This window comes from Punica granatum, chromosome 6 (genome assembly GCF_007655135.1).
Source record: "Punica granatum isolate Tunisia-2019 chromosome 6, ASM765513v2, whole genome shotgun sequence".
In the NCBI taxonomy this organism is placed as follows: Eukaryota; Viridiplantae; Streptophyta; class Magnoliopsida; order Myrtales; family Lythraceae; genus Punica; species Punica granatum.
In genome coordinates this window covers 4,461,141-4,512,864 of record NC_045132.1, presented here as the reverse complement: position 1 = coordinate 4,512,864, position 51,724 = coordinate 4,461,141, and the positions used below count along the sequence as shown (strand labels likewise).

The 51,724-nt window shown below is 36.3% G+C and overlaps 1 protein-coding gene, 1 non-coding gene and 1 pseudogene across 2 annotated transcripts; 2 read left to right on the top strand and 1 right to left on the bottom strand.

The window, feature by feature from the left end:
* The first annotated feature begins 9,410 nt into the window (after positions 1–9,410).
* LOC116211689 (GDSL esterase/lipase At5g42170-like) lies at positions 9,411–13,474 on the top strand. The gene is made up of 5 exons (XM_031546166.1): positions 9,411–9,793; positions 11,019–11,149; positions 11,654–11,881; positions 12,111–12,366; positions 12,490–13,474. Exons 1-5 carry the CDS (start codon positions 9,505–9,507, stop codon positions 12,684–12,686), a joined length of 1,101 nt encoding a protein of 366 aa, XP_031402026.1. The 5' UTR covers positions 9,411–9,504; the 3' UTR covers positions 12,687–13,474.
* Positions 13,475–22,759: 9,285 nt separating this feature from the next.
* LOC116212071 lies at positions 22,760–32,222 on the top strand (annotated as a pseudogene).
* LOC116212569 lies at positions 25,776–25,996 on the bottom strand. Its single transcript, XR_004157881.1, has one exon. It is a non-coding gene; the product is annotated as a small nucleolar RNA U3 (small nucleolar RNA).
* Positions 32,223–51,724: the final 19,502 nt, after the last annotated feature.

Genomic DNA, 51,724 nt, shown 5'->3' with positions numbered 1-51,724 from the left:
ATCTCATCCAGTGGGGGCTTGGTGAGATCCTCGTACACCGGAGGTCTCCAATGGTAGAAGCGGAGAACGTATTGTTCTGCGACTTAGAAGTCACGTTCCTCCTAAGTCAAATGCTCGAGAAAATAGGGGCGCTCGACGATCACGGTTTGCCACGCGGACAAAACCTGTTCGATAGCATTTTGACGATCTATGGACGGTTGGTCATCCCGCCAAGTGTGCTCGAACCTGCCTCGCACTATGTCTTTAAGGATCACCTATCAACCTCCGAGTTGCCTCACTACTCGTAAAAATTGGGACACCTAAGAGCCATGGGTCCGGGTGGCATCCACAGGGCATGCCACTTAAAACCCCTAGGCAATATTGCGCGAAAAACTTTCATCCACTTGGAGATTTTGCGTTCCTCCATGCACATGAGAGGTAGCATTCAAGAAATAATCGACTCTGGGCCACTGAAAAACATAACCGGGTGCACAGTGTCGAAGGGGTTTGCGTGGCATTGAAGATAAATTTGTAAAAGGATGGGGGATCCTCTTATCTTTCGGTCGCGTGTACTCGAAACACAGTCGAGGGACCGAATGGTCTCAGCCACGAGAGCTACCTCGTATCCACGCCCTCTGACCACTTAGAGGACGACGCTGACCAAGGTTGTGTCGATGAGACCCCACGAGCAAGGGAATAGGAGTGTCTCGAAAATGAGCAGTAGAAAAGCATGACATAAATCTTTCCGAAGAAAATCCCCTTGGACCCTGTGTGCTTGGGATTCGATGAAAACGAGAAATTTCTTGATTTTTATCTTCGTGTAGGTGGGTGGTACGGACCCCAAGTAGGTGTGAGACTAAAGTGGGTCGGGTAGAGTGAAAGTTGGGTTCCACAATGCCACGGGTGACCGCGGTTCGACCAAGGAGGGTCCGATACTCCTCAATAGTCGGCGTGAGTTCGGCGCCTTGAATGTTGAAAATGACATGATCCGTGTTCCAAAAAGCAGCAGCAGCCTCGAGGAAGTTCTAGTCGACGTGTCAGGTGGCTAGTAATGGCACGTCACTTACGAACGCAGTGATATAGTTGTGGTCGACTTGGCGTAAGCTCGTCCATATACGCGTGATTTCCTCGAATGGCGACGTGATCTTGTCAAGGCGCGGACAAAAGGTCGAGTGCGACATCCCTTACCAAGATGAAACGAAGACCTACTTAGAACTTGTCAATGCGAATGACATCCTAATTTTACAAAACAGGCGTGCTACCTAAGGATGGAGGTCCCCGACTCAAAGTCGTGAATTCCTTGAAATTGAGCGGGGATCTTTGGGGGCCATGTTGATGGCCCAGCCGTGCGGCGTACCCTTACTCAAAACCCCTATTTAACTTGGGTTTCCTAATATCGATCGTGGGACGCAACCCATAGATACCTAAAACTAGAATGACATGCAATGCTTGTGTACGAAATAAATATACAGAAAGTAAATGAACAAAAAATAAATGAAAGCGGTAAGTAAATAAACACAACAGACAAATAAACGGGATCGAGCTCGAACCCTCTAAGTGTCCCCAATGGAGTCGCCAAGCTTTGCGGCCCGAATTTCGTCTAATCGCGGCTCGATTGCGTGAACGCTGATCACACGGCTTGGGAGTGTCCACCTTCCCAGGGGACGAGTGAGAATGAGTCGCCACTACTTGTTTACGACTTAAAGGTCGAGAGCCAGTGAGTTGCCTAGATCTAGGGGTAAGGAATTGACGCAGTGAAATTAATTGCGATATGTTGATTTGCGCACGAATACTAGACAATAACCTTCTACAACTTGTTGATTCTACGAATACCAGGAAATATGCATCAAACTCGAATCAAATACGAGATTGGGTGAAAGAGTACGGTAGCTTCAAAACTTTATTGATAATCCAAAAACGGTTTTAGTCCCAAGGCTTACTTCATTTAAATAGAGAGAATATATTTGCCCGTAATGCAAAGAGCAACTCTATATTTTGCTATAATATATATGAACGGTAATTCGATTGTTACGATAGAAAAAAATTCCTGAATAGCAACTAATGCATATAGTATAAATTCTGTTGGATTATGTGCAAATAATATATATATATATATATATTTTACTGCATAATTAATGATAAATTTTGTTAATACATAGGTGATGATGTGGCAAAGCGAGAGAGCACCATTTCTTATTTTTGATGATATGGCGGCATGAGAATTTGGCTTGAGTTTTGATAGATGTTTTAAGGCATGTTACATTTAGAAAACACACATTTATATATTGGCATAATGGCTACATTTGGAAAAATATGAAGAATAGAAGAGTTGAAGGCTGATGGAGTGAGTTGAGTGATAAATTAAAAATTCAGAAGCTTCTACCAACATCGCTTGATATAGGTGGTTCGGTGGCTATTCCCTTAAGTATGGATTCGGATCTAAATCTTGTGAATGAAAAAAAAAATATTAACTGAAGAGTTTTACCTCTTAATGGACCCACCTATCTTGAACTTAGATTTGTCAGCGCCCAATGGGCTTTTTGATACCATGTGGGGTACTTCGATTAACAAAAATTAGAAACTTCTCGAGCATTGAAATACATTGACGAACAAATAGAGATTAGCAGGATGATCCACCACTTGACTTGAAAATGACTTTCCCCGGTCTAAATGCCTGACCTAGATAGTAGTAGTATCTCCTTTGGGCTTCAGGTTCAGAATTTCTGAAGATGAAACTTCAATCCTATGTCGAAATCCAGATATCATGGTAAAATGAGTTTTTGGGTAGTTTTTCCATTATATATAGAGATGCACAGTCATAACTACGGTTTCTTATGATGGAATTCAGATGAATCTATGATAAAGAATTTTTAAACATATGTAATCTACTTATGAATGACAACAAATCAAAATATAAGATAGGAAAAAAAATAAAAAATAAAAAAGAATATTTAAACATATGCAATCTACTTATGAAGGACAACAGAATCTATGATAAAGAATTTTTAAACATATGTAATCTACTTATGAAGGACAATAGCATTAAAATATAAGATAGGAAAAAAAATAAAAAAGAATTTTTAAACATATGCGAAGGACAACAATATGAAAATATAATATATGAAAAAAAAAAGAAAAAAGGAAAGGTTCTTGTCTCCTTAGAATCCAAGGATACAGAGGTACGAGTTTATAGAACAGATCCTGTTCAAGGTCATGCCCTGTGAGGGCATCGAAATGCCATATATACTCTTCTCTTTGGCTCCTAGTTTTCGATGTGGGATTGTTTTCATGTATGCAAACGCTGCTGGTGGCCCTACTTGTCTCTCCGAGCAAGGATCCAATGTCCAAAAAATGAATAACTTAGTACGCACGTGAAATTTATTCAAGTGGACCACTTTTAGCCCCTAGCAGTCCCCATGAATCATCAAGCGGGCTTTTCCATGGCCCAAGTTTCTATTATTCATCAGTTAAAAGTAATTAATATATAGTAGATACAGATTGGCGTGTTCCTCTTTGAGCATTATCAAGACATATTTTTATTTTCAAGAAAGTATTTTATATAATTTATTCATGAACGTAAAAGGAATTTATTCTCCAAAATTTTTTTAATTTACTTATTATATAATTCAACGAATTATTTAAACTAAACTATCTTATGTTTCTCGTATTAAATTTCTTTCTGGTGATCTTGTTTTAGAATCAATGGAGCAAGATTTAATACAATTTTAATACTTAAATCTCATATATTTTTTTATCAAATTATTAATAATTCAATCAAAAACTTTAAATTTAAATTAATCTGATCTTGAAAGTAATTTTAGCGTTCATTAAAATTAGTTAAAGGAGAAAGGTCTTTTTCAACAAACATTATCTACCCATTTAAATGATTTTACATATATGAACGCCTTATTTTGTATGGACGTACATATTTACAGCATTTCCATTAGGAAAGCAATACATAATATTTAAAATAAATTAAAAGAAAGAATAATTACAATAATCTTCTTTTGTCTCGAAGAATAATATGAAGCATAATCCAAATAATATATTGATCTAACTCTACAAGAAAAAAAAGGGGGATTAAAATGGTAATCTGTTTACCTAATCACGCTTCACAGCTTGTTGAGTCGAACCTTTTTTTTTTTAACATTTCTTAGTTCAAATCTCTTCCTCTTTCCTACATGCTATGACAGCTAATATCAAAATCTCTGTATATGCAAACTTAAGACAAAATAAATTGCATAATAAATTGATGATTTTTCCAAATTGCAAGTAATTTTTTTTAATTTTCTCAAAATAGTCTTTTTTATCTTTTTACTATTCGTCATTTATTTTAATTTTTAGTGCAGTAATTGCACCTCCTTTCTTCTGAAAAATAATTTTCCCTTTCCGGAACAAAGTTAAGTATTTATCATTCAATACTCTGCTAGCCAATTTATGCATATGGACGTTTACCCTTGAAAACATGATCATACAAATAGAGAAAAGAATACATTACAATAAGAATCAATAATAATAAAAATAAATCAATTACGTGAATATTACAAAATAAATTTGAGTAAAAGTAATTGTTATGTTATCAAAACTGAGCAAATTATTTTAGTGAATAATAATAGTTGAAAAGCTCTGGTAAAAAATATATCTTAAATTCTTTCTTCAAAAATGTCAATAAATAGTTTGTTGAGTCTAGATTTAGCGTAATTCTTTCTTTTGTAGTTGATACTGGTTGAATAAATTAATATGACCTTTTATGGCAAAAGAAAAAATAATTACCACAAAGATGTACATTAATGTCCGCTTTCATCAAATAGCCCACTATCTTCATTTCATCGCCACATATTAACCACTGTTCGATTTCTACATAGATGCATGTTTTCTACAACTTCATATATTAGCCGTTCAAGTACTCCTCGTTTAACACAAAGACAATTAATGACCATATAATTCTTGCCCATTCTATGCTTAAGAGTTAAGTATTGCATTGCTTCGATCATTGTCAGGTTGTTTCATACACTAGGAGAGCTCCATTTAGGAACACTAAACACCCAGCGCATTGCCACGGATTTCAAATTTTTTATTATAGAATTTTAGTATTTTTTTAAAGTTGTTATAGAATTTTAATTAAAGTTATAGTTTATAATGTACTCTAATTCACAAGATATAATTGAATTATGATAATCTAGCAATTTTTTTTATTTTAGAATTTTATGATTTTTAGAGTCTTTATAGAATTTTAATTAAGAATATAATTTATAATATGTATTCTAATTCACAAGATATAATTGAATTACGATAATCTGGAAAAAATTTTGCTAATCACTTTTCCAAAAGAAATGTTTAGTTACTCATCAATGTATGTATCAAATTGCTTGTGAAATCTTATGTTACCTATAGGTAACCACAAATGTAAATAGTTCCAACAGTCAACGCAAAAAGTATTATAAAGATCTCTGCACAGATGACTGGCAAATGCAAGGATTTACTAACAAAAAAAGTGCGTCATCACAGATTAAAAATTAGGATACTATATATCAAAATAATAATTAGTCAATCTAAAAGATCAAATAAATACACATAAAAAACCGACATATAGATTATATATATATATATATATATATATATATATATACACATACTATAAAAGGGGAAGAATTATAACCTTGTTTGAACATATATACATATATTATACACATATATATACATAATATAAAAGGGGAATAATATAACTGATATGAGATTTCTTTCCTTTGTGTGAACTAATGCCCCATATAGCGGAGGTGCATGACTGAAAATTCGAGTGTATATGTATGCACTTTATTGACTATATGTTTTTGAGAAACATATAATTGGTTTGATTTGCTCCAGTAATTGAAACTATATGTTTTTGAGAAAAATTGTGACACGTAAAAGAATTTTGTTTTGATTGTACAATAAATGAGTAATGCAATAAAATACTTCAAACCAAAAAATATTTCCTTTAAAAAGTTTATCTTTCTTGTTTCTCAAGGTAGAGAAGAGGAGAAAGTTTTTTTTCTAGCTATAGTTGCCTGACATATGACTAAAAGAAAATTGTTCTCGGAACTCTCCTTTAGTTTCTATATATAGATATAGATGGATAGATAGATATAGATTTATAAATTTTTCACAAAGTCCACTCATTTTTTGTCTACTCCTTTATACATCACCAACAATATAGGTACCTCAAAATATTTATGTGATAGTCATATGTATGTAAATGGTTTCTGACATTGTCATTATTGATGGCAAAGAAAATCTTATCTGGTTCTTTTACACGATTCTGCGTCAAGAAATAATCATATATTTATAAGTCCATTTAATTCATTAGGTGCAATCTATATCTTTATATTATATTAAGTAAATAGGACTACTCTCATGAGAGTCTTCTATTTGTGCAGGGAGAAATTGCCACGTAGCATTTTCATACAAGAGGAGCTACCACGTAAGTATGGACCCTCTCCCTTTAAATATATTCTCCCTTATTTAATCATCTTCGACTCTCTTCTCTTCTCGAGCTCATCTCCTACTAATTTTTTTCAATTCACGAAAGTTGTTATGATTTATTATGTATAAAATGTAAAGTATGTCGATATATTCTTGCCAAATTTGTACAAAACGGATTGATGATAATTTAGTAAATATTGAGGTCCGCGCGGAGTACAGGACTAGTTTTATTAAATATTTTCTCACTTTGCGTCCTAGAATAGAATCACCCAAGAAGCCAATGCCACTTGTCTTTGAAAACTTATTATTAATTCCATTGTTTGTTAGCTAGGTTCCAGATAAAAGAGAAGACTAATATATATTTTAAGGTTATCATATATATATATATATAAATGTCGTATAATAAAAGGAAGGAGATTATCATCAGATTTCTTGGATAGATCATCACGTATGTGGCCTTTGACATTCTCATTGCGATTTTCTTTTATAGGTTTGGTCTAACAAGCACCTCATCTGTAAGAAGATTTATGCTTTTACGTGCATACTACTTAAAATAAAAAAAAATATTTTAATGTACATGTACTTTTGAATACGATGGCCTAATCCGTACTTATCACGTTTCAACCATAATAATTTTTTTCAATGCACTCATGGATGGATTCGTATGGAAGCGGAAGAAGAAATTAATGGTAAGAAAAACAAAAAGTTAGAATTAGGGAAAGAATTTGAAAAAGAAACAAAAAATAATGTGATAGAACATGGGATTAAGAAGTTTGGAGTAGAGAGTAAAATAAGGAGAGTTTGATACGTGGGAGTAAATAGAAAGGGGAGAATATTGTTAGAATAAAAGGTATTTTTGATAACTAGATGATAATTACAGATCGAGCTTTCGCTTATGCAAAAATAGCACAGGATATGAGTAGAGATTTTATTGACCAAGTTCCCTGCAGGCCGCACTTTTAGATCAGGAAATAATACCAAACAAGTACTGTTATACCAAACATATATTTGACGAAGAAAATTTTACAAAGTCCTTTCCCAACGACCTTGACGAATTAGAGCCAAAAAAATTTATCCATGACATAAATTCATGGATGTCATCGTATTGGTATGTCTCCTGGAAAAAAATTATTGCAATCGCATTGGTATGTCTCCTAGAAATAATATAATATATAAACAAAACCAACAGCTTCAGGTCTCTTGGTTGGGGGTGGCAGCGCCCCCGCTAGCCACCCCACCCCCGAGCGAGATTGTTGGCACGGTTTGAGCTCTCCGTCAACCTTGGTTGGGAGAGGAGAGGTGGAGGGGGTGGTGGGCGGTAATTACAAGAGAAGTGATAATTTTTGTACCTAAGTGTTATGATTCTGGGCTAATTGTGCAATTTTTCCTAACTATTTAAGATAGTTTTTTCATAATATCGGATAAGTAGTGATTTCTGTAAGAGAAATAATTTTTCGTGAATGGTAAGATGTGTGCCTGAATTAAGAAAGGAAAGGATAAATATGATAGAGTGATTTGGGGAATATAGTTAACCATATGAATTTTAGTGGTAGTTTGGTATCATATAATAGAGAAGATTATATGAAATCTTAGCATATCTTGTATTTTAGGAATGCTTGTCATTATAGCTTACCTTGTACATATTACGTAATTTAGTCATGTATAGATAATTTTTACACATAAAACATTATACATGACTATGTATTGTAATGAAAGTAGTTATATACATTATACATTATCAATGAGGATTCAGTCATTTTATTGTGCATCACTTTACATCTATTTAACATGAACAGCAAAAGCGGTGTATTATAGTCAAATAACGGATGAAAGTAGACATAGCCTTTTATTTTATTAAATACGGTATTAACAACAATATCCGATGCAATCGAATGACATAGGAGGATTATCGAGTCCCTTCAAGGAATCATTCCTTAACCCCCCTCATATCAGTATCCATTGATGCAGGCTTCACCACAAAAAGTTGATGAAATAGTTTGTAAGAATGAGATTGGCATCCTTTATGTTGAGAGTAAAAGATCCCACGCAAAAAAATTAAGAAGAATCTAAAGGGTTCATTAGCTCGAGCTTTTGGTTTGGAGATAGACCCAATTATTTATAGGCTCAATGAATATTTTACATGATATCAGAGCGGATAATGCTTCTGCACGCATGTGTGTAGGTTTGTATCATGCCATTTGAAAAGTCTCTTTGTCGATAGCTAGCCGAAATGTGCCCATGCTTGGGCCGAGTGTGGAACTCATGGTCTCTTTGAAATCTGAGCGCTGAGAGAAACCCGCATCATATTAGTCCGGTCCAAGCATGGTCCCATTGTCAATTGTCATCCCCCCTCCTCCCGAGCACGGAAGTCCAGTCCCGGCTCGTAATTAGATCTTGAGGTCGGGTTGTTCTAGTCCACGTGGCACGTGTAGGTGAATGTCAAAACCACACGTTGCCACGTGAGGGCGGGTGTTTAAAGTAAAAAATCTCACATAGAAAAATTAAAAAGAATTTAATGGGTTTATAAGAGATTAGGTACCACAATCTATTAGCTCGAGTTTTTGGATTGGAGATAAACTCAATTTCTTATAGGTCCAATGGATATTTTACACTTTAAAAAGACGGGACAAACAGAAACTTCCTCTATTGTTATATTCAAGCGTAGTAGTAATGCTTATGGTAATCTTCTAGTTCTACAGTAGCCGAGTATCGCACGTACTTATTTATTTATTTATTTTTGAATAACTCATTGATAGTTTCTATTCATAAATCTTACCAATCTTCTGTTCTGTCAAAGGATTTCACTAGAATCACGAAAAGTGAGCGAAATTTGATGCCGTAATAGTTTATTCAGTTGACACATTTGGCAATATTACAAAATCAACGTACTGTGGAATTCCCCTATTGCTAATTATATGCTTCCATATATGTATATGTGAATATATATATACACATAGACGAACCAACGATGAATAATCTCATGATCGAACTCCCATAACATGCAGAAATTCATTCCCCACACAGCTCAATAAAGATCAGATTTCTTCCTTCTTACATTCAACAATGGAAATTCCCCACCACAACAGGCACCTTTCTTCGAATTCCTCCATCTCGATGTTCTTCGTATCGGCCTTAATTCTCTGGGTCTCTGCTGCTGCCATGGCTGCGGGGCTCCCCCCCGATGTAACGGTACCGGCAGTGTTTGTGTTCGGAGACTCAATAGTGGACCCAGGGAACAACAACCAGCTTAAGACCATTTCCAAATGCAACTTCCCGCCCTACGGCCGGGACTTCGCCGGAGGTAAGGCCACTGGACGGTTCAGCAACGGCAAAGTCCCCTCCGACATGCTAGGTATTTTTAACTAACTTTTCGACAATTACTTTCTTCCTTTCTTACGCTGCGCTCTATGCTCTGTACCGAGATAAAGTAAAAAATGCTTATGATAATGTAAAAACTTATTAGTTGGTATATATTTTTCACCTTTTCATATAAAAATAAGTTATAACGTTCAATACATTTTTATTCATGTAGGTATGGATTTAGTCACATCGATAAGTCGATAATTTCCGCGGAATTCATGAGACATCTGCTATAAGAATTGAAGACAATTTTCTGATCAATAATAATCGAAAGTATGGGCAATGCATAATCATAAGGATGATATGACTCCATATATATATTAATTTTAAAAAAAAATAAAATGCCAATTATTACCACAATTCATAGGAGGAATACAGTGATATAACAATTCAAATGAAGACAAACGACTTGTTATGAGAATTAGCTAACTGTCAATTAGCTCCGATTCTGAATCGCCAAATCCTACCTAAAGCTATGTCAAATTTTGTAATTCTGGCTTCTTGTTTCGTACCACAGGTAACATAAAAAGCATGCTGTAATTACTCGTAATATTAATGAGGGCGATTGTCATCTCTATTGTCGAACATATTGCCTCAATTAGGACTCATAATCCGTACGCCGAATCTTGTCATTTGCATTGTTTTCTTGATAGATCGCTGTCACTGAAGATTGCTAGCCTATTCATTACATTACATTATGTGAGTTACCAACTTCTAACTATATATATGCATTGAATTTGTGGATGTGAACCCAACTTCTAATTGGACAAAAAGCAGTTAGTCATACCAGAAGAAAATCCGTGGGCCATCGCCAATTTTGTTCTCAAAAAATTGATGTGCAATAGGTAAATGTCATTATTTTTGAATTATAATGAAGTGCAAACCTGTCTCTCTATTAGCAACTTTAGAGATACTGGGTCGATTTTTCTGTGCCTTCTTATTAATTCTTTATTCGGGTATCCCTTTTTTCGATTCTCTATTCCAAAACCAATTTGCATAAAATCATATCATGCACAATGTAAACAATCGTCTCATGTTACCGCCGAATTGAACCCAAAAGAAGAAAATGATTGTTGGTTTAGTCCATACTTATCCACTTGTTTTATCGATTAGATATCTAGCTACATAGAATAACATCGATGTTTTTGATGTTTTTGCTTAATTGATAAACCAGATTATATATGCCTCTTCTCACCATCAAGCAATTTTCTTGACAGCTGAAATATTTGGTGTGAAGGAACTGCTGCCCGCTTATCTGGACCCAAATCTGCAGATTCAAGACCTCCTCACTGGCGTCAGCTTCGCCTCCGGTGCTGCCGGATATGATCCAAAGACTTCCAAGATTACAGTAATTGATTCTTTACCTCTTCTCTATCGAATCCCAACAGTCGATTTCGCATTACAATTCAAGAAAATGATTATACGAACAAATATTTTCCTTGCTGTCCGCAGTTTGTTAATGCAAAGTGCCTGGCTGAAAGAAAACGTTTGCAATCGGCTAGGAAAACCCGCCTTAGACTTTCCATTTTTCAAAAACTTTCTGTGTCGCTATTATTATTTTATTATTTTATTTTTGTTCTCCGCAAAGAGGTGTAAGATCAATCTTGGCCGGTTGAAGGCCATGGCTCTTGGCCGCCTCCTTTTCGTCATTGGCTGCTGCCTTCACTGCATTCCTGTGGTGGCAAAACGCTGCCCTCGAGGCTGATCTTGGCCTGAGATCAGCTACCCAGGTTAAGGTAGGCCTAGGTCCAGGGTGCAATTAGCCAACGCAAATGGTTGACCTACATAATTATTGAACTTATCGAGCAGACTATATACCCTGCTACACGCTTATTAATTTGAACGATATCAGAGGGTGTTGTCATTATCTGATCAACTGGATCTGTACAACCAAAGCATCGCAAGGATAAAAGCAGAAGTCAGTGATGAGAAGGCAGCATCGATTTTGTCACAGAGCATCTACATCGTGTGCTTGGGAAGCAATGACATCACGAAAACATTTTTCGGGCCATTCAGCAGGCATGACAATATATCATCCTACACCGATCTTATGGTGAACTGGTCCTCAAGCTTCATTCAGGTGTGTATGTATTATCCATTATCCAATATGGTTTCAACATCGAAAAATGAGAAAACGACTTACCATGGATTCATAAGATGAGCCATCTGAAGTCTACCAAGTTAGATTTTGACATTGTTTGGATCCGATCAGCTCATCAACATTCCTAGGTGTGTGGCTGTACTGAATGCAATATATAGTTTCGTCTACCGACTTATTCGATAAGAAAATGTCATAAAATCATGTGCAGGAGCTTTATGGATTTGGAGCCAGGAGAATAGGGGTGATTAGCATCCCACCGCTGGGGTGTGTGCCTGCGCTGAGGACTCTAAGAGGAGGATTCAAGAGGAACTGCTTCGACGATGCAAACAACGCCGCCATCCTCTTCAACTCCAAGCTCTCCTCACTAGCAAACTCCCTCAAATCCCAACTCTCCGGCTCCAAGATCGTCTACCTCGACGTCTATAACACGTTCCTCCCGCTCATCCAAAACTCATCTCAATACGGTAGTTTACACGATTTATGCACTCTTTGTTTGTTGTAATTGTATAAGATGTGGCCTAAGTACGTCCTGTGGAGTTTGATCCCAGCTGGGTTGTTGATTGTTGAAGTCTTGCTGATTAATGCAGGTTTCGAAGTTAGTACTCAGGGGTGTTGCGGCACTGGGAACCTCGAAGTGAGTTTCCTATGTAACAGCTTCAGCGTCTTCATGACATGCAAGGACGACGAGAAATATGTGTTCTGGGACAGCTTTCATCCCACGGAGAAGGCGTACAAGATTATCATGGACCAGATCTTCAAAGATAAGATGAACAATTTTTTCTAAATGATGAGGGGCGGGGGGGAGATTCTGGATTCTATTTCTCTAGGGCCCCTTTGAAATCAGAAAGAAGAAGATGAAAAGGCAAATGGCAAGAATTAGCTATCAAAAGAAACAGAATTGACATGTTTATAATCAAATTGTTACATTTATAAGGGTTAGTGGTCTATCGAGCAATTCCTTAAGGACTCCGTGCGATCCGCATGTCACTTGTTTGTTTATCTATCTTTTTGTCTCGAGAAATCATGGTCACCGAAAATCATTATTCATACTTAATTCAACCATTCGTACCCCGGATGGTTGGGTTAAGCTGAACACAGATGGCAGCTCACGTAGAAATTCTGGTCTGGTTGTATCTGGAGGTTTGATCAGAGACTCAGATGGTGTAGATGGTTCGGTGGTTTTGCCCAAAACCTTGGGATTGCATCCGCTGTTAAAGCTGAGTTCTGCTGTGTAAAATCAGGCTTGGTAAAATCAGGATTGTATTGCCGTTGAAGTTGATATGGAGTCGTTCGTGGACTTGTTGCCGGTCTTGAGGGTGCTGCCTCTACCATTGCTGCTCTGCTAGCTGCTGTTCAACACCTGATCGAGAAGGATTGGCAGGTTCAGATAGCCCATACTTACAGAGAAGTCACAATTCATGCGTTGATTGGATGGCTAAATTGGCTATTGACCTCTCTTGGGGTCTCCACCTTTTCCATTCTTCACCGCAGGGTGTTTAGGCTCTTTTTTTTTTTTCCCCGATAAATGGAGGGGCAAAAGCCCTTACATAAATTAAAACAACAAAAATTAAATCAAACAGAAACCCAACGTTTAGGCTCTTTTTGGCGGGAATCATAATCGTTGGGATTTATAAATGCCCATCTTTACGTAATCGGGCTTTGTCCCCGTTTTCTTATTACTAAAAAAAAAGTTACTAAATTCTTCGTTATATGCATGTTAATTTGTGGCTGTAAATAGAACCTTTTTTTCTTTTTATAGGTACAGTGTCTCTTCGTTGCTAATTGACAGGTGTAAATAGAACCTTTTAATGGAAAAGAGAAGAACAAATGACCAATCATATAAGGCTGGGGCTAAATCAAGGATCAAATTTACTATTTCCACCTTACCCAAAAAATATCCCCATTCACTTTCAAGTTTTTGAGTTAATCCATAACTAATTGATGGATGCTCGTTGTGTAGTAATATTTCAACACATATGCTATGAGTAAACATAAATAGAAAAAAATGGATGTGTCAAGTAGATATGTCAATATAAATAGTGAGTAGATAAAAACGAATACTTAATATAGTTTTATAAAATATGAATTATATATATAGAGAGAGATAGAAATTCAACTTTTATACATATAGAAAGAAGTCGTCTATGACTTAAAGAGGTACTAAAAAATGAATGGAAAGATTATGCATGTGAAATGAAATATGTCATCTATTTATAGAATATTTAGTGTATTGAACTTGACAAGATATCGCCTATCTCAAGAAGTCTATGTAATTATTGAAAAGACTATTAATTTTTCAATAAAGCTCATAATATTATATATATATACATACAAATAAGATGGAAAAATATAAAAATTCGTTGAATATAGTCCAAATAAAATATAGTAACAATTCCTTCAACTGAAAATGAAAGGTCCACTAACGTGAAGCTGCAACTTTTATGATGAGCTCTGTCAGCACCTTATTTTGGTCCACTGACTCTAGAATATGACATCAACAAGGCTCCCGACTAGGGTTCCACAACTCTAACAAAAAAATGGTGAGGGCAACATATGGAATTTTATAGCGCACACAATTGATCTCGAAGAGTAAGGCATGAATTATCAATATTCGAACCGAAGGCAATGGACAAAGGGAAAATCACGTCTATGTATCATTTTCTTCGATGAAAACGACTATCTTCGTGGATCCTAGAACTAAGTTAGATATTTTTTTAGATCAAGGTTTGTGAGTTAGGGACATTTCAATGCAAAAATCACGTCAAGAGCCCTTTCGAGCAAAAAGATAAAATTCGTGGGAACTAGGGTGCCCAAACAGTGAATACAACAGCTTGAGCATGGGATTCGACGCATCATATCACGGTCAATCCTGAATCTAAAAGGGTGAATTCCATATGCTTGACCTAAGAAATCAAGTTAGGTTCAATTTGACGGGTCGTTCATTCCAAGATTCAATACAGATAGAGAGTTATGAATTTTTTAGCGCACAATGCCCGAAACTGTTAAACCGGGACAGACTCTGTCAGTCGAGGGAGAAAATCCATAAAAAATTCAATTCTTCGTACTTTCAAGTATGGCCAACGTCATTGGATTCATAATTCACTGAAGATTCATAAAATAAAAAGAAATAGGAGATTTTTTTGGCTAGATTAGTACATAATCGAATATATTCTCATAAATCATAACCAAATCTCCCGGTTTGGGCCAGCTGTCAAAGAAAAATTGTTTCGGGAACTTCCCGAGGTCGAACGATCTTCAAATTTTACGAGGATGTGCCCAACTCATGTAGAGATCAAGAAAAAATATCAGATAGACCAAAAGGTTTATGAGAAATTCAGGAAAATTCGGAATATTCAGATCAGCTTAGGGACTGTTGGAGACAACTAGCACAGGACCCTGACTTCTCTCCTCCAGCTGCCTCCTTTCCTAAAAGGCTGACTCCCTTGGAAAAATAACCCTAGCTGCCACAACTCCCTCTTCTGGTTTTTCACACAGCTTCTCTCCTCTCTTCTTCGTCTGGATTCCGGGATCCAAAAAAAAAAACATCCACAGCTCCCTCAACTCACGGCCATCCCCAGCCCGACAACCGGCACCATCGTCTCCTCTTCACCACCTCCCTTACTGCTTTTATTTGCCGATGTGCTTCTTTACATTGCTGCCCAAACTGCCCATTCGCCATCGAGTTGATGATCGCCTCCGAAGCTAAGTCTCCTCCATCTCTACGTCAGTTTTTATGTCTTTTAACTGATTTTTCTGCTCTAATACTTTACATTGCTGGCCTTTGTCCTTTCTCGCTCTATCCTTTCTCCTCGCGGACATCAAAGTTGGCCAAGCAAGACGAGAGGACCAAGTCCCGCGTCCGCGCCTACAAACGGATGCATTAAAATCAGAGCCTGTCCAGCCCAGAAGTTCGGCCCATTCCGGCCCAACGTCCCCAATCCGTTCCAGCAGTTCTTCCGGGCGGTTTCTCCTTCGGGCGGGCTAGTCCGATCCGATCCGACCTGATTGTCCGGCAATTTTTTTATTTTATAGAGAAGCCCCCTCAACTTTTTGAACTAGGTAACTTCTCGGCTTAGTGGCAAGATTATGGCTCCTTTCCTGAATATTAATGCTTCCTTGATGGATATAATGTGAAATGAGTGTTCTTGGGTCGCGTGGGTGATCGGATTTGTCCCGAACTTGATTTTACGAACTTTCTATTTTGTTACATTTCAGTCTAGAGGACGCATTTCATTTTTTTTAAGATTTACCCCGAATTTTAAAATTATTTTAAATCAAGTCCCGGTTATTTTACTATTTTTCAATCAGTCCTTGGATTTTCCAGAATTTTTCAAGAATCCCAAGAAACTTTCCAAGTTGTTTCAGTTTAGTCCTAGGACCATTTTTTTGGTTTTCAGATCAGTCCAGATTTTCAAATTCATTTCAAATAAGTCATAGGACTTTTTCAGTAATTTCTACACAGTTCCCAATGTTTTTAGAATTTTCAAATCAGTCCCCAATATTTTTAGAATTTTCAAATCTGTCCCCGAAACTTCATCCGAATTTTCAAGTCAGTCCCTACTCTTTTAAAATCCTTCGATTCAGTGCCCTGGACATTCTCTAAAAATATCTTACCCTTTCCTACTTGGATCACCCACTGACAATGTATGTGCCCCATTTAAATATTTTATTTTTATAATTATATGTATACAACGTGATAATATCGAAAATTAGAGTTTATCGAGTGGTCAATTAATGGCTATCTCGACGACTCGAAATCCGTAGACTAAAGAATTCGGCAAATTTCTAATTAACCTAAAATTCTACATACGGGATAATCGAGACGTTAAATTTTGGTAAATTAAATCACTTAACTCTTTTAAATGAATTGCACGAACCGATTAATAATCTGTAATCGTGTCGACAGTTCAAGAACTGTTAGTCACTCCCTTTTTAAATTCACAATTTCAAAAGCATTGTGATACGTGCCACGTAATCTTGATTTTTCATACACACACATATTTTTTTCAATTCAAGGGACATAACTATCGGCTCTTGTCCTGCCGTCACTCTAGTATAGGCTTGTGTTTAGAACGGGTTAAAACATGAAAAAATAGATTAATCTCAAACTCGGCTTAAATCAAACATGGACAATAGTCAAATGGAGGGTTAGGTTTTGGATTTTAGATGAAAATACTCTTAATCTGTAAAAAGTCATATTATCACAATACGAAATAATCTAAAAATAACCCACACATTCAGGACGTGACTACAGATATCATGTCTGTCGGGTCCATTTAAATAATGCCGAATGCTACATACCCTATCCATCATCCATTTTGTTTGTTTTAAGGTAGGATTTGTATACCAAGATACCTCGGTTAATAATCAGTTAATTCATGTAAATTCGGCGATAACAAAAACCCTATTGTTTGTTTATTTGAGCTTGTTTGTTACATTTTTGCACTTGTTTGTTATGCGGATCGAGCCCGATCCTTTAGGACTCGATTCACACTGGGTCCAGCGCCCCTAACCGTCGATCACAGGGTCCAATATCCCCATACACCGAGTGCGCATTTATTTTAATTTTTGGTATTTTCCAAAACCATACGGTGAGCATGAGTGAAATAATGACCGAACGCGAACCGACCGGGATTCAGTCATTGTAATTTATCTTTTATTTGAGAGAACAGTGTGAGGGTTTTATGTTGTACATTTATTCATGTAAGAATCCCGGTCGGGGAGCTGACGGTCGGAGAGTTTCTTCGAATTTACGATGTCAAAACGGGCGAGTCGAGTGCAACACTAAATCATGCGGTAAATAAATAAAATGGCAAGCCTACCAAGTTGGAGTACCGAAAGGGCATGTGGGATATAGGCCCACACATAATAGAACCCCCGAATTCGGAATTTTCGGTTCTGTACAAGACCATTGCCTTAGCATACTAGGTGTATCCATACCCCTAGACCCGGGTGACTCATCGACCCTCGACCCTCGGGTCGTAAACAGGTAGTGGCGACTCCTTCTCACGTGCGTCCATCGCGCGTCCCCGGGAAGGTGGACACTCCCAAGCCATGTTGCATAGGCGCGCGCATGCGTGCCTCGACGAGACGAAATTCGGGTGCACACAGCTTGGTGACTCCACTGGGGACACTTAGAGGGTTCGGGCTCGTTTCCGCTTGCTTTGTTTGCTTGTTTATTTATCTCTTTCCGCAATTTTTCGCTTATCTACTTTACGCACATTTATTTCCCGCACATGCATTGCATATCATACTAGCTTCTAGGTACCTATGGGTCGCGTCCCACGACCAGTAATAGGAGCATAGGTTAGATAGGGGTTCGAAGTAGGGGTACGGCGCGCAGTTCGACTGCCGCTTAAGCCTCGAAAAGAATCCCGCTCGGTTTCAAGGAATTGACACCCTTGAGTCGGGAGCCCCCATCCTTACGTAAAACGGTCCCTGTAGCACTAAAACCATGCATTTTGCAGGAACTCCATGCTATCCTCCAACCCAGCTTCGACGAACAGTCCATCGAGTCGGCCTACGTGCCACTTGAGTCTTTTCTATTTCAAGAGCGATGTACCTTGTAATTTGTAATAAGCCGTGGGCATTTACTTTCTTCGCACACATGCATCATCTGTTTTACAAAATTAGGGTGTCATTCATATGGACGAGTGCTAAGTCGATCTTCCTTTCGTCTTGGTAAGAGACGCCTTACTCGGCCTTTTGCTCGCACCTCGATAGAGCCCGCCAATCTATGAGAACCTCACCGACTCGCCACAGGATGCATGCCACACGTCTCCCAAGACACACCCTTTCCTTCGAGCACAGCCACTATGATTGGCCTCACCAACACTAGGATCCATCACTGAGAGATTGCTGAGAGATGAGAAATTCGTCAGCCAACCACAACTTCAGAAGGAGCTCGCACAAGCGAACGCAGTCCTGGAGAGGTCTAGGAAGAGAGCTCGTAGAGACCCTCCTCACATGCACTCTATGATAGATGTCTCCGCAAGGCCCTTGCTTAGAACCGGTGCTTTCCAATGCAACACTCGCTCAAACTTCGAGTGTGGTGGAAGATCGGCTTAGGTCTTTATTTTACAAAATTTACATTGTACTTTGAACTTTTTGAGTCAATGTGAATGACGGCATTAATTTTGGAAAACTCACGCATTGCATGCATCCTACTCATTTACTGTTTTGCATAACAACTAACATCTCACCATACAAGTGAGTAAAAACCTCCTTCGCAGGTAGACTAACCGCGACCTTCTCCCTCCTTCCACGGCAAGGCAAGCCGTGGCCCGAGGACCGATGCACCTTCCTTGGCAAAGCTAACTTCTCTCTAACCCCACGCAACCAAGCGTCATCGCGTGATCGCACACGTCTCTTCGCGCAACTGAGCACATCCGCCAGCACAACCGAGTGCGTCCTTTCGCGTCGTGCGAGCATGCCTCCACCTTACCCCTCCACACACTCCCGGCACGCTCACACGACGCCTACCAGGCTAGTTCGATTCCCTACGCCCTTGCGTAAAAATTGCGAACATAATTTGCTCCTTCATCTTTACCCTTTTTTCATTGCAGGAAATAACCGATAAGAAGGCAACCTGAATCCCAAACGACTACAATCAAGACAGGAAAGACAGGAAACACTTTTTTGCTACCTCCCTGGACTCCAAACACTAAAGATCGACCCTCCCTCTATGAAAGATCACAGGCGATAGCTCCAACGATCATAGCATGTCCCAGCCCACCCGCCACGGGACTTCCAGCACGATCACACTGCCGATCGAAGAATGGGCCCAACCCACCCTCCGCTATGGCCACTGATCTGCTACCGGGGCAACACACACTCTCTTTCAAATGCTCTTTTACATTTATTCGCATTTCCAAACAAGCTCTCAGCGTAAACGAACCATTTAAGGGGCACTTGAATAGTCTCGAAGACGCTCTATTGGTTCTGTCGGACCTTTTCAACTCGCATGTCCCAATGGGACTCGGCTCCTCGAGCTTTCCCTAGGACGGCTACGCAGACCAACCCGCAATTGGGGAAAGTACAACTATGCGGTTCCCAGTCATAGTCTAACCGCTCCAGCATGGCAATGATCGGACTCCCGAAATTGAGTGTCCCCCACGCACGGCACCCCATGGGTCGCGCGCTGGATGAGGGAATTTCCCATGGGTCCACTTTACATTTCTTACCACATATTTCACAGTAAAATCACCTAATACATAATCTTCTTTGTCATCCTTCACAGGGGCACGCCGGCTACAAGCAAAGAGCGATACACGGGTTCACACCTCCACGAGAACTCCTATCGGGTCTCTCTCCTTATACTTCGACAGGAAAGAGGCTTGATGCGGAAGTACCTCTCTTTTTAACGAAGCCGAAGACAAAAACGACTGAGTGAGCCACATGCTGTCAATCCAATCATCTCAATCGATAGTAAGCATGGCCCCCGAAGCAAAGCACGTACGCCGACTTCAAGAGCACCTATCCTCCTAGGGGCACCCTCCACGGGAGCGACAAGACACGGTCAAGAACGGCATCCGATGCAGACCACGAAGATCGGGGCATCCGCGTTCAACACGCATGCGGGGCAACCTTGGTCACCTACACCCCAGGGCAAATCTTATTCTTCTTCTTAGACGATAGGGGAAATCATTTGTAAAGTTTGCAAGGACGAGCAACATGAAGTTCGGCTTCCGAATATCCAGGAGCCAAACCTCCATGAAAGGCCGACCCTCACGAAATAGGGCGAGGCACACCAAAGCGACCACGCAATGCAAAGTTAAGGAGTTTCCAACAAATGCACGGGGCATAAAACAAACCCCAACTGCAAGAAAAAAAAAACAGAGCGAAAAGAAGCGGGAAAAACCCGCCAATGAAGAGAGAGAGAAAAGACGCGGGAAAAACCCGCCAATGAACAAAATAAGGCATCACTGAAATATAAAACTCCGGCACCGCAGAGATATAAAACTCCGGCACAGCCAATTTGAAGGAGAAATCAACAAACCCCGACAAAAGGGGAGCAGCAAAAGCAACTTCTCGACGGAGACAGAACGCAACGCACTAGGAGGTTGAATCCTTCGAACCCTTCGCCCTTGCAAACTCGAGAGACAAAAGAATCGAGCCCGCTAGATCGAAAACCCCTCGGGGCGACCTAGTAAAAAGCTAGGGCAAGAGAGATGCACGACTGAAAATCCCAAGGCGAGCAATCGTGGCAAAAGGAGAGTTCATCCCCTTTAGGTTGAGAGGTACGGCCCCGAGGTGGGTAGCCGTAGCAAAAGGAGAGTAAAACGAGAGATAACCAAAACAGTCACCCTAGGCTCTCGCACACTGCGCGGACCAAGGATCCCCAAGGGAAATTGCCAGGTTATCTACTCCAACACAATCCCCGATCGGCTCTCCTGTACGACTCAACTATCCAAGACGGATTCTTTCTCAAACACAGCGGGCGACCAAGCACGCAATCTAAGCAGTTCAAGACAGCCAACACCAACCGGAGGATGAAAGAGAAAGGGGGTACATCTCATTGAAGGCGTGAATCCGTGTATCATTTTAGCTTGGGGCAACGTGCTCCCCATGCTTTCTCTTTTTCTCTCGGCTCGTACATGACTCTAAATGGGTCATAGCCACCCTACAATCGGCTACCACAAAGCCAAAATCCTAGACACTCCGGGAGTCAAGTCATAACACTTTGGAAGTGAATAGACTATGATCTAGTGAAAAAGAACCAATAAGCTTGCTTCAATTAGGAAAACTTACCACAATTAGTCGAGTGATTAACGCTTATTAATTAGTTTATTGCGATTTAATTGGTAATTTCTCACGCCACGTGATGAGATAGGATCACCGAATTACAAACTTATTTTTACTGTATTTTGTAATCCTTAATTTTAATGAATAGATCATATATATTTTGTTATTCTTTTTTAACAGTCATATAGTTCATGACCCATAATTTATATGAGATGATGAACTTCCCTTCTCTTCAATTTGTGATGGACGCAATTCCTTTCTTTTTTATTTCCCCGAAAAACTCGGCTACATGAATAATGACAAGTTATTGTATTAATACTTGTATTAATTAAAATCCCAGAAAAAATAAAAAGAATATCAAATGATGAGGAAAATATGGATAGGAGTAATTTATATTTGAATTGTAATATGGAAACAAAAAAAAATTAGTAATCTGCTCAAATAAGATGGAAAATTATGTATGTGACCAAAGGACATCACTAGTAGTGAAAGAAAAAGTAGGAATTGAAATTGTAAACATTGTTTTGGGACAAAAAAAATTATAAGTATTGCAAAGTAAATATATAAATAAATAAAACAAAGATAAGATCTAATAGGATTATGAAATTAAGGAAGAGAGAACATAATTGATGAAGTAAAATAGAAAAAGATATTGGCGGGAGAGAGTCTCCTGAAATTAGAGATACTACTCAGAGTTCCTTAAAAAGTGAATTTGGATATTTTAGTTAAGAAGCCAATAATATTTGTGAAAATAGTATATTAGGGTGCGGAAATAACGTTGGCCTTAATTAATTGTTAATTATCTTATAGAAAATGAAAAAAGAAAGTTCATTTACCAAATAAGTTGGTTTAAGCGCTTTGGTGCTAATTCTCTTTTAACAATCTCTCGAGTTTGAGCCTCCTAAATAGAGAAAATTCATGATTATAATATGATCCTTTTATGAAATCATCTCATCTCTTGCGACTGAATATCGTTAGATCAATTCCTTATGACATGGATTTCATCACAAAGAGTTGATCAAATGACTAGTAATCAATATAAGCATAGTACGTTAAAGAGACAGGAAAAAACTCCCCTACGCCATATGATTATATTTGTCTGATCAGCATACAATGGTACTGCTTATCGTGTCTTCTAAAATATCAAAGGTTTGTAAAGTGACCCAAATTAGATTCTTTCATTGAAATATTGTATGGAATGAAATATTACAAAACCTTTGTGCTTGCACTAAAAATGGACCAGAAAGTTTAATCACTTCCGATAGAGAGTACAATGTCTCCACGTACCATAGGAATTCCCGTATATGACGTTCATATAAAGATCGGATTTCCTCTTTCTCTCTTCCTTCTCACATAGTCAGCAGTGGAAGCTCGCCCCAAAAACTTCTCGATACTCTTCTCTTCAGCCTTAATTCTCTGTGTCTCAGCTACTGCAACAGCTGCAGGGCTCCTGGCCAACGTGACAGTTGCCGGCAGTGTTTGTGTTCGAAGACTCGATCATGGACCCAAGGAACAACAACCGCATTTAGACCATTGCCAAGTGCAATTTCCCACCCTACAGTCGGGACTATGCCGGAGGTAAGCCCAACAGACGAATCAGCAATGGCAAAGTCCCCTCAGACATGCTAGGTAATATACTCTTCCCAGATTATGCGCTCTCTTCTCTACCTGCGCACTATGTTCTGCATCGAGATTAAGTGAAACGGAAACGACCTTCATTAGAGAACCTATCGTTTATTAAACCTATAGGGTCCATCGAATCCCTTATCACTTGATTGTGGATTGGGACATGGAGAGCTTTGATCATAGAGGAGAAAATCCGCATGTGACAATTCATTAAAAAAAGGATAGTGAAAACCACTTGAATCTATAGAGCGACTTGAGGAGCTTCAAATATAGTGGAGAAAATCCGAATGTGAAAATTCATCAAAAAAAAACGGAGAAACGACCTTTATTCGTCAACCTACCATTTATTTTTGTCAAACAAAGTGGAGAAAATCCACATATGACAATTCATCAAAAAAAAAAAACAGAGAAGGAGACACGACCTTCATTCGAGAACCTACCGTTTATTGAATCTATAGGGTCCATCGAATCCCTTACCACTTACTCCGGATTGAAACATGGGGAGCTTCGATTATTGAGGAAAGGAAATGCATTTAACAATTCATTAAAAAAAACAGAGAAAAGGGGAAAAAAAATAAAAAGGAGAGGAGGAGAAACTAGAGAATACTCTTTTGTTAGGTTGAATCTTTCTTTATTTTTGTATTTGATTTTCAAATCAGTAAACTTGCGCTGATATGATTTTTTGTTGCGCTTATGAAGAGCATATAAAGTTGGGAAGTATAAGTACCCATAATCAAAAGAGAAAACCTACCACAAACAACTGTGATATTCTTACAAATAAATTCTCTTCAACAAAGCCTGCCCCAAGCATCGCCAACAAATCAATGGAGCGCACGGTGAGAGCAAATTAAGTCAAAACTATCAAACAGATTCCTATCACCACAAAATTCATATTTTGAGAAAAGTAAAGGTCAGCAGATGCGGTTAATACTCATATAAAAACATACAAAAACATATGATATAGTTAAGTATACTTGACTTTCATATGAACATGAGAAGGCATGAAAATTAAAAAATGCCCGAGAGACAAAGTCTTTTGATTATTTAAAGATAGGTAAGAGATCATACTCAATCAAACACGTACGCATACTTCCGCTTGCAATTTCAGATGGGTCGTTTAAGTCTCCCTCCAGCACTGGTCTCTTCCACCCTATCTCCCTTTACCGGCCTACCTTTATTCAACTTGTGCAGTAGGTATATATTACATATAAACGGCACAATATAAAAAGCAATATAAACAAACAGTATTAAATAGAATGGAAATTTGATTGTAGTTAAAATTATAAGAATATATTTGTCCGTAATGGAAAGGGCAACTCTATATTTTGTTACAAGTTATATGAACGGCAATTCGACTGCCACAATATAAAAGATTTCTTGAATAATAACTAATGTATATAGTATATGTTATGTTAGATTATATGCAAATAATATATATATTATACTTCATAATTAATGATAGAAATTTTTCTTAATACATAAGTGATAATGTGTCAAAGCGAGAAAGATTTCTCGTACACGGCCCCTTTTAATTGTAATGGGTTTCGAAGGGAAAAAAAAAGAAAAAGAAAAATCTTTCTTGGTCTATAACCTAAACTAGGTAAATTCATTGACTCCATTTCTTATTTCTGATAATGTAACGACATAAGAATTCGGTTCAGGCTTTATTTCTATCTATATATATATATATAGTTTAAGGCATGTTATATTTAGAAAACACATTTATATATTGGCATAATGGTTACATTTGAAAAAATATGAAGAATAGAACAGTTGAAGGCTGATGGAGTGAGTTGAGTGATGCATTAAAAATTCAGAAGCTTCTACCAACCTGGCTTGATTTAGGTGGTTTAGCGACTGTTCTCATAAGTATATTTTTCTCTTAAGTATATTTTGGATTTAAATCTAGTGAATAGAGAAAATCTATTATTTGAAGAGTTTTACCTCTTAATGGGTCTACTTAGCTTGAACCTAGATTAGTCGGAGCCCAATAGACTTTCTGATACCAAGTGAGGTACATCGGTAAAGAAAAATTAGAAACTTCTCGGGCATTGAAATACACTAACGAATCAATAGAGATTAGCAGGATGAGCCACAGCTCGACTTGAAAATGACTTTCCCCGGTCTAAATGCTTGACCTAGAAAGTAGTAGTATTTCCTTTGGGGAAAGTAGACTTTCCCCAGGTTCAAAACTTTCGAAGATGAAACTTCAATCCTATGTGGAAATCCAAAAATCATGGTAAAATGTTTTTTGGGTAGTTTTTCCTTTTTATATAGAGAGGCACAGTCGTAAATATGGTTTCTTATGATGGAATTAAGATGAATCTATGATAAAGAATTTTTAAACATATGTAATCTACTTATGAAGGACAACAGCATCAAAATATAAGATAGGAAAAAAATAGAAAAAAAAAAAAGAATTTTTAAACCTATGCAATCTACTTATGAAGGACATCATCAAAATATAAGATAGGGAAAAAAATAAAAATAAAAAGGGGAAGGGAGTCTGTCAGACAACCGTGTGACCACCCCAGTCCTCGAAACCGAGGAGCTGAGAACGATCCTCTACAGTTGCTCCGCCCCCTCAAGGGAGGAGGAGAGCCATTAATCACGCTCTAATCACACAGCCATGGTTCATCCACCAGACTTAGATTCCTGTCTCCGTAAAACTCAAGGACACAGAGGTACGAGCCTATAGAACAGATCCTGTTCAAGTAAGGTCGTGCCTCATGAGGGCACCGAAATATCATATATACTCTTCTCTTTGGCTCTGAGTTTTCAATGTGGGGTTGTTTTCATGTATGTTTAAACGCTGCTGGTGGCCCTACTTGTCTGTGTGAGCACTCGCAAAGGATCCAATGTCCAAAAAATGAATAATTTAGTAGGCATGTGAAACTCATTCAAGAGGACCACTTTTAGCCCCGCAGTCCCCAGAATCATCAAGCGGGCTTTTCCATGGCCCACTTTTCTATTATTCATCAATTAAAAGTAATTAATACATAGTAGATACAGGTTGGCCTGTTCCTTTTTGTGCATTATATAGACATATTTTTATTTTCAAGAAAGTATTTTATATAATTTATTTATGAACGTAAAAAGAATTTATTCTCCAAAAACCTTTTTAATGTCTATTCGTGATATTTCTACATATTAATAACTTTTATAGTTTTGCCAAAAATAAATTAATTCAAAAATCCAAAAAACTTAAAAACTTAAAAAGTTAAAAAATAGACAACTGGAGCTCTCATTTTTCGTACTTTAGTTTTTATCTATTCTATATATATATATATATATATATATATATATATATATAATTGAGTAACATTGACTCTTAATATAAATGATTTATCATTGATAGAACAAAAGTATTAAAATAAATTATTGAAACAACGATTAAAAGAGTTTATTAATTTATAATCCAATATGCTAGTTGTTTATGACCGTGGATTTTACTTATTATATAATTCAACGAATTATTTAAACTAAACTATCTTATATTTCTCGTATTAAATTTCTTTCTATTGATCTTGTTTTCGAATCAATGGGGCATTATTTATTACAATTTTAATACTTAAATCTCATATTTTTATATCAAATTATTAATAATTCAATTAAAAATTTTCAATTTCAATTAATCTATTCTTGAAAGTAAAATTAGCGTTCATTAAAATTAGTTAAAGGAGAAGGTCTTTTTCAACAAACATTATCCACCCATTTAAATGATTTTACATATCTGAACGCCTTATTTTGTATGGACGTACATATTTACAACATTTTCATTAAGAAAGCAATTCATAATATTTAAAATAAATTAAAGGAAAGAATAATTACAATAATTTTCTTTTGTATCGAAGAATAATATGAACCATAATACAAATAATATATTGATCTAATGCTACAAGAAAAACGGGGATTAAAATGGTAATCTATTTACCTAATCATGCTACACAGCTTGTTGAGTCGCACTTATTTATTTTTTTACATTTCTTAGTTCAAATCCCTTCCTCTTTCCTACATGCTATGACAGCTAATATCAAAATCTCCTATATACAAACTTTAGACAAAATAAATTGCATAATAAATTGATGATTTTTCCTAATAGCAAGTAAATTTTTTTGATTTTCTCAAAACATTCTTTTTTATTTTTTCACTATTCGTCATTTATTTTAATTTTTAGTGCAATAATTGAACCTCCTTTCTTTTGAAAAATAATTTTCCCTTTCCGGAGCAAAGTTAAGTATCTACCATTCAATACTCTGCTAGCTAATTTTTGCATATGAACGTTTACCCTTGAAATCATTATCATACATATAGAGAAAACAATACATTACAATATGAATCGATAATAATAAAAATACATCAATTACATGAATATTACAAAATAAATTGGAGAAAAAGTAATTGTTATGTTATAACAACTTAGCAAATTATAGCAGTGAATAATAATATTTGAAAAGCTCTGGAAAAAATATATCTTAAATTCTTTCTTTAAAAATGTAAATAAATAGATTGTTGAGTCTAGATTTACAGTGATTAAGGGAATTAATAGCATTGTAAATGATTCTGTTGTAACTGATATTGGTTGAATAAATTAATATGACCTTTTATGGCAAAAGAAAAAATAATTACCACAAAGATGTACATTAATGTCCGCTTTCATCAAATAGCACACTATCTTCCTTTCATCGCCACATATAAACTACTGTTCGATTTCTACATAGATGCATGTTTTCTACAACTTCATATATTAGCCGTTCAAGTGCTCCTCGTTTAACACAAAGACAATTAATGACCAAATAATTCTTGCCCATTCTATGCTTAAGAGTTAAGTATTGCATATTGGTGACAAATTAAAATAGGCTTTTTCTTATCAATGTAGGTTAGTTTTAGGTGAGTCGGCGTTATTACTTGTCTAGGCCTCTTGCATGAATATTGTGATTGAAGAAAATTCAGGAATTTGAGAGTTTTATCCGTTAGTGGGTTGTTCTAATTTGAACCTAGATTAGTCCTCACTCAAACCTAGATTAAGTGGACCTAGTGAACTTTCGAACTTTGAATATCAGGTGGTATACAAAAGAAAATCACAAATAGAAAGAAATTACTTAAACTAGTGATGAATAATTGAAATAGACTTTTTATCAACATGAGCTGGTTTTAGGTGAGTAGAACATATTATTCTTAGGTAAGGCATCGGGTGCAAGTCTTATGATTGGAGAAAATTAACAATCAGGTGAGGTTTATCTTTTAGTAGGTCGACCTCGCTCAAATCTGGATTTGTTAGACCTAGTGAACTTTCAAATATGAAGTAGTACACGCTAAAAAATATATTTATGAATGATAATAAGTGCATAAGTGGAAGAAAATAAATCGAAACAACAACATTACTAAGCTAACAAAATAAATTGTTAACTTATCAAAAGATACTTTCGAGATTTATTAGAATTAAAAAGTCGAGAAATTATATATCCTTTTCTTCCAATATTTCATAATAACAAAATTTTGCGTAATATGGTTCTTTGTAAATTTGCGCAGAACAAAAATTTTCTTTATTTTCTCATTCATGTTTATGTTTTTAAATAATATATATAAGAATTTTAAGTTAACAGTAAATAGATTAGAATATCATGACATGACACACAATGTCCTCAAATGGTCAAGTAAACATTTTCAATGTAGTAATGGAAATATTTAAATGATATAATATGATATTAGAAGAATGTAAAGAAAAATTGGAGAAGTTTTTTTGAAAATAGTGAAAATAAAAAAAATCCTGAGGAAATTAAGTGAAAAATGAAAAAGTAGGGACAGGTAAATAAATTAGAAAAGCATAAGTCAAGTACCCGTTTTCAATGTAAGAAATATTCGTATAATGTAATATGATATTAGAAGAATGTAAAGAAAATTTGGATAAGTTTTTTGAAAATATTGAAACTAACATGAAATTATTGGGCAATTAAGTGAAAAATGAAAAAGTAGGGACATGTAACTTGGTCAGAAAAGCATGGAAAGAAAAGTTTTTGTTGCCAGGCAAGGATCGAACTCGGGCATTTTCTGTGGGAATAGGTCTTGGAATTAATCTTATCAGGGATGAAATGTTGCCTGATAAAAGATAAAATATATATAAAAAAAAGATTGTTTTGAAAAAAGAAAAGGAAAAAAAGGTTACAAAATGTGGCTTGGCACAAGTCCCACCTAAACAACATTTTTAGTTTATTACTATGAAGACCCTAAGAACGTATATAACTCTATGTTGTAAATTTGATATTATTGCGGGACTATTTTGAAAATAATCATGTATTTTAATTTTCCTGAAGGACCCATTAAAAATAAATTCAATTTATCTACAAGGGTACCGCAGTAAGAATGAAAATAATATAAAACTTACTATCTCATTGGGCCACGTCTCCGCCATATCAACAGGGTTTGGTAACCCGGCCATTTTAAATGGACACCTTATTAATCACCTATGATGATAGATACTTATATATTTCTCCTGCTGCTTTGTTTATTTATTTTTGCATAGCCTTTCTTTTTTTTTTCTTTTCGTTTTCCTTTATATTAGCCTACTGATTTATCAACAAGGCAAGTAATAATCCAGAAAAAAAAGGTTAAGTAGTACGTAAACTTATTACTTATTTTGGATTTTTTTTTTTTGGAATGCACTATGGTATCTAAAAGCTCAATGGATCATGACTAATTCAATCGAGCCGTGCCGGCCCACTAAGGGGTAAATCTATTACATTATGAATTTTCTCCACTAAGGGGAACAAACACCTTAAGGATAATGATTTTTTTTTTCGGTAGATTATTTTGGATACTTTAATTCATACCATATATTGAACTAAATTATATATATGTGTACATCCACTTAACTATTACAAATTTACGAATAATGATTTCATACGTTCTGAAGGGAAGCCAAATATATGGTGGCAGGTGGAATTGCAGTTATATATCTTTGAAATTGATCCAGGATAGGTAGCGCTATTCGATTGCACAAAACAAAAAATTCGCGCAAACGCTATGCGCTATCTGACATATAGCTCCACCTTACTGTCGAAACCCGAAACCTGAAAGAAGAAAATTGAATTTGATATTGCTGGTTTATCCATATAGAGTAACATTGATGTTAATTGGTCAATCGATGAACAGATTATGTGTCCAATGCTCGCAATAAGGCATTTTCATTGACAGCTGAATTGTTCGGGGTCAAGGAATTGCTACCCGCTTACCTTGATCCAGCTCTGCAGATTCAGGACCTTCTCACCAGTGTCAGCTTCTCCTCTGGTACTTCCGGCTATGATCCACAGACCTCCAAATCGCTGGTAAATGATTCTTTGCCTCTTCTCCTCGAATCTTGACAGTCGACATCACAGTACAACTCAAGAAAATGATTTTATAAGCAAGGCTCCCTTCCACGCTTTCCCCAGTCTGTTAATGTAAATGCCAGGTTGATGGAAAACATTTGCAGCTCAGATTTTTATTTCTGTTAGTTTAGTTGCTTTGCTGAGAGGTATAAGATCAATCTTGCCCCGGACAAGGCCGTCGTGGCCTACTCATCATGCCTCTGTCACCACTTTCCTTGTGGTTGGCAGAAGGCCCTCTTCGAGGCTGACCTTGGCTTGGGATGAGCTACCCAGGCCAAGGTTGTGTGGGTCCGAGGTGCTAGTACGGCAATGGCAAATGGTTGGCCATCACAATTATTGCACTCATAAAGCGGATCATTTGCCGTATGTTACGTACTTATCGATTTGATTGAAATAGGACGTTGTCATTATCAGATCAATTGGATCAATACAGCCAAAGCATTGCGAGGATAAAAGTAGAGGTCGGTGATGAGAAGGCAGCATCGATTGGGTCAGAGAGCATCCACATCTTGTGCATGGGAAGCAATGATATCGCAAACACATTCTTCGGGCCACTCAGAAGGCATATGTCATCCCACACCGATCTTATGGTAAACTGGTCCTCAAGCTTCATTCAGGTATGCATGGGCGGATCTAATTTGGTTATAAATGAAATCATGATGACTCGACATGGAGCCTACCGTGAATTTGACTTTGAGCAAGCTCATGTGGCCTGACAAAACTCAGTTCGGCTCGGCGCAACTCATCTTACCTTCCTAGGAGCAAGGCTTACCGAAGGCAGTGCATCGTTTCATCTACCGACTTATTAAGAACGTGTAAAATTATGTACGCAGGAGCTGTACGGATTGGGAGCTGAACCTCCCGCCAGTCGGGTGTCTACCCGGGCAGAGGACTCTGAGAGGAGGCTTTAAGAGGCACTGCTTTGAAGATGGAAACAATGCCGCCCTCCTCTTCAACTCCAAGATCTCCTCACTAACTGACTCCCTCAGCTCCCAGCTCTCCGGCTCTAAGATCGTCTACCTCGAAATCTACGACATACTCCTCTCACTCATCCAAAACTCCACTCAATACGGTAATTAATTTATGCGATCACGCACTTTTTATGTTCATATTGTATGTATGCCATGCTCGTTGAGTTTGATCTCAGCTAGGTTGTTGATCGTCGAACTGCTGCCATTTGATGCAGGTTTTGAAGTCAGTGCTAAGGGGTGCAGCGGCACCGGGAGCCTCGAAGTTGGTTTCCTCTGTAACAGGCTCGACGTCTTTTTGTCGTGCAAAGATGACGAGAAGTACGTGTTCTGGGACAGCTTCCATCCCACGGAGAAGGCGTACAAGATTATCGTGGAAAATATCAAAGGTGACATAAACAATGTTTTTAGAGGAACCAGAAAAAGAAAAAGGAATGTTCTTTTCATCTGTCGATTTGTACCTCGTGATCTAATCAAATTAAATTTATAAGTACATGTATATAAAAGCTGCAATGATATAATATGTTGCAATCAATCTTTTGGTGCAATCACTTTTTGCATCGTTCCATTGTAATTACTAATGAGCAAAAACTAAAAAGAATGGCTCATCTATGAAAGTGCGATTGCACCATGTAATGATTGCTCCATAGAAGTTCCTTGTTTCATGTTGATGAGATACTACGTTAGTGTTCTTTCTGATGAACCGGATATTTTTGAAGGGGTAAAAAAGTAATGAGAAAAGATAAATCATACTTTTTGGGCCAAACTTGGATGGGGCAGTCGGCCCATTGGGCAACAAAAGTACGTTTAAAGCTGTTGGTGGGCCTTAAATGGGCCCCCAGGATAACGAACCACGACAAACGATTGTAATACTATCAAACTCATGTTGTTTCCCATTGTAATTAGTAGTCAACCCAAAATTTTTCTCCAAAGTCGCAATTGAAGGAACCGATGGTACGAATTGACATTTCGAACCACAATTCCAAAAGTCCTAGCCAACACTGCAATCGATGTTTTTTTGTTGTCCAATAAAGAAAGGCAAATCAATTTTAGCTTGGCCCCTCTCCCCTGTATTGAGATCACATACACGTGGGATGAGTTTACTCTTGAGTTGTGGCAAAAAAAAAAAAGAAAAAAAGAATGTTATGCGTCGACGCACAATGCCACATGCTAACCCTTTATTGGTGGGAAGCGCAGAGCAATCTCGTATGAATAGTGACTAATCAAATCCAAAGCAGATGTATTGAGAAATTATTAGTTGGTTATCAACCGTCATCATGTATGACTGTCGGTTAATGCTCATCACATTAACGAGTTATTGAATTCTTTCATTTGCATTGGATTACGTAAACTATTTGTGATTTTCAAACAAACCAAATAATGATTTTTCTATATTCATCCATCCGTTTCAATTTTTGACCTCCGTCATAACACCGTATTCAACGATCAATTCATCGACACCTATAAATCTGATCCCTACTCAAAAATGAAAATTTTCTTTATGATTCCCTCTCAAAGTCAAATCTTTGCCCCTTGAAATTGATGACAGCTGCAGTCCAGTCCAGGAATCATACCTCAAGTAAGAAAAGATACAACGAGGTCATGCACATCTCCTTAATATGGAAGTTGTTTTCCACGATCCTTCAGTTAGATATAAATTAATTAAAGACTCATCAACAACTGCAGTTTGCCATATAATTATCAAAAAGAAATTTCAGTTCGCTATTGAGAATTCAAAAGGTAATTCATATTGTTCTTTGAAATGTGATCACGACGACCCTTTGGTACAGTTTATCCACATGAGTCATCGGATAATAGACGAGTCTCCCATGCGAACCAAGTACTTACCGAGAAAATAATAAAAATCATCCTAGCTAGCTAGAGTCACCAAACTTTTTGCCATAATCCTATTCGTACTTTGGAGGGCTATAATTTAGATTAGACTCGAAATGGAAGGGGTGTGTGAAAAGAGGAGAATCGATTGAATTGAAGGTAATAATCTTTATTGATGTGACAACCGTATATATACAGAATAACTCATTGATACCTACGGTAAGTAAATCAAAAAGGATACTGTATAAACTATACAAAGAATATCCTAAGAATATCCTAGAATATTCTAAGAATACAAGAAGATTCTAATGTAACAAATCTCGGAGAATATGTGGAAATATCTCGGAAATCATGGCATATCCCGTAATACTCCCCCTCAAGTTGGAGAATGAGGATCCCGAATTCCCAACTTGCGAAGGAGTAAATGAAAGCGATCTCGACCGAGAGCTTTAGTGAACAAATCTGCCAACTGTGAATGTGTCGATAAATAAGCTGTAGAAATAATGCCTGACAGTATATGATCCCGGATAAAATGGCAATCGATCTCAATATGCTTGGTTCGTTCATGGAATACAGGATTTGCCGCAATATGTAGAGCGGCTTGATTATCGCAATACAAGAGTGTAGGTCCAGGTATTGTGACGCCCAAAGAAGATAGAAGACTACGTAACCATATGACCTCACTAACAGTTGCTGCCATAGCTCGGTACTCAGCTTCTGCAGATGATCTGGAGACTGTGGTTTGCTTCTTTGTTTTCCATGATACTGGACTACCACCAAGTGTGATAAAATATCCGGTGACTGATCGTCTAGTCATTGGACAACTAGCCCAATCGGAATCACAATATGCTACTAAATCCATGGAAGCAGGTCGTAAGAATATTCCCTGTCCCGGTGAGCATTTGAGGTAACGAATGATCCTTAATGCTGCATCCCAGTGATCCTTTCGTGGGTCCTGCATGAACTGGGAGAGGATGTGAACCGAGTAAGACAACTCAGGACGAGTTATGGTCAAATAAATTAGACGACCGATCAGACGACGGTATCTAGTCGGTTCTGATATTGGAGAGCCCGAGTCCGATGATAGACCATGACGTTGTTCCATAGGAAAGTAGGAGGGCTTCGATCCAAGTAAGCCGCACTCATTGATGATGTCGAGTGCATATTTCCTTTGATTAAGAAATAAGCCCTTCTCCATGCGGGTTACTTCTATCCCGAGAAAGTATCTTAAAGACCCCAGGTCTTTAATGCGAAAATGAGTATCAAGATATCTCTTAAGAGATGTACAGTCTTCAGAACTATTCCCAACGACAATCATATCATCCACATAGACTAGTACCGCAAGAAATTTCTTATCCCGCTGTAGTGTAAAGAGAAAATGATCGGCTTCAGACTGAGAGAAACCATAATTGCGTAGGGCACTCGTAAACTTAGAGAACCAATTGCGAGACGCTTGGCGAAGACCATAAAGGGATTTCTGAAGACGACACGCATAACCTGGGCGTCGATGAGAAAATCCCGGGGGTAACTTCATATATACTTCCTCTTCAAGTTCCCCATGAAGAAATGCATTATGGACATCTAGTTGATGCATTTCCCAATTATTAGTTACTGCGAGAGAAAGCAGAACACGTACCGTAACGAGCTTGGCGACGGGTGCAAAAGTTTCATGAAAATCCACGCCCTCTATTTGTGTGAATCCTTTTGCTACAAGACGAGCCTTGAAACGTTCAATGCTGCCATCCGCATGACGTTTAATTTTGAAAACCCATTTGCAACCAATGGGTTTCTTGCCTTCGGGAACTGGTTCTATTCGCCAAGTATTGTTAGATTCCAAAGCTCGTATTTCAGCCTGCATAGCATTACGCCATCGAGAATCTTGTACTGCTTCTTGGTAGGATCGAGGTTCAACCTCATGGTCCAATGCCGCAGTATATGCAAAATGATAATCAGTAAATTTCGAATATGATAGACATGGCTCAATTGAATAAGACTTACCCGAGAAAGTCGATGAAGTGGGTGTGCTCGAATTGGAGAGGGGGGCTGAATTTCAACTGTATGGCAAAGAAAATCCTTGTGCCAACTGGGAGGATGTCGATTTCTGTCTGATCTTCGTAACTGAATATTCTGATTAGCTGGAGTACTATCAGCATGGGTAGGAGAAAGAGGCCCAAAATCCATGGGCTGAATCAGTGGACTGTGTACAGAGAAAGGAAGCTGGGCCGCAGAAGGAAGAAGTTGGGCCTCGGAGGAAGTGATCCGGGCCTCGGAGGAAGAGAATTGGGCCTCAGAGGAAGGGAGCTGGACTGCAGGCCGAGCTGGAATATTCTCCAGTTCTGCGGGCCGATGATCAGAAGAAACGGGCTGGACTGCTGAATTAACTTCGGGCTGGGCATGTCCTGATTCATCATTGGGCTGAACTGATATGAATTTATTTTCTAGCTCATAATTCTCCCCCTTGCTTCCATAATCTGAACCGGGCACAAAATCCAAGAACAAGGGTGTGTCATTCTTGTCAATAATTCTATTGTCCAACCTCTCTTGAGAAAAAGGAAATGTGTCCTCAAAAAATTTCACATCCCTAGAGACAAATATTTCTCGTGTTTTCAAATCATATAAGCGCCAACCCTTCTTACCGTATGGGTATCCCACGAAAATACACTTACGTGATCTTTCTCCAAATTTGTCTGTTACGCTTGACCTATTATGTGCGTAGCAAAGACAACCAAATACTCGTAGGTGAGAATAATCAGGTGGTTTATTGAATAACATCTCAAACGGAGTTTTACCCGATAAAATCGATGATGGCGTTATATTGATGAGGTATGCAGCAGTGGTTACACATTCTCCCCAAAATCGTGTTGGAAGACTTGCCTGAAATAAGAGTGCCCGTGCCACGTTTAATATGTGGCGATGTTTCCTTTCTACTCGCCCATTCTGTTGTGGAGTATAGGAACAGGAAGTCTGATGTATGATGCCACGTTGTGAGAAGAAATTTTGTATTTCTTTGGAGAGAAATTCCGACCCATTATCAGTCCGAAGAATTTTCACTGATCTTTCAAACTGATTTTGTACCAGATTGATGAATCCAATTAGGTTATATCTGGCCTCGGCTTTATCACGTAAAGGGTATATCCAAATAGCTCGACTATAGTCATCAACAATCGTCATGAAGTAATAAGCCCCAGAAAGTGATTTAATTTTGTATGGCCCCCATAAATCACAATGAACTAATTGGAATAAATAGCTCGCTTTATTGAGACTTATTGGAAATGGAGAACGAGTTTGCTTTGACCTATAGCAAACATCACAGTCCTTATGACAACTGGAATTAGATGTAATACCCTTAAAAATAAGACGACGTGACGGGTGCCCCAAACGGTTGTGCCAAAGCTCATTATTTTCAAATGTGACTGCGGAAGCTATGACTGACGATGATGACACACGCCGTAAATAGTAGACCCCCCCGAGCATTTCACCCACTCCAAACGTCTTCCTCGTGGTGAGGTCCTGTAATAAGCACATGTCACCATGAAAAATCACCCGACAATTAGAATCAGTGGATAATTGAGCAACTGATATTAAATTGCACTAAAAAGATGGAACTAGTATGACATTCGATAAATTGAGATCCCCAGCGATATGAATGTTTCCTTCCTTAGTGGCAAGAATAGAATTGCCATTAGGAAATCGAACCCTGAAATTCTCAATGAGTCGACTAGAATTAAATAAGTCAACCCTTCCTGTCATGTGGCGCGAAGCACCCGTGTCAATAATCCATTGATCATCTGGATTAATGGAAATTAATTTATTACCGACAAGAGGCTCAGCTGAGTGATTATCTCTTCCGACTATGTCAAGAAGCTTCTCGAACTGGGCTGTGGACAGCTCTGAAATTTTGCTGGGCTTCGGACCAGAGCTGGCGGCCTGGACTGCATTTGAACGGGCCTGCAGATTACTCTGCCCAGTCGCTGCATAACTCGGCCCATGTTTCTTTTGCTGCTTGGGCCCGCCTTTGCCTTTGCTCTTGGGCTCCCAATCCGTGGGCTTTCCGTGAAGTTTCCAGCATGTGCTGCGAGTGTGGCCCATTCGGTCACAGTGATCACAGTAAGGTCGTCCTCCCGATCGTGCGTCGGGTTGATTTGTTCCAGCTCCCTCCTTGACATAATAAACTGCTGCCTCTGGTCCCGACTCATGTCCACGAGCCACAATCTTTTGTCGCTCCTCATGAATCACCATGTAATAAATTTTGTTAAGAGAAGGAAGTGTATCAAGACTCAGGATATTGGAGCGCACCATACCGAACTCTGGGTTGAGCCCCATGAGAAATTGATATGCTTTTTCTTTCTCGCGATGTGAAGTCACGAATGCTGCCGCCGCACAAGTACAAGTAGGAGCCGTGAGAAAATTCTCTAGCTCATCCCACAAGACTTTGAGATTGGAATAATACTTTGCGACGGTTTCACCTTCCTGTCTCATCAGACATAAACGAGATTTCAATTCATATATCCTTGCTTCGTTACCTTCCGAAAACCTCTCTTTGAGGTCATCCCAGAGAGTCTTCGCATTTTCGATACATGCGACACTCGATTGCAAATCTTGATCGAGAGTATTGGTTATCCACGCCACGACCATCGAATTGCACATGATCCATTGCAATTCATTGGCATCTCCCTCAGCTGGTTTTTGTACTGAGCCATCGATGAATCCAAGCTTATTCTTTGCTCGAAGTGCATTAGTCATTAGCCTGGACCAAGTGAGATAATTCTCACCATTCAAAGTGCAGGCGATGATCTTGATTCCTAGTGCATCGGATGAGGTGACAGTATAAGGTGAAACAGCGATGATGGATCCCATTCCTACTCCAGTGTTTGCTTCCATGGGATAATTGGAGAATAAGAAACGAATATCAACAAGGATTTGATCGGTTTCAAGGCTTTGATGCTCTGATACCATGTGAAAAGAGGAGAATCGATTGAATTGAAGGTAATAATCTTTATTGATGTGACAACCGTATATATACAGAATAACTCATTGATACCTACGGTAAGTAAATCAAAAAGGATACTGTATAAACTATACAAAGAATATCCTAAGAATATCCTAGAATATTCTAAGAATACAAGAAGATTCTAATGTAACAAATCTCGGAGAATATGTGGAAATATCTCGGAAATCATGGCATATCCCGTAATAGGGTGGATGGTCCTGTCCTGCTCTTTCAAGGCAAGCGTGCAGCGTGCAACTGACTTACTCGTTTGAAGACCACTTCCACTTTGAAAGTGATAACAGATATTTCAGACAAAGTATAGTCTTCAAACGAGTGAGCTGCACGTTGTACATTCTTTGTCCAAATCGTTACTAATTTTTAAGGATTGATGACGTGAACCGGGTGGAGATGTCAATTTAGCTGTAATTGTATTGCTTGCGTGTAATATATGAAATCAGCGGAAATCCTATAAGTTGCTCAGATTGTTAATCGAGTCCAGCAAGTTTCAACTGGTCAAATCAGTCGTAAAACGCCAAGTATGTTATCTATACATAGATATATATATATATATATATATATATATATATATTTATTTATTTATTTTATCGAGTCCAAACCATGAATCAGAATCAGTTGGTGATGCCCCTAACTCATCTTCAAATATCGAGTCTTTACCTCCGCTAAACTCACCTTTGAATTACCCAATATGGCATCTAAGAAGGCTCTTGTTCGTGAGCCTTTAGTTGAAGAAAAAATTGAAATATAAGGAGAGGGGATATCAAAATGTGGCGGCGATATTAAAGTGGCCAACCTATTTGTAGGCTCAAGAGGAATCAAGAGGAACCAAACTAGAAAACAAATATTATCGTAATACCATAATAAAATTAAAATCAAATATTGAAAAATCTTACGATATCAATTATCCTAATTCATTGATATGATCTTATTTTACATATACTATTTCCTAATATGATAAGTTAATATCTTCAACACTTCCTCTCAAGACAAGCATGCAACAAAGTGAAATGTTTTTCTTGCATGTAAAGACGAAGTTGACGACAAAAATGGCTCCTTGGTCCAACAGATAATCAAGAAATCGACTTGAGCTTCTTGGCTTCAGAAGTCGAGCTATAACAATTGACTTGAGGCGTTTTGCCTTCAGAGGTCGTATGAAACGACTTGAGCATTTTGACTTCAGAGGCCGGTGGTCGTTATTTTCTTCATAGGCCAGTGGTTGTTGGCTTCGTCGTCCAATCATCGACAGGTCTCATTGTCCTGCTCTGATACCATAAAAAAAATTTGAAACATAAGGAAAGGAGAAGAGAGAGGAGGTATCAAAACGTTGTGGCCATATGCTATTCCATAGGAGTTCTTATTCTCAATATATAATTCGACTCACAGAGTAAGTAGAATGGTTGGCCTATTTGTAGGCTCGAGAGAAACCAAATTAGGAAACAAATATTATCGTAATACCATAATAAAATCAAAATTAGATGTTGAAAAATTCTAAGATATCAATTAACCTAATTCATTGGTACGATCTTATTCTAATTATACTATTTCGTAATATGATAAATTAATATCTTCCACAGAGATCACCAGACCCAGCCTAGTGCCCGCGAGCATGAGTTTTCACCCCGTAAACGTTATAATCACAGTTGGAAAAAAAAAAATTGATGTTGTTGATGCTCACCATATCGTAATTGGTTGGGTGGGTCAGTTTTTCTATGGAAATTTTCGAGTCAGTTTTTTTAATCTAACGACCACCCGACAACCATTTGAGATGAAGAGAAGATAACCACTGACGGTTGCGATTTTTCCAAGCGGTCGTCCGGAGCTCCGTATTCAAAACGGATGATATCCGAGTCCAAATATTTTTGGCCGGCCAAAAAGAAAAAGAGCATGTCATTACAAATCTATATATATATATATATATATACACACACACACACTTGAATACATGACAATAAATCGGGTAAATGTATATTATATATACAGATTAAGTTGAATATAGAATTGCATAAGAATTAAGAGTTTATAAATAAAAAATACTTCATAATCTTAATTTCATCATATGATTAGAATTAAATAGGATTAAATAAAAAATATGTCTGCTTAGCAGTATTATCAGTAGTAAATGAACAAAATTTTAAGATTTTAATAAAAAATCTTAATTATTCTAATATATATTGATAAAATATATTTGTACAGGAAATATTATAAATTAAATAGATCCTGAAAATTTCATATAATTACAAAATTATCCTCAAAACTTGACATATTAATTTTGAATCGGGGAAATGATAATTTTGAAAATGTTACATCACTACTTCTTCTCTAGTATAGTAGCAATATAAGAATTAATCACAATTTCTTAAGATATTTGGATAAAATTATTAGATATTATATATTGTAAAAGGAGAACTAATTCTTTATTAATTTTTGAAATTTAACTAAGTTTAATTAAAGTTAGATAAATACAATTATATTTGTAGTATAATGGGTAAAGAAGATTAGTATTACTATAAACAATACAAATTACTATTTAATAAAATTCATCATAATCATACCATGTCATTGCAAATAATACATAGATAACATAACAATTTCACCAATATAAAAACAGAAGATATCTAAGTCTAAAAGCATCAAAGGAAAACAATGTTGAAGTTCAATAAATATTATAAAACAATATAAATTACTGTTTGATATAAGATATATAAATAATAATAATAATAAATAAATATAATGAATAAATTCGACCAGGTTCAGGTGTGATCGGGTTTTTTTTCCCTGTCAGCTCTCGACTTTTTCAGGTTATTTTTTTATGTCTTCAGATCACTCGAAATTCACTTATGTCCGATTTGGTACATCGGAATGGAAATCCATCATTCTACACCATTTTCTTATTGAGTCAAAAAGATCATTCAATTTGAAAGGTAATTTCTTTAAGGCATGATGGAATGGTTATTCCTTTAAAAAATTTAAGGAATACTCATTCTATTATCTCTACTAAGTTTTATATCTAAACATATTATATATAGAATTATATTTTGAAAAATAAATTCATCTAATTAAATTTATTTAATCTAAAAATTACTATTTTCTCTTAATAACAACATTCACTGAACAAAAAAAAATCATTTTATTCCTTTTCATTCCATTTCAACGTATTAAAGCCTAAATATTTTGATTCTTGGGTTTGCGTAGGATCCATTTTTTTTATTAGGAGTTTTTACTTACACCTAATACTAGAAACATTTAAAAAATATATATAGCCAAACTGAAATTTATACGCCAAATTCCCTTTTAACCTTCATTTTTTAACGTCCATTAAAATCTCCTATCCAACTGAAGGGAAATGTTCCCTTCCCTTCCTTTCTCCTCTTTTCCCCTCATTACCCCTTAATCCAAACACATAGTAAAAGTTCAAATCCCAAATTTTTCATTTCCCATTTTTCACATCTTTAACATAATATTAATTCAGTCAACCCATTAACTAATCTACTTGCAATAAATAATGTCCGAATACTAGGGTACAAATAAATAAATAAATAACTCAACCGTTTGGTTTCAAAATATATTTTAACTTTATTCCATTTAACTCCACTTATCTTCAACTCAACAACACAATTATTACTTTTTTTCAATTTTTTAAACAATTCAATTCAATTTTTAATATTAAATTCTCTCATGTATTCATTACTTTTTTCATAATTTAATAATATAATCATTATTTTCACTCAATTATTCATTACTTTTTCACATTTTTTCTCATAATTCAACAACACAATCATTACAAACCAATTAAAATCAAAACTCAACTCAACTCAACTCTAAAACCAAACATAATTAAGTATAAAAAATCTCAATAAATCATTTAAATTTAATTATCCTATAATACTTAACGTATGTTAAATTTAATAAAATTATTATCGTGAATTTCTCAGAAACCGCTTTGTTAACCTCCATTAAAATCTCCTATCCAAATGAAGGGAAATGTTCTCTTCCCTTCCTTTCTCCCCTTTAACCCTCATTACCCCATAATCCAAACAGACCGTAAAAGTTAAAATCCCAAATTTTTCATTTCCCATTTTTCACATCCTTAACTTAATATTAATTGAGTCAACCGATCAATTAATCTGTGTGCAATAAATAATGTCCGGATACCGGGTACAAATAAAAAAAAAACTCAATGTTAATTTAGTGAGATGTCAATTAATTATAAGAAATCTCAATAAATCATTTAAATTAATTATCCTATAATACTTAACGTATATAAAATTTAATAAAAATAGTATCGTGAATTTCTCAGTAACCGCTTTGTTAAAATCTGCCAAATATACAAAAAAAAATAATTCCTATTACAGAAGGCAAGACCCCTTTTGTCTTATCTAGCAATGCACTGTTTCAATGTACTTAATTAATGGGCTAGAAAGTAGAGACTCCGACACTAGGTGGTGGATGCCAAGCGATCAACTCTAAGCTGTTGCGCATTAATTTGTACCTTTTCCTTGGCACGATTAGTAAAATTACTTTGACATATAATCAATGCATTCTATTTAATTCAACCAAAAGAAATCATTTAATAATCACAATTAAAATACAAAATTTAATAATACAAAATGAAGTTATTTTCATGAATTGTCAATACATTTGATTACTAGCTATTGATACCTCAAAACTGGGAGAATACATTTTTAATTTTTAATTTTAATCAATCTAAATATTATAAAATTGTATGGTAATTAATTAATGCCTTGTACATAGGATAACGAAAATGACGCATGTTATAAAAGTAGTTAAAATAAGAAAAACATTAATAGAATTTTTTTTCCGACTTTTCGGTGAAGTAACTATAGAGTTTTAAAATTAATTATTTTCTTTTATAATTATAAAAATACTAAGTATGTTGTGTAATATTCGTGCAACATATGGACATTAAATTAGTTTCAGTTGAATTACTAAGTGAATGTTACAATATACTAACACCGATTGTAACTCTGACGACTTCCTATTGGCTCGATTGGCATGAGATTACAAGAGATCTCGGCTCGAATCAATATATGGAGAAGTCAAACCAAGGCACTGGTGATCTATGATATCACCTCAATTTGACCTCTAATGTTCAAATGAGCACATGCATAATTCAACGAAGAAAACTTATCTAGAACTAGAATCGATTTTATGAATATGATCTATTCTGCGGGATCATACTCAAGAACTAGAAGTCGGATTTCAAGGTCCTCTATATGCCTCCCTCGTCCTATGCCGGCTAGTTACGAAAACCGTTAGTACAAAATACTTTGTTATCTGTCAACGAACCACATGGGATTAACTGAATAAATTTAAATCCGAAGTATACTAAACAAATGAATATTCTTGTAAATTTAAAATATTTATAATTCATGACCCGACAACACTATAAGTTGCAGTTGTCCTTTTTCATTTTACTAATAACAAGTTAGAGAATATAATAATAAATGACTTGATAGAGTTCTCGTGATTAATTAATTGACATTTTGCACTGATCTCTTGGGTGTCCTATGTTCACTCGTGTAGAGTGCCCTAATGAGATCGTTAGGTGGCTAATTTGATATATTATGTATATGTATACATGCGTATGATTTAATAAGTTCAAGATAGGTTCCGTTATTTTTATAAAGTATTATATATTGGTTATTAATATTCTTGGTTTATATATTTGTCTTATTATTCTTGATTAAATAATATTAGAACCACGTAGCGTCTTTTGCCTTTTCAATTATAGAATAAGCATATATAGCGCACCCATATCAAAAAGTAAAAAAGAATTGAGCTCAAATAATACTAATAACTTACTCAAAGTCATATATTTCAAGGATAAATATATAAATTCATGTAAATATATTTATCGTATAATTTTTTTAATTGTATGACTATTTGATTCGGTTGCATTATCGAGTGTGTTACGTATTGACAAGTTCCTTGATTGCAACTCCTACAACTTCCTATCAGCTCGATTGGCATGAAATGATAAGGAGAGTGAAATCAAAGGGACTGATCATGAAATCAATTCGGCCCTCTGATGTTCAACTAGAGCATGAGCTAACTTAATTCGTAAGAGAATCGCTTTTCAAAACATGATCTAAATCGTGGATCCCAATCAAGAACGAGAAGTCATATCTCGAGGTCCTCTATAGGCCTCCCTCGTCTTAGCTTCGAACTGTGACAAAAAAACAGTTAGCAAATAGCAAGGGATTCCTCTTTGTCAATCAACGGAGCACATGGATTAACTAAACAAACTTAATTTTTTATTCGATAATAAACAAATACATATTCTTGTAGATTGAAAATATTTATAACTAATGACCCGACAGACACTATAAGCTAAGCATGCACTTGTGACTTGTCCTTTTCATTTTACTTAACAAGTTCGAGAAATTAATAATTAATGACGTGTTAGGTTCTCGTGATTAATTAATATGACATTTTGCACTGATCTCTTGGTGTCCCATATGCACCCGTGGGAAGTTCCCTAAAGAAATGCTTGAGTGCCTAATTTGATATTATTACATATATGCATTCATGCGTATGATTTATTAAGTTCAAGACATTGTTTGTTATTTTATATAAAAAAAATTTATTAACACTCCGGTTTATAAATTTGCTTTAATTATTCTTGATTAAAATAATTAGAACCACGCAGACTCTTTTTTTTTTTTTGCCTTTTAGCAGAAAATACGTATGCCGCACCTATCAAAAAAAATTGAGCTCAGATAACACCAATGACTTACTCAAAGTCAAATGTTTTAAGGAGATAGATATGTAGATATACGTATATATATATACTTATTATAAGAAAAATTCTACGATATATTTATGTAAAGTGCTCATAGGCTACGTGCTTATTGATGTTTCTTTCACTACTAGAAAACAGTCGATTAGAAACGGGCATATCCATTCCAAATCCGTCTCAAACTGCCCGTAAAGACGGATTTTGAGACGGATGTCCCAAAACAAGGCATTGCAAGCCATTTGGATGGACGACCTTCCGTCTCTAAGCTTTGAGACGGATATTGCCGCCTCAAATCCTTCTCAACCCTTAAAGACGAATATTATACTGCGTTTGGTTTCAAAGTAGAATTTTAAAATGAGATTTTAATTTTGAAAAAAAATGGTATAAATGAGGTCCACCCTTTAACTTTGTATGAATTATTTTATTTTGTTGTGAAAAAAAGTGGTATAAATGGGACTCACTCTTTGACTTTGTATGAGTTATTTTATTTTGTTGCGAGTAGAAGTAGGTTAAAGTTATAATTTTAAAATCATATTTCCAAACCAAACAAGCCATTATGGTCGGAAAGCTAGCCGCTGAAAGGCTGAAATGACGAAGCACAAAACCATCTCGACGCCGTCTAAAACTCCGACTCAACGTCTCAAAGGGCGATTTGTCCGTCCTGTTGTCGTCTCAAAGCTCGTCTGGACATCCGTCCATACGCTACAGACGGAAGTCATTCATAGTCCACATCAACGTTGCTCTCAATTGTGAAATTCTTTCGTGCGGAGATATCATAAGTCTGTCCATTGTGTTCCCACAACAAAATAAGCTCATTGATCAATAATTGCAAGTAAACATCTATCTTGCCTTTTGGATTGTTGGGTCTCGGAACAATACATGACAACAACATGTAAAGCATTGTCATACACCTCTGAGGTGGCAAGTTGTAGGGGGTGACAATAACAGACCAACATGAATAAGAGGTTGCCAATTGATTGAATGGATTGAACCCGTCCGAACAAAAATCAAGCCTCGCATTTCTAGGATCTTTTGCAAAGTCTATATATGCACTATCGAAATCCTTCCAAGCTTTTCCATCAAAAGGATGACAAAATACCCCGTCTGCTTTTCAATATTCGTAGTGCCAAGTCATATGAGGTGCTAAACTCATTGAAGCGAAAAGCCGCTCCAACCTAGGAATGATTGGCAAGTAGTGCATTTTCTTCACAATAACATGTTTCCTGATATTCTTATCCATGCAGACCGTTTCATATATCGAGCTGAACCACAAAATCTGCAAGCGTCCACATTTGCATAGTCCTCATAAGACAACATGCATTCATTTTCACAACAATCTATCATATGCCTGATAAGTCCAAGTTTGGACGCAATCTTCCTTGCCTCGTAGTAGTCTTTTGGAGTATTATGTTCCTTATGTAATATTAAATCCAATATCTTGAATATCTCATCGATTGCACTATTAGGCACATTCCAATCACTTCTAACACTCATCCCTCGCATGGCAAGAGTCAATGCAGAATGATTCTCGCATCCTAGATACAATGGTTGGTTGAATTTGTTGAGCAAATCATAGAACTCGTTGGCTCCAGCATTAGGCTCCTCATAACCGTCAATGTCACCATCAGTGTCGTTCTCCTCTTGTCCGGGAGTTGCATAATCATTTTGATAAGCATATCCATATTCTAGCATAGTAACATCATATACCATCTCTTCAGCTCTTCGTGCCGAATCATCGAATCTTATTTGTGCAGAATACACATCAGGTGCTTTCTCCCCATGATCAGTAAAATATCAATAATTAGGCTTAAACCCATACTTTAGTAAATGATAATGCACGTCTTCTTCGACTAACATATCACGTTTTTTGCATTTTATACAAGGACATCTTATTCTAGCCTCTCGCCGAAATAGAGGCAACTCCTTCACATGTTTGATAAAGCTATACATATAATTATATATATCAATGACCATGCGTGCGATTAGCATATACTCTTGATTATAAGAAGGTAAATGCATTTTTACAATTAATTTAGCTACAGCTATATACTTGAGCAATGGCGGGTTTCATCAACTATAAACATCAATGGCAACAAAAATTTGGGGAGAACGACAACGCATACCATACATAAACGAAGGGAGGAAGATTAACAATGTTTGACACTTGAAATTTCTCAAAGATCTCTTCAAATATGGGGTTGTCGGGGTGTAGAGGGAGTTATTTGCACGCAGTATAAGAAAGAACAACATAGCTTCTTGAGCTGGGAAATGTTTTTGAAGTGTTCCAATCTGAGTTGTGATCTGTTTAGTAAAGTAACTATTACAGACGGAATGGAGACGGGAAGATCCGTCTCAACTTATAGACGGAGTAAAAACTATCTCAAAGTCGTTCATAAAGTAGGTCTACAAATATTAAGTCGGACTTGAGGTGGTTCTTTCCCATCTCTAGTCTTTAGACGGATCTATACCGTCTCTACAATTTAAAGATTTACATTCCGTCTCAAATATCATCTCAAAACTTAGAGACGTCCATGCCATCTCGAAAGCCAACCATATTTCTACCATATGTAAGTCACCTATAATTCCGTCTCAATTAGAGTCCGTCTCTAACTTTCCGTCTCTAAATACCTGTTTTCTCGTAGTGTTTTTCATTTTATCTTTTAGTTTTATAGAATGTCGTAAATTGGGGCAGATAGATCGAGTTTAAGGAATTGTACTGGCAAATCAGCAAGAAAGTTGCTGGACTCTGAGAATTAACTAATAGAGGGCCTTTTATTGGGTGAAGAATAAAGAAAGGTGTTAACGAATTAACAGATGACCTTTTTCAAGATGCATGGAGTAAGTATTTTTCTTCCACAAATCGATTTAATATCTTATAATCAATGCGGGTTTTTTGACCAATATTTTCATTGATATATATATTTAATATATTTAGTTACATTTTATTATTTGGTCCAAATCAACAATTACATTGATGTATGAAAAGGTATTTCATGCAAAAATCCCGAGAGGAAAAAAAGACAAGGCAAGGCAAATTTCTAAAGGAAAAATGGACATCACTGGCTACAGATGGATTGAAAGAAAAGTATGAATCTAAGAATTTTATATTTTAATAATGTTGTATTTTAGCATTCCTTCATCGTATATTCATTTTGAAATAATTCGTAATCGCTTTCATAGTTTTATATTTAATTGCAAAATATTCCATTCTATATTCCACTAATGAATAGTTTCGCTTACCAATAAGTAGTATTTTCATATATAATAAGTAGTAGTCATTAATTTTATATATTTTATGTCATCTATAATTATTATAATTTTGAAAAATCCAATCGCAAAGTATTGTCTAAAATCATAAAAAAATGCAAAATTAATAGTAAGCAATAAATTGGTGAAATTAATCTATATTATAATATATAAACTAAAATACTATAAATTAGCATTTCAATACGCGAGCAAGATAGCTATAGTAAATGTCTACAAAATGCTATTTTCTCATCACAAAAAGAATACGAAGAGAGGGTTCATTGATTTTTTTTTTTCAGTTAATAAAGGAAGACTAAAAGCGACAAAAAGGAATATGAAAATTCTAATAGTAAGTATCAACTAGAAATCTTTTGATTTCGAGTCAAACTTACATACATCGTTTCATTGAGCTCCCTTCACCTTCTTCTTATATTGTGTTTTATTATTTTACGTAGGAAGAGACGAAATGGACAGATTAAAAAAACATCCTAGTATAGTGCACCAGAATGATTGATCAATCGTGTTAGGTAGTTGAGTGCAATTCTGAAGAGAGAATTAATGTCGGATATAAAATGACAAAAAACTCCGACCTAATGAAAGAGGAATCTAATCAACCAATATAACTATTAACTAACAAGAAAAAGCGGTATCAATAATAATACGACAATGACACATAAATACCTGTCAAATTAAATAGAATTTTAATTATTATATTCTTTCAGCATTAAACGGAAAATATCATTTGACCCTTTTGTCAACTTTAGGGATTTAAGGGGAACTGCGCAAGTTTTTTTTTATTTTCCTTCTTTAGTTTTTTCAACTTCTTTCGTAACGTTTAAATGCAAAGTGACATAAATGAATACTTGTAGTTAATCATTCTTTTACCTTCTTTTGTTTTTCAATTTTTTCATAATTTTTATATATGTGCAGAAATTAACATGAATGAACATTTTTTATTTTAATTTATTATCGCTCTAACCAATAAATCGTATATAAATGACACTTGTTATTTTCGCTCTAACCAGTAAAAAGATAGTTCCTTCCAAATTAGATGAGATCTTTTAAGATAGAAGCTAAGAAACATCTTCATATAGTTTGGAGGTCCCTTTTTTATTTTCTTCTGTTCTTTTCGTTGAAAAAGAGACGATCATGGTGCGGATGTTCTGTCAATTCCATTGTAATATTAGCACCAGGGAAATTCTTCTATCACCTGGCTAGATTTTCACTCTTATTTTGTCTTTTTTGGGCGTATCATATTCGTGTCGTATTCTAGTTCAATTGTATCATATTGTCGAATGCATTGCATACTGTCGACTGCATATGCGTATTGTCGGATGCATTGCATACAAAACGACGTGATGCAGCCAACAGTATACACATACAGTCGACTATCTGAAGAGTCTATTTTTCAAAATATGACAAAATTGAACTGGAGTACGACACGCTCATATAAAACAAAATAAGATTAGAGGTCCAGTTACGTGACTGAAGAATTTCTGTGCAGCACCATTAATTCAATCACTTCCACGTACAAATGCAATTTTTCCAGTTGACTTGGGAAGCCAAGGTGCTCATGGAGATTTTTTTGTCTCAACCAGTAGACTAAATATATCTCATGGTAAAGATAAAAAAATTTCAGTATTTTCTGAGACCTTATATAAGGAATTGCAAAAATTCTTGCATCAAAGATGTGATCTGAATTAGGAAGGATTGGTCATCGACAAAATATAAATCGGAGACTGAATCTTGATATACCTCAGAACATTATCTGAATAGGCCGATATAGCTTTCCAGGGCATTCGCGTAGTTCAATAAGAAAATCCCCCAACATGTTGAATATTTGTCATAGGATTTTTTAAATATCTAATGACCATAATGTGAGAGGTTTTTTTTTTTCCTTCCCAAATTCATGGTCATTTTCTTTTTACCATTTTCATTTTCCTTAGGACCTTTTACATAGTTGAAGTCTTCTAGAAGTTTATGTGATTGACATTTTCAGCTGAAAGGGAAAATGCCTAATCATCCGAATTTGATTTCTCCTAACGTATCGAACACTGAGTAGTCATTAAAATTATTGGCATGCCCTTATTCAGCACGGCCGAATTCGGCACAAACAGTACGTCTCCAGCTGAATTTGTTCTTTATTATAAATTTTAAGGAGTCGGCTTATATGTTCTGGTTGATGATAATGATTGGATTTGAGTCCGAATTTGGATTATGTTTATGGGATTTCTTCTGTCCCAATTAATGAACGGCTCAGCGGTCTCTTCTCGATGTTAAATCAGCGGGAGAGACCTACCCAAAAATGAAACTCTACTAATGAAGAGGGATCCCCTTGTATTTAGTTTTTGAGTTGAGATTTTAACTCAACTCAATTCAATTTTAGGAAATAAGAAAAGATAAAAAAAATATTATTACAAGTGTTGAAAATTATATGAATATGTGAGAATATATATATATATATATATATATATGCATGTAAATATAGATATGAAGTAAATAAGGAATTTATTATTAAAAAATTGATTATAAAATATGAGTGAGATAATATTATAAAAAAATGACAAAACAGTAATAATTGTAATATTAAATTTGTGGAAGAGTAAAATTGAGTTAGGTATAGTAAAATTTTTATCTAAAAATTTAACAAACCGTACGCCACGGGTATTTAGAGATTTAATGGATCATTACCAAATCTAAAGTCGAGCCTGAGTACCCACTAAGAGGTAATGCGCTCTCAATCATGAACTTTTTCCATTTATGAAACTTGAATCCTAGATATTGTATAAAACCGAATAATTTGAATAACCTGTATTGGTAAATGGAGTTATATTAATATGTATATGAGTAAGATCCAAAAGGAAAAGGCATGCATGAAATGTTTCTCTTATTTTCGTTTGTTTTCTGTTCCTCGTACTGTACCCAAATTGTTACAAGCATGTCGGCTAACAGAAACTACCGACAAAAGAGATGGGGAAAAATAGTTAAAGAAAGTTTTCAATTAAACCTTTTTCTTTTTCGTGTAATTAACTCATTAAGGCTTCTGCCCCCTTCTTCTTCTTCTTTTTTTTTCCGTTCCCTTTCCGCCTTTTATGATATTTTGCTAGCCAACTTCTGGTTGTCTTGTCACTTCAATTGCACCTAAAATTAAAAGATCAGTCGATTATCGCGTTTCAATCTACAAGGTGTGCTTATTCTTTACTTTATAACAAGGATTTCTCGATCTGGATAGCTCCGTTCGACCCCCCTTCACACTGATGGCTGAGCTTG

Excerpts from the sequence above, each read along its gene's own strand:
- LOC116211689 (XM_031546166.1), top strand. The coding sequence starts at position 9,505 with ATGGAAATTCCCCACCACAACAGGCACCTTTCTTCGAATTCCTCCATC. Across the intron at positions 11,150-11,653 it reads CAAAGACTTCCAAGATTACA|AGGGTGTTGTCATTATCTGA; the intron begins GTAATTGATTCT and ends GAACGATATCAG. Across the intron at positions 11,882-12,110 it reads GGTCCTCAAGCTTCATTCAG|GAGCTTTATGGATTTGGAGC; the intron begins GTGTGTATGTAT and ends AATCATGTGCAG.